The sequence below is a fragment of the Nymphalis io genome, chromosome 25 (assembly GCF_905147045.1).
Source record: "Nymphalis io chromosome 25, ilAglIoxx1.1, whole genome shotgun sequence".
Lineage (NCBI taxonomy): Eukaryota > Metazoa > Arthropoda > Insecta > Lepidoptera > Nymphalidae > Nymphalis > Nymphalis io.
In genome coordinates, this window is record NC_065912.1 from 7,962,419 (window position 1) to 8,029,568 (window position 67,150).

Below are 67,150 nucleotides of genomic sequence, written 5' to 3' on the forward strand. Positions count from 1 at the left end.
CGGGTGAGTGACCCATTGGTATTACAGGTAAAAGACTACTTATTTGTTTCCAAGGCTGGTGGCGTATTGGCGATATAAAGAATGATCAATATTTTTTACAGTCCAATGTCTATTTGACGGTCCTACAATAAATTAAAAAAAAAAAATGGGCAAGCGCATAAAAATTCAAAATCGTCCTGGCTAAGAAAAAATAAAGTATTTTAGATAGGATTTGCGCAAAAACCGTTCATAGTCAGACAGAAAATTTCAAGTCAATCGGGCGGATAGTTTAGAAGATCCCGTAATGAGTGGTATTTCGCTTATATACACATATAAAAAGCCGAGATGGCCCTGTGGTAAGAACGCGTGAATCTTAACCGATGATCGTGGGTTCAAACCCGGGCAAGCATCACTGAATTTTCATGTGCTTAATTTGTGATTATAATTCATCTCGTGCTTTACGGTGAAGGAAAACATCGTGAGGAAACCTGCATGTGTCTAATTTCACTGAAATTCTGCCACATGTGAATTCTACCAATCCTCATTGGAGCAGCGTGGTGGAATAAGCTCCAAACCTTCTCCTCAAAAAGAGGAGAAGGTTTGGAGCTGTTACGGACGGACGGACATATATAGTATCTTTATAAATGTTTATTCTAGTAAATATCTTATTTCGCAGTACGGAATTTCTTAGCGCAAGATGGAATCCGATTAGATAACTCTAGAAAGAATTTTCCTATTAAATTTACCTCGAACTGCATCTCCAAGTTTAAATTGCATAAGTTTTATTTATCCATCATAATATGTCTAAATCATAATCCAACATTTCAAACTGAATCGCTCACTAGATAGAACATGGGAATCGAAAATCACGGGTTCGAATTCAAAGATTTTTAATATGCTTATGTTTATATCATCATATTATTTTAATTCATGTCGTATTTGATTAGTGTGGTGAAATATTTCTGCTGTCTGCCCCATGAGTAACCTGCATTGAAGCTATGCAATGGAATATATGAAAACTTAAGACCCAAACCTGGCGAGTACTTTTATACAGATATATAAAAAAATATGACTATTTATTTATTCCTATACCACTTATCAGATTACACACACATGAAAGGCATTGGTTTTCTATTGTATAATTAAATTTGATAAATAAATATTTTTATATTTTATATAGGTAGTTTAACTTTTTTTTAGTAAACAAAAGCAGACTAAGATCGTAGAACGGAACGTAAAACACCACATAATGTATAAACATATCCGCAAATTTATTACCTAGGACCGCTGGAGCGAGTAATTAGATGTAGCGTTAGCATAAAAATCATTATTTAAATTATTAACCTCATGGTATAATTTAGGTCAAGATTTTAGTTCAGAATATTACTAATTTATTTATTTTATAGTCATACGTGTCGTAAAGATCCACAAAATACGCGTTATTTTAGTTTTTATTGGTAGATTTGGCTCACAGTCATTAATGAATATAATTATATCCGTCTTCATAGCTATAAATTTTTTTTTTTTCGTAACAGCCTGTGAATGTCGCACTGCTGGGCTAAAGGCCTCCTCTCCCTTTTTTGAGGAGAAGGCTTGAAGCTTATTCCATCACGCTGCTCCAGTGCGGAATACACATCTTTCATCATCATCATCGATCATCGGTTGAGATTCTCGTGTTCTTACCACTGGACCATTTCGGCTTTTTTATATATAACTATTCGTATGACAATTATAAAATGACTAAACTCATCTATATACCGTGTTTAAAATAAAGCGAGTCCTTATGCGAAGCAAGCTAAAACATCAAAGCACAACCGAACTTGATGGAAATATTTAATACTAGCTTCCGCCCGCGACTACATTCGCGTGTGAGTGGGGAAGACGGGTTTTAGGAAGTCTATGTATTAAGTCAGAGTATAAGCTATCTCTATTCGAAATTTCATCCAAATCTGGTCAGTAGTTTTTGCATGAAACAGAAATCCATCTATTTATAATATTAGTAGGATTTGATCTTAATTGAATTTCTGGTCATTTTAGTTTGAGCGTATTCTAATATTAATATATAAAATAGTGAAGACTCCTAGCATGAATCAACAGACAAATATGATCGCATGTGTATCTGACATAATCAAACGATAACCGGCCAGTAGATAACGCAAATGCGACGAAGACAGCGCCTCTCGTAGCAGCTCGGCTGTGTCATTTGAACTCAATACATACTTGATTTAACATCATTAACATTCACAATTTTTTGCTGACACTACCGTTCATGTCATATTTAATGTGATACAACATGTTCGCGTGATATTGCTTAGGCTACAAAATTAAAAGCATACCATACCGCATATCAACTCTCCGAGTTCAAAGTAACGTTCACAAAATAATATATTCATGTAATAAAACATATTTCACATTTATACCCTTTTCAGAAACTAAATTTGCGATAAAATAATGATGGGATTTTGTTTAGATTGCACTTAAACGTATCATTCACTCAGTACCGGTAGAAAAGCTTCAATATCTTACGTTGCTGTGTTTCGGTTATAAAGTTAAGTGAGTCATAAGTACAGACAGAAGGAACATGATGTGTTAAATCCAAAAGTTTGTAAAACATTGATAATATTAGAAATTATTATAGTTCTTACCATTCTAATCTATGGATAGAGATGAAAGCTTAACATGGTAAATTTGTCCATCGTCTATCACGTATACGTTGAAAAAGGTACTTAATACTCTAAATATTTGAGAGAAAATATGAGACATGGAAACCTTTTTCATTTTTTATAAAATAGGTAGATGAGCATATGGTAAGTGGTCATAAGAAATGTTAAACATCGCTTACATCGTCCATGCACCACCAACCTTGGGAACTAAGATGTTATGTCCCTTGTGCCTGTAATTATACTGGCTTACTCACCCTTCAAACCGGAACACAACAATACCAAGTACTGCTGTTTTGCGGTAGAATATCTGATAAGTAGGTACCACCCACCTAACCAGACGAGATTATACAAAGCTCTACCACCAGTAAATTTACTTTTAGGTTATGTGTTAAATTCGTTTTGTGTTATTTCATCTTAACATATATAGTAAGTCATTAAGAAGCCGTTATGTATATGTTCATATGACATATATTAGCTAAAATATAACTATAATATAATATAAAGTAATATATAACAACTAATATATAATATAATATTAGCTTTAGATTATATTTATGTCATATAAAAATAAATAGGAGCGTCTTCTGTTTATTAGTTTACATTAATTAGTTTAACTATTATATTTTATTATAATGCATAACATTTTAATTTAAATAAAATAACTTACATTAAATCATTTGATATTTACAAAATTTGATTATTTATTTATTATAATTTAGTACTGAAAGTATTTGAATACAATTGAATTTATTATAAAGTCAAATCATCCATAGAAATAAAACACTAAATACAAATAACCTTAACAAAAATTAAGACCACAGATAACAAAAGATATTTTTGGCACAAATCCAAGCAAGTAAGGAGAGAATTATAAAACAAAAACGAAATAACTATTTCTCACAATAGAGGTCTCGTTTCGAAGACACGAGACCACGAGACGTCATTCGAGTGCCATTCTATTTCGTAACAAAAATATTATATAAGGTTGAAAATATAAACAAATGAAAACAAATGAAAAAATTTTGTATTAAATATAAAAAGTTGCTTAATATTATAGAATATATGGCAAAGGCAATATATGGCAAAGTTGTCTGATAAAAGTATTTTTTATCAGACAACTTAAATGCTTGAGACTGACTACTAGTAGGCGTGCATTAACCACAGTATTAATAAAAAAAAACTTATTTAAAAATAAAAATATTAATGTTTAAATTCGAGGTATGCAATTTTAAATATACATAGAAAAGTAATGTATATATTTTTTAATAATTATTTTTTTAATCTGTGAAGTAACCAGACACAAGGGATGTAACATTTTAGTTTCTAAGTTATCGCGCATTGGAGATTTAAGGAATAGTTAAATTTTCTAACAGAGCCAATGTTTTTGAGCTGCTGTGACCACTTACCATCAGGTGGCCCATTAGTCAGATCACGTTATAAAAAAACCCTCAATGCCTTGAATTTTGCGACATGATAATTTCGTCCAAGGAAATTATGATCAACTAGGAATATCTGTTACCGTTCTCACAACAATTTAACTTGGTCATGGTACAGTAATATAGTAAATATTGAATTTTAAACTATTTAATAGAAAAATAAAAATAATTTATTCACAAAACATCAATTAAAAATACCAAAAAATATTATTAAAATAAATTAAAAAAAAAAACTAGTAACTCTTAAAAGGTATAAATAACATGTCGACTTTTTATTTTTTTGCAGTCGGTACCAACAAGTCTCATTAAAAGTGATCACGACCGCATGAAATGTACCCACACATGTCGCGGAACACTGGAACATGATCGAGTTACTTAGATATTCAATAAATAGAATTAGGTATCTTGAAACAACAACTTCCTATGCCATAAAATTTATGCTATCAAAGTTGAGAATATTATTGTATCGATAAAATACTGATAGCAATAAAAGACAATTGAGCTAAAAACTGGTTTTAACTGCTTTGTTGGTTACTAAATATATGGCCGCTGACTGCCTCGTTGATCTAGTGGCTAGATGTAAGGCCGCAGACCCGGAGGTCCTGGGTACAATTCCCAGGTCGAGCTAATAAAAAGTAATTGGGTTTTTCTGTCAGAAAATTCTCAGTAGCAGCCCGGAGTCTGAAAAGCACGTAAAGGATTGGTCCTGCGCCTAAACTATTTCCCTGTCGGATTGCCCTCCCATCGGACTATGAAAGCTAGGGCAAAACAGACTTGTGCACTATTATATCTCCTGCGCAGTTGGCTAATCTCTCTTCAGATTGGCCGCCGTGGCCGAAATCGGTCTGGAGGACATTATAAATTATTATTATGATAAGGTCGCAGATCCTGGGGTCCTGCGTACACACGTCGGGTCATCGAACGTTATTGAGTTTTTGTCATCATCGTGTGAGTATCGAGAAATTCTCATTAACATTCAGTTGTCTAAAATTTGACAGTTGAAATTCTTTATTTTATATAAAGAATGATCCAGTGAAAGCAAGAATTCTGAAGAGGTAATATTATCACACTATTCTCTCATTTTGTTCAAAATTCCCGGGCATTGTCCAATAATGTCCAATTAATCACTTGATCCATAACATTACTGGTGGTAGGGCTTTGTGCAAGCTCGTCTGGGTAGGTACCACCCACTCATCAGATATTCTACCGCAAAACAGCAATACTTGATATTGTTGTGTTCCGGTTTGAAGGGTGAGTGAGCCAGTGTAATTACAGGCACAAGGGACATAAAATCTTAGTTCCCAAGGTTGGTGGCGCATTGGATATGTAAGCGATGGTTGACATTTCTTACAATGCTAATGTCTAAGAGCGTTGGTGACCACTTACCATCAGGTGGCCCATATGCTCGTCCGCCTTCCTATTCTATAAAAAAAAAAAAACATATATATCAAGAGGAAGATTTAGTGCGAAACATTATCCTGAAGAAAAAAAGAGACCTCTGGTCAGTTGTGGAATATTCATATACAGTTACATTTTATTTTAGCACAGTAAACTACTCCAGTAGAACTTTATAGTGGTTTATAATACTATTTACTAGCGATAATGTTCAGGATTATGAGTACATTAATAGTACAGTCACAGTTTCATTTAGATATTATGACTAGACTAGATGATGATAATTCGACAAAAGAGACTTTTGGTGGTACGGCTTTGTGCAAGCTCGTCTGGGTAGCGCAAAACAGCAGTACTTGGTATTATTGTGTTCCGGTTGAAGGGTGAGTGAGAGTGAACAATGGTTAACAATTCTTACAATGCCAATGTGTATGGGCGTTGTTGACCACTTACAATCAGGTGGACCATTCGCTGGTCCGCCTTCCTATTCTATAAAAAAGGGACAAAAATAAATCATTAATACAATTAAAAAGGTGACATAAAAACACTCTAAAAGTTAAAAGCTTATTAAGTACCAAGCCATCCAAATCTTGATACAAGCGTCGTCGCGCTGGGGTCCCGCAATTTCAAATCAATCAGACCTATGAAAGTTGGTAAGTCCCAAGTTAAGTAGGAAATGAATGAAATGAAACGCCAAAAGAGATCTTCAATATTTATGTTTTTTATGTCGATGGTATACAATATTTTATTAATTATGTTATCTATATTCCTATTAAATATTATATTAATAATGCCAAGACTGAATTATCGAAGGTTTCTAAATCAGTTATGGTTATTTGAATGCAAATTCTAGAGATAGTCGTCAGAGCAATTGTACTCTACGGACATGAGACTATTTTGTCGTGAAGTCTTTAACACACTTTTAGTATATACTTAATATACAGTTCATTTCGCAAACTAAGATTACGTCTGCAAAGAAGTAGAAACGGTATAAATAAGAATTGTTTCGAAACCACTCCAAGCAAGTCTGTAACAAAATTATGAATTGGAAAAGGCTATAGAAAAGTCACCGTATTGTGTTAAGAGTTGGAGCTTAAAATGAAAATTTATCATTTCTAAGATTCAAAAATAGGAAAAAAAAAGTTATTTACACAATTTTTATGAGTATTTTTTTATGTAATGTTATTCGATTGTCGCACATCTATGACTTTTCAATTTTAGGGAGCCACTTTATGTTTTGAATTGTAAATTGCTCTAAGCGTATAATTTGATCGAGTTAGTCAGGTGAGATATTAACATTTGTTTACGGGCTTTTATGCATAATAATTCAAAATTGTCTACAGAAAACTTTATGACAAAATTTTATTAAAATATTAAATTACTGATGTAACTTATTAATATATAACAAAATGTATTTATAGAAAGGGTGGGCAGATGATGGATGTAAAAAGTAGCCTATGTCCTTTCTCGGTGTGAACGCTTACTTCATACCAATTTTTTCCAAAATCAGTTCAGTTGTTTAGCCATAAAAGCGTAACAGAGCTCTGGTATAGATTGTTTGTAGAATCAAATAGCAATCGTACAGAAACATACGATTTTTTACATTTCATATATTCATTATGTTTGATTTGTTATAAACTTACTTCGTATTTTATAAATTTTTATAAATATAAGTAAAAATATTTAACTGTCGCAGTAGCAGAAACTATATTTAAGACCGACTTCTGTAAACTTCTGCGATGATTGTAATAATATTTTTCATTCTAAAATAAAAATAAAATAAGTTAAGTAAATAACCTCAAACAGATCACAAAACTAATTTAGAAGAATAAACTGTCACAGATTATAACGTCAAACGTCAAAGTCGTCGGGGCTTTGTACGATGTTTTCGAATTAATAAATTTTCAGTGTGTTTTATTAAACTTACAAAATGAAATACATGGACAAATTGCCCACTGTGATCAGCTGCTGTTTCTGCTGTTTCCTTAGAGCTGGAACGGTCATGATAGCTATATTCTCATTCGTAAGTATATCAGTTAAAATGCCTTAATTTTTCTTTGTTAATAATATTTCCAAGTTACAGTTTTTCTAAGCCTAATTTATCACTGTTATATGTGTATCTAACAATCTGTAGCAGCGTGGTAGAATACGCTCTAAGACTTTCTTTAGAGAAGGAGGCCATTGCGCACGAGTGGAACATTTATGAGGTTTTGACATTACCTTACTATCTAATTGATAATATCCTACAAAACGATGGCTGAGAAGCATTGATACGACCAGAAAAAGTTCATTTGAAAGAACACACAGGGTTTACGTGCTCACCGCGGCACGAATGTGTAATGCACAGCCAACTTTCAGAATCTACTACCAAATAACATCCAAAGTGACAATAATTTTTGAAAACTTTTTCGTACATTATATCTGGTATTCGCTTCGGCTTTAAAAATCACGTGTCCTTTTCTGTATCCCTGATAAGGTGTTAACAAAATTCATAGACGTTGTGATATTGTGTTCATTATGATGATTGTGTTCATGTAGATCAATTGAGGAGTTAAAAACTCATTTTCATAATTATATTGTAAAAATAAATATCTAGACGAGCGATCGAAGTATTTTATTAAATACTTTCGTGATAATAAGAATTTTTCTAAGACTTGCAATAGTACAAATTCAAACAATTTCATTCCTATCACTTCATTTTAGCTAGACACTCGGAAATAGGAAATTCAACTGAGTAGTGTACGAAGGGAAAAACTGGTAATGTGGTTATAATAATAATAATAATATCCTTGAACATTATTCACACACGGCCATCTGATCCCAAATTAAGCAGAGCTTGTACTATAGAAACCAGACAACTGATATACTGCATATACTACTTTTTCTTTTGTAAATACATAGTTGCACATAGATAATTACAGCCAGACTCAGGACAAGCAGACATGTTCATGCACACAAATGTCTGTCCTGGGTGGGAATGGAACCCACAACCTTTGGCGTGAAAGGCAAGTATCTATTAACCAAGCCAAAGCCCGTCAAAGTATGTTATAGTATATTTGATTGTTGTTTTTTTGTCAAAAAACGCGTTTCTTCAAAAATATATGTGAACTCAAAAAGCGAGACCTTGTTTAAATAAAAAATTTTTACCAAATCTTTATAGTATAAGTATCGTTATATATAAGTTTCTGAAATACACGTTATACATATATAACATTAGGACACGTGGTGAACCATAACTCTCAAGTCTCAGTGTCACTATTATTCATCGCTGTTTTATTTCACAATCTTCAAACAAATCATATTCACTCAATTATTAAAGACATTAAATGTTTTGTCCACATGATAACATTAAATTAGCCGAGATGGCCTAGTGGTTAGAACACGTGAATCTTAACCGACGATCGTGGGTTCAACCCGGGCAAGCACCACTGAATTTTCATGTGCTTAATTTGTGATTATAATTCATCTCGTGCTTAACGGTGAAGGAAAACATCGTGAGGAAACCTGCATGTGTCTAATTTCATTGAAATTATGCCACATGTGTATTCTACCAACCCGCATTGGAGCAGCGTGGTGGAATCGGCTCCAAACCTTCTCCTCAAAAGGGAGAGGAGGCCTTAGCCTAGCAGTGGGACATTAACAGGCTTTTACTGTTCTAGTAAAAGCCTGAAAATTTAATATTCAATAAATATTATATTTTCAATCTTGAAATATATAACGAAATTAATAAGAATAATAGATTATAAAACATAGGGTATTAAATAACATAAAAACCTTTGCACTTGCTTTTTGCTTTTATAGTATAGGTAGGCGGACGAGCATATCGGCCACCTGATGGTAAGTGTAAGACATTTCATCGCCATATATTATTCGCCACATATATTTCCTTGTGCCTATAATTACACTACCTCACTCACCCTTTTAAACCGGAACACAAAAATAACATGTAATGCCGTTTTGAGGTAGAATATCTGATGAATGGGTGGTACCTACCCTACCTTGCACAAAGCCCTACCACCAGTTCAATTCAATTCAGTTCGTGACTAAAACCCTTCAAATTTTTTACCACCAGCGAACTGATTAGTGCTTGGATTTTTAGCGCAACTGGCTAATCCTGGTTGAAGAAATTCTTGTTTAAACTACTTCATAATCACATCTTCGTTAATAACTTGCAATTTATTGATATTGCATAATAATATCGACATCAAAAGCACTGTAAACATTTCGATTAGGTAGTATGAGTTAATTAATTTCGCTGATATATATATATATATATTTTATATTCGCTGGGAGGGCAAATGAATCTACTCCACCTGATGGTAAGTGGTAGTAGAGTCCAAACGCGACGACGGCCAGTACAGACGGGAAAAACGTTTTGCACTAGCCGCCTTCGCCTTGCCGGCCCGCAAGATGCCTCTTCACGCCTCGTTTGAAGGAACCCGGGTTGTAAGAGGAGGGGAACACGTGAGCTGGTAAGGAATTCCATTTTTTTGGAAGTGCGACAAAGAAAGGAGTTGCCAAATTTCTTTGTTCGCGATGGAATTGATGTCACAGTTAGGCGGTGACATCTAGAACCAGCTCGCGTGGACTTAAGAAGGAAGGGGGAAGCAGGAATTAGAGAGAATAAATCCTCAGAGCACTCGCCGTGATACAGTCGATAGAAAGCGCTCAGTGCTGCTATCTCACGACGCAATTGTAAAGGTTCAAGGGTGTTTGTGACCTTTACGTCGCCAATAATGCGTACTGCACGTCGCTGCAACCGGTCCAAGGCCTCCAGTAGGTACTTAGCGGAGCCATCCCAAAGGTGCGAGCAATATTCCACACAAGACCGTACCTGTGTTTTGTACAGCAAGCACAGTTATTGTGGCGTGAAAAAACGCCGCACCTTGTTCAGAATTCCGAGTTTCCGTGAAGCTGTTTTTATAACAGCCTCGATGTAATCCCTTGGATTGAGGTCGCAGCGAACGTCAATCCCCAGCATGGCGATTTTGCTTTGTATCACCGGCGGAGTACCACAGAGGGAGGAAAGAGGGGAAAATGCTGACTTTTTCGCTGTGAGAGCGCATACCTGTGTTTTCTTGGTATTAAACTCAACAAAATTATCAGAGCCCCATTTGGCGATGAGCTCTAATGTCCTATCGAGTTCAATGACAAGATCCTTCCGCCTCTCCTCAATTTCCGCTCGCCCAGCCACTGCGCGTCCGTGGTATCCACCATGCACTGTACTATCGTCTGCATAGCAATATATGTTCGCAAGAGAGAGCATATCATTGATATGCAAAAGAAAGAGTGTGGGAGATAGCACAGATCCCTGGGGGACCCCAGCATTCACTACATAGAATTGTGAAGCGCAACCATCAACTAAAACACGAAGGCTTCGCTTGTGTAGGAAGCTGGCAATCCAGGAGCGTAGCTGAGCAGGCAGGCCTGCAGCTTGGAGAGAAGACTTCTGTGCCAGACCCTGTCGAAAGCCTTGGAGATATCGAGGCTGACAGCCAACGATTCTCCATGCTTGTCAATAGCTTCACCCCAGAGGTGTGTTACGTACGCTAGAAGATCACCTGTGGACCGTTTTGGTCGAAACCCGTACTGACGATCATTAATCAGACAGTGATCTTCTAGGTAATGGATCAGTTAGTTGTTTAAAATCCGTTCCATCACCTTACAAAGTATTGAGGTGATAGCTATTGGCCGATAATTTGCCGGGTCAGACCGATCCCCTTTTTTGGGAACCGCTTGCACATTAGCTCTTTTTCAAGCCTCCGGAACACATCCCGAAGAGAGAGAAAGTTGGAACAGGCGCGTTAATACAGGAGACAGCTCCGCTGCGCACTTCTTCAGCACTATGGCTGGTATTCCATCGAGACCGCTAGCTTTCCGTACGTCAAGTGATTGCAGCTCCGCACGCACATCACGTTGCCTGATTTTGATGTCAGACATCGTATGGCCACATGAAGGTATTGTAGGTGGCAGCGCACTGCAATCATCGATGACGGAATTACCAGCAAAGATTTTAGCCAGGAGATCAGCTTGCAGACTGTGAGCTAGCGATCCGTCCGGATTTCTAAGCGGTGGCAGCGAAGGTTGGCAGAAATTGTTTTCCACAGACTTGGTCAGACGCTAGAAGCTACGGGAGCCCTAGGATTCGAAACAAGGTCATGACCAATCTGTACAATGCGCTGAGCATCCGCTCTCGTGTATGCCTTTCTACAGGACTTGGAATTATTATTGTAGTTTGCTTTCAGTGAGTCAATGTTAGATGCCCCGCTAATGCAGCCGTTGATCCACTTGCGATATGCCGCCTGCTTAGATGATACAGCATCGGCACATTCACGAGTGAACCAGCGGTTACGCATACCCCTACTGACGAGATCTGAGCTAGGAATGTAGTATTCCATTCCCAACATGATCTCGTCAGCAACAGCAGCGGCACTAGCTGTCGGGTCAATCCCACTGAAGTAACGTTCCTTCCAAGGGACCGACGCATAGTAATCGCGCATACCGTCCCAATCTGCCGACTTATAGTGCGAAACGCGACGTTTGCATACCGCTGATGGCGGCAGCTTGGCCTGTGTCACTCTGGTAGATATAAGGCTGTGATCCGAAGAGCCAAGAGGAGCCTGAACCACAACCTGATATTCCACCGGGTGAGAAGTCAGCAGAAGGTCCAGTAGAGAAGGTGCTTGCCCATCAATGTCTGGGATCCTGGTGGGCTGATCAACCAGTTGGGTCAAGACATGTGTGAGAGCAAAAGCATGAGCAGTTTTTCCAGCATGGTCAGTTTTGAGGGATTTCAACCATGATTCGCGGTGAGCATTAAAATCCCCCAAAATCACCAATTCCGCGTTAGGAAACTGCTCTTGCGCAGCATCTGCCACCCGACTAAGATGGTCAAATAATCGGCTTGTCTCCAAGTCACCATTGTGGGATCTGTAGAGGCACACGTAGACTCGACTCTGACGAACCAGGTCCACACGTACCACCAACATGAAGAAGGAGGGGTCCTCCAAGCAGCGCAATCGGTGACAGCAAACATCCGTCCTGACGAACAAGCATACTCCGGCTTTCGCTTTGAAGGATTCTTCAAGCGTGTAGCCGGGATAATTAAGGTAGCTGGTATCGGCAGGACGGAGTATTTGTGTCTCCGTGAGAAACAACATTGCTGGCCGTGCTGTCTCGAGATGGTGGTGAACAGCGTTGAGGTTAGCGTGGAGTCCACAGATGTTAGAGAACTCGACCTCAAACAGCGAGGGTATGGTGGGGGTATGCACCGCTGTACGACCGTTATTTTTATTTTGCGCTACCATTTGGGAAAAAAAAATGGAAAAGAGACGTGAAGCGAGCGACGTATTGCCACGATAGGGATGGGCAAAGTGTGAATGCGCGTTTCCCCAAGTGGTTGCCAAAGGAAAAATACACTGACCCGCTGGACGGAAGGGCCCCCGAACCCCCCCGGAAGTGGCTGCTGGGACCCCACCTTCCGGTCACTAACCGGCACGACGGTCCACCCCGAGATTATGCGTGGCCTGGTAGGGCAGCCTCGCGAGCTGGTTAGGCACGCTCGGGCCCCTTTACTATGCCACGGGCGGCCAGCGGAACAGCCGTTTCTTCGGGTCTCCCTGTCCGGCAGGTCAATACAGTTTCCCCCGGCATTGGTTCAACAGCCGTCTCCATTGGACCAACACCCATCGCGGCAATGCTCGCTCGGGCACTGGCTGTACGCTGGCTGACCTCGAAACGCGGCTGCAAGCCACTTCACGAGTTTTTCACCATGCGTACGTTGGTAACAAGCCAGGCGGATGTTTAACATCCTACCACCAGATGAGCAGATGGTCGCTCAGATATCCCTTAATCGCCTCTTACGACACCCATGGGAACGAGAGGGGCAGTGAAATGTATTCTTTCTCCGTCACTACACGGATAAAAATATATAAACATACATACAATTATGGTTCGGGAATTTGTGTTTAATTAATATAATTAGTTGTGCCTGGTACGGATTGCACTGTCTTTTGAAATATACTATCACGCAAGTTCCGACAACCGTAGCTTTCAACACGATAGGTGAACGCGTAGAAGACGAAAAAATATTTATATAGGTTCCAGTAACTCGTTGGAGCTTCACTCGGGTAGAATAAGGGTCACATAAAATGTTTATATTGTAATACATATAACTCTATTGGTTTATGATTTTACGCAGCGCACACCAGTAAAGATCGCAGTCGTTATATTTTACGACATCTTCAACAGTTATCGTCATATTTCAGACAATTTAAAAATCATTAATGAATTATAAGATACTTACCTTTATTTATTTATTTAAAAACTTTTTGCCCACCACATTGATTAGTATGACAAAAAGCGGACTTGCCTAAAGGCATTCTCTACCAGTCAACCTAAGGCTAAGCGGAAATTCGTGTAATCTTTCACGCCGAAGGTTGTGTGTTCGTTTCCCACCCAGGACAGACATTTGTGTGCATGACATGTATGGTCGTCCTGAGTCTGGGTGTAATTATCTATATAATTATGTATTTACAAAAGAAAAGTAGTATATGTAGTATATCAGTTGTGTAATTTCCATAGTACAAGCTCTGCTTAGTTTGGAATCAGATATCCTTGGTGAATTATGTCCCAGGATATATATTTATTTAGGATAATTATTAAAAAAACCTCCTCTCCCATTTGAGGAGAAGGTTTTGAGCTTATTCCACCACGATTCTCAAATGCAGGTTGGTGTGGCAGAATTTCAATGTAATTAGACATATGTAGGTTTCCTCATTATGTTTAACTGCACTGTCGAGAACACAAATTAAGCACATAAAACTTCAGTCGTGCTTATCTGGGTGGGCCCGCAATTGGTTAAGATTTACGCGTTCTAACCACTGAGCTATCTATAAATATTAATAAAAAATATGCGTTATATTTTTATGTTTGTGTCAGGTAAATGTGATCCCTGTCATCGATTAGATGAGAAATTACTTTTTCCGAGAATGAGTACGTTTCGGCTAAACAGATATTTTATATCATTAAGCTATTGCTTATCAAATTCAGTGTCAAAAATTTTAATCAATATTTGCACTTGCTTAAGTTTGTCACAAAATTATCAATGTTTCGTTGGCCACAAAGTAAGGAATGGTGGTGTGTGGTGAGCAATTAACATCGGTTGGACCATTTGCCCGCCCAAAAAAACAAAGTTACTTATATAAGAATATAATGAGGATATTGTCTTCAACAGATGTCGGGTTTGATCTTCGCGCCTAATGTAAGTCATACGAAGGGTTTATGGAACATAGACCCGGTTCTATCTTACCACAGTGCAGCTACGGAACACACCGTGCAGATTATCTTGGGTGTTGTTTCAATAATGCTGTGCGTGGTCAGCGTGATGCTACTAGTTGGAGCTATTTGTGTTAGTAGTAATATATATAACCTTTTTTCTGAATCACATTTTGAAAATGGAAGTCCATTTAAGAGCTCTGACTTAATGTCTAAGGAACTTTATTTTTACGGGGCTTGGGTGGCGTAATATAATGTAAGAAAAATATTACACTCACTTCTTTAAATGGAATCTAAAGAAGATCTTGCTATGAAGTTTTATATATTGTAAATATGGTTTAACTAAAGATAGCCCTGTGGTAAGAACGCGTGAATCTTAACCGATGATCGTGGGTTCAAACCCGGGCAAGCACCACTGAATTTTCATGTGCTTAATTTGTGATTATAATTCATCTCGTGCTTTACGGTGAAGGAAAACATCGTGAGGAAACCTGCATGTGTCTAATTTCACTGAAGTTCTGCCACATGTGAATTCTACCAACCCGCATTGGAGCAGCGTGGTGGAATAAGATCTAAACCTTCTCCTCAAAAAGAGGAGAGGAGGCCTTTAGCCCAGCAGTGGGACATTCACAGGCTGTTACGGTAAAGATAGATACCCCTATTAGCTACAGTAAGTTATTATTTATGGTAAGGACTTATAAACATTGCTTATCGACTCTCTGGTTAAACGCTAATCACCCGCGTAACAACGACAATAAAATAAGGCCTTTATTTACTGGTGGTAGAGCTTTGTGCAAGCTCCTCTGGGTAGGTACCACCCACTCATCAGATATTCTACCGCAAAACAGCAGTACTTGTATGTATTGTGTTTCGGTTTGAAGGGTGAGTGAGCCAGTGTAATTACAGGCACAAGGAATATAAGATCTTAATTCCCAAGGTTGGTGGCGCATTGGTGATGTAAGCGATGGTTAACATTTCTTACAATGCCAATGTCTATGGGCGTCGGTGACCACTTACCATCAGGTGACCCATATGCTCGTCCGCCTTCCTATTCTATAAAAAAGGCCTTAAGTATAATCTACAGTATAATTTATAATATATTTTTATATTTTTTAATTTAGTTATAAAACAACAATTATTAATAATTACTCTTTTAGTCGTACAATACGGCTCCGTCCGCTGCAAATATCATACTCTCCTATTCAGAAAAAATAAGAGAAATAACAATAAAAATAATATATATATATATATTATTTATTATTGACACTTTATTGCACCCAAACTTAAAACTAAAAATTACAATTTTTAAACAAAAAAGTTGCATGAGGTGCAACAGGCGGCCTTATCGCTAAGCAGCGATCTCTTTCAGGCAACCTTTGGGCAGAGGATCATAATATTTATAAATGGGAAGGGTACAAGCCAGTATACCTATATACTACATACATAATACATACATACATATATATACTATAATAAATACATACATAAATAAATACATAATATATATATAATAAAAATAGGAGATATAACAAAACAAAAAATTAACAACGACAACGACTGCTTAGTATTAATAATGCGACAAGTAAAAGTCCTTAACCATACTTTTAAAAACGGCCAATGACTGTGCGCGCCTTGTAGCTAAGGATAATGAGTTCCAAAGTCGAGAAGCTTCAACTGTGAAGGACTTAGAATAGTAGGAAGAAGAGTGAGAAGGAATGGAGAGAATTAAATTTTCATTCGAGCGAAGAGCGCGCTTATGAGTCTCCCTTAGGAGAGTGAAACGCTCTTTAAGATAGAAGGGTGTCGCTGGATTAAAAAGAATAGAATAGAGAAGAGATAAAATGTGAGTATTCCTGCGAAGGCGAATAGGGAGCCACTTGAGTTTTTGGCGAAATTCGGAAACATGATCATATTTGCGCAAACCAAATATGAACCGTATACATAGGTTTTGTAATCGCTCAAGTTTGTTTAATTGCTCCTCACTTAAGTTAGTGTAACAAGTGTCAGCATAGTCAAGAATCGGTAGAAGGAGAGATTGTGCTAGCGTAACTTTAGTTGGAATGGGTAGAAAGTTTTTCAATCTTCTATTATATATATTTCTAAATATATTGATTTGTTTCCCAACAGAATATGCCGATGCTAATACTGATATACCAGTGGGGCGCAGTTTTGTACAGTGCAACAGTTTTCTTGCTGTTATTCATTCTGGCTGTGTTCTGTTTCTTTGTGCATTCGAATTGTGTACTGGCCGGTGCTGCTCTGTGCGGGCTGATGGTGTGTGAAGTATTGGGTAAGTATGACTTTAATCATTTTCTTTGTTATTTATATATTATGTGTTAATAATTCATATATCTGAATGTTTGATTTTGCTGGATAATTTATTGTGTGGAGTTTCCCTTGTGTACATTTACCGATTTCGAATACTACTCGTATATACTGTTTTACAGTTATATATTTATATATATAGTAATCATATTAGTTGACTTATTTTTCTGTCCGTTTTATAATTAAATACTTATGAATAAATATTATCTGTTTTATTTTTAATTACCACAGACTTGATATAAAAATAAAGTTACAGATTATATTATTATATTTATGTTTTTCAGTTACAATTTATTTCCTGATCGTCGCAAACAGCCTACGAATGTCTCAGAAGTATTTAGCGAACGATGAAGTCTTGTACTAGCAACAGAGAAAGCGACACGACTTATTTATTACTTTGTGAAAGAACCTCTAAAGAGGTTTTACGGTATATTTGCTATGTTTGAACGAATAAAATGTTTAGAGTGGTTCTTCATTTTGCTTTTATTCTCCTTTTTGTTTAAGACTACTAAAATACAAGGATTATAATTTGAGATTTAATCGCTACATTTAAAACTCGTAAGAATACTGTTTCTATAGGATTTCTTCAAATACATTGTTTTTTGTTTTGTTATAATTATAAGACAAGTTACTATATATATAGGCAATTATAATATTTAAATATTTGTTGATTATAAATACTGAATCGACGACTATTGTTTAAAGAATGATTCAAATACTGACATAACTACAGTCAGTCAGTTGCTGCTTTACTGCGAGACAAAGGTCTCTTATTGAGAAAAATAGGTAGGAGCTGAAATCACCACGCAGCTATTATTATATATTCCTTTTGTTTTCCTTACCTATAACTTGATTCACGAACTAAGCACATAAAAATCACATTGCAAATTTTAATCTGAAATAAGAAAAAGGTTAATTAAAAAAAGCTGCATATAAATCGCATCGTTTGTTAACCGATTATTCGACTGTGTGTTTACAAAAAAATATCTTGTTGCCAATAGACTATTAGTGTATGTAGTACCAGTGGTACCAGCTGTTGCCGTTAATTGCTTTATAGTAATATCACTACAAGACTCACTCAACACATCTGGACGAACAAGGCCTAGAAAATTAAGCTCATCTGTTTATAGGTCATGTTGGAAATTATAGGTTCACAATTGAGCGTCTAGGACTTAGAATGGAGGCTTTGAATTTTTTTCGTTTTCGTGATAATGAGTGCGTCATTATTCCAACACGCTACTCAACAGCAGATCGGATACACCTGTGACGGATTTTCATTCGACACGTTCAGGTTTCCTCACGATGTATCTCATATCAGCCTGTAAGTGTCCCACTGCTGGGCTAAGGCCTCCTCTCCATTTTTGAGGAGAAGGTTTGGAGCTTATTCCACCACGCTGCTCCAGTGCGGGTTGGTGGAATACACATGTGGCAGAATTTCAATGAAATTAGAAACATGCAGGCTTCCTCACGATGTTTTCCTTCACCTACAAGAACGAGATGAATTATAATCTTCGATTAATATTGCTCTAACAATTGCGATAACTCTTCTCTTTTATCTAAAATAAAATATTTGTATAATATTGTAGTTGGGTACACTTGAATGATCATTAACACCTTTACACCGCATTCAGATATAGCTATAAAATATATCATAAAAATAGATATGTAACTACAAATAACTTATATAACTATACTTTTAAAACTATACCCATATACTATACATATATTTAACAAACTATGGATTGATTTAAAAATTCATGACAAAAAGGTATTTATAAAGTAAAAATCAAAATAAAAAAAAAATAGGTAGGTGTGCTAATTATGAGCGCATGGAATTGATTGCCGTTAAATCGGATATAATTAATTCATTTTTGACAAAATTGTCAAAAAATGTCAAGCATAAAGTTGCTAGTAAACTTATAAATTTTCAATTTAATACAACAATAATTCAACCGATTTCAACCCTCTCATATTAAGATTTAACATAGTTATAGTAGATTTTAGTATTGTCTATCAATAAATAAGAGAAACAAATTGTATGAAGCCAACTCCGAAGATAACAATCGTAAAAAACCGTCTAGCTAGTAGTAATCTAGTCCAAATAACAATTAATCGTCAATCGTCATAACATTCAAATTAACAATCATATAAAATGCGACTATTCCAAAATAGCATAACTGTAGCACAGAAAACGGTCGTAAAATGTCACAAAGTGACATACGATATTGCCATAATAATCATAACATTTCAAGAATACACGCATCAAAATAGCATAAGTCGATTGTCAACATTTCATGGGTGAGTTTAATGAGTTGTTCAATTTTCTAGGCTTAATATATTTTATAGTAAAAGAAAGAATTACCTTTACCAATCAATGTTGTTAAGCGTAATTAGTTAAGCGACAGGTTTTGTCAAAAGAGAGAAATCAGTCTTAAGCTCCCAGCTCCACAACGTTCATAGGTAGGGTCGGAAGTATAGTTTAATGATAATTTTTTCAACCGACTTCCGTTGTTAGTTACAGCCTGTGTATTTCCCACTGCTGGGCTAAGCCTTCCTCTCCTTTTTTTGAAAATTGAAAATGAAAAAGATTCTTTAATCAAATTTATTAATATACTTACTAGTTATTTATACTTATTGCAGTCCATTAAAATGATAATATTTTTAGACATGTTATCCAGTGTTTACATAAATAATAATAAACCAAGGACAATTTTAATGATAATATAATCTGTCCTTCAACAAATCAACGGTGTGATAGAAGCCATATATCATTATGATAACGTCACATAATAAATAATTATACATCTCATTTATTTCTTATTTATACTTATATATAATTATATATTTTAATGTAATTAAATTATAGTTCGTTTTGAGAAATCAAAATGTGTGACATATTTCCAGATGTGGAAAATTGTTGTTTGATAATATCTTTACGAATTGGAATGCTGTTGATATCGGTTTTGGCAATTGTAAGTATAATAATATTACATTCGTAAAGTTATTTACATACTAGCTACTCTTCTGGCTTCGTTTAAAATGATCTACGTAAAATTTTTATATTGAAAAGTGAAGTGAAAAGCTTCTTGCTTGGAATTCTCAAATTTTCGTCACAATCGGATCAGTGTTTTCGGAATTCATAAAGAACAAAAATAAATTCATTATTTTATTGATACGTATAGATTATTTCACCAATAAACTATTATATATAGATATGAAGATAGAATAGGACGAGAAAATGCCCACAGCTAAGTATAAAGTCGTGTTTTAAATGGTTTTCCCATATATCAACGCCGAAAAAGTGATTCCAGTAATGGATTAACGAAGAATCCTTGATTTAATTTCAGCTACACCAGCCAAAAGACTAACCACCTGAGATTTAATATATTGTATCATATCACTTGGTGGTAGGGCTTTGAGACACCACAGTAGGTACCACCCACTTATCCTTCCGCAATTTTTATTTTGTTCCAGTTTGAAGGTTAGAGCCAGTGTAACTACAGCACAAGAGACATACAACCTCAGTTAACAAGGTCGTTAGCGCTGAGGAATGGTTAATATTTCTAAATTTTTTTTCAGATGACAGGTGTGGTTGGATTAAGCGCTGTTGAACAAAGGTCACACATAAATTATCAACAGATTGAAGATGCTTCTCATATAACGAGTAAGTTACATTAATATTTAATTAATGTGTACCAAATTACTTTTCAAAATTTACCTATATTTAACTAACATGTTTTGAAATAAATATCATGAAACATGATTTAAAAGTAACAGCCTGTGAAAGTCCCACTGCTGGGTATGAGATGAATTATAATAACAAATTAAGCACATTAAAATTCAGTGGTGCTTGCCCGGGTTTGAACCCACGATCATCGTTTAAGATTCATACATTCTTACTTACTTACTTGATTGGAAAAAAAATTGCGGATATTTTGAAAATCATAATCGTTATCATTTAAATTCATGTTTATACAAAACTCACATCAATCTGAGGTATGGGCTAAATGGAAGTTTATCCATAGTTTTGACCTGCTGGTAGCCCATTTGCTCGCCTGCCTTTATAAAATAATAAAAGAAATATTTACAAAAAAAAAAACAATTTTCAAGGGGACACCCGGGTTTGAACCGGGGACCTCTCGATCTGCAGTCGAATGCTCTACCACTGAGCTATATCCCCATGACAATTCATATCGAAAATTCAGACACGATTATTTTATAATCGATCGATCTTATCTCAATGAATATAGATAAAACAAACTTATCAGTAAAAGTTAATTAGTGTATTTAACAATTGATAATTAGAAAATAAAACAAAATAAACTATTAAATCATTTTATAAAGTTGAATACATAAACACTGTTGTCTCTTTCTTTCATCATTGATTTGAAATAAGAAAGAAAAATACTTCTCAATTCAATTTAGTTCAACTTGTTACTCCTTAACTAACATTTATGGGTTTTTATCTTCAATACGAGTCTGACAGATACCTTTTTTGAACTTGACTGGAAGCAATTACGAGGGGCTGTTGGCTAAGTACTGCCCACTAAAAACCAGCGGTGCGGTCTTCGTCACGGGATCACTTAAACATATCACTATGACATCAGTGACGTAAATTATTAAAACAATTTTAAATACAATCAGCATCAGGTCATTGACCTCTCCTGAATTGGCAGAGGTCGATGATCTTTAGCAACCTATGCCTTTTTATCGTATGCATATATCTTCGAAAAAAAAACCTCAAATAAGAAAAAAAAATTATTAATGGATAAAATATTTGAAATTATTATGACTACATTTATTTATGTAAAAATGATAACAGAAAAGGCTGAATGTACATATAACAAATCAAAATTAAAAAAAAAATCAAGAGAACAACTCATGGCTGGAATGGTTGCAATAATAAAAAAATAATCGCAATTCCGATTCTCTAAATGAAGAGTCTCACCTTCTAATACAGAATTTGCGGTAATCATATATGATTTGGTGGCTACCTCTCGTGCGGACTGTCTTTATCATTTTGTTATGAATGACGTATGTACCTATTTTATAATTTAAGGAATGCTGCTCCTATGTCCAAATGATTTAAAAATGAAGAATATGATATCTGTTTTTTTAAAGCGCCGTCTCCTCACAAAGGTTTGAGCTTTGTGCAAGCTCGTCTGGGCAGGTAGCACCCACTCATCAGATATTCTACCGCAAAACAGTAGTACTTGTATTATTGTGTTTCGGTTTGAAGGGTGAGTGAGCCAGTGTAATTACAGGCACAAGGAATATAAGATCTTAATTCCCAAGGTTGGTGGCGCATTGGTGATGTAAGCGATGGTTAACATTTCTTACAATGCCAATGTTTATGGGCGTTGGTGACCACTTACCATTAGGTGGTCCATATACTCGTCCACCTTCCTATTCTTCGCAAAAAAAGGTTCGCAATCTTTACATACATAAGACTTATATACATACATACTTTATAGTATTTATTTAATAATATATTTGTGATTCAACATGATTCATAACGGGGATATAGCTCAGTGGTAGAGCATTCGACTGCAGATCGAGAGGTCCCCGGTTCAAACCCGGGTGTCCCCTAATGTTTTAAATATAAATATATACATTTTTTTTCTTTTATCTTTATATCATACAAATTTAATTAATAATAATATAAAAAAAATAATTAGCAATATTTAGAATTACGATTTTACAAATCTATGTATATTGCTGATGTAATTCATATTATGTTGATGAAATCACGTCGATGCTTCATATAAATATAATATATGAACTTTATTCAATAAAATGTCACAATGTATACAATTATTTCTATTGATTGATAAGTTAGTCTAGTGGCTAGTTTATAAAGCTACAGATCCCGAGGTCCAAGGTTCCAAGTTGGGCTAGTAAAAAAAATAGAATAAATGGCTCACATGAAAAATTGTGATGACACATATAGAGAGATGTTCAAAATAAGAAAATTTTGTAATCATTTTATATATACGGGCTTCTCACTATTTTAGATTTTTAATAAATTATATCAATTATATTTGCTAATTAGCTCAATAAACTTGATTCTGCTATATTTGTTTTATTAAACTGGCAAAATCGTTTCGCCAGTATTTAATTTTTCAGTTTGTGACAAAAATACTGTAATGTGAAATTTTAACATATTATATAATGCCCATTTGAATTATACATATAAAAAGTTATGTAGCGGCGGTAGTCTAAAGTAAAAATAAGCTCACAAATAACCATATGAATTTAAAAAGAGGCAGTTATTTTGCAATCACAGACATACGTTTCAATTTTATTTATATGCATAGATTTTTTTTCATAGAATAGGTAGGCGGATGAGCATATGGGCCACCTGGTAAGTGGTCACCAACGTCCATAGCCATTGGTATTGTAAGAAATGTTAACCATCGTTTACATCGTCAATGCACCACCAGCCTTGGGAACTAAGATGTTATGTCCCTTGTGCCTGTAATTAAGCTGGCTTACTCTCCCTTCAAACCGGAACACAACAATACTGAGTAGTAGGTATTGCTCTTTTGTGGCAGAATATACGATAAATAGGTGGTACCTGCAGAAACTAACAAGTAAAAGATAAAAGTTCTTTCTATTTACACGATAGAGAACCAATTACAATAATTATTTATTTTTTAATTTATTGTTCTTAAAATTAAAAAAAAAAATACATTCTTAGATTCTATAGCAGAAGAAATATAAATACATATACTATTCTTTAAATAAATTATTTTGGTACCATTTATATTCAAAGAAGTAATTGTACTCGTGGGCGCAATAAGGGCGAAACTAGAGAAATTGTCATTTGTTGTTCGATACGGCGCTGTCTCATTTGAGCAGCGTATTTGGGACCTACCCATTTTTATATACAAACTGTAATTATTATATATATTTACATTTATTAACCATTTAAAAGTTACTTAACGACTGTGTAGTTAAGGACTGGTTTATCTCTTTCTGTCATTATTGATTTGACATTCGAAAGAAGAAGATACAGCATTTTTTAACTAATCACCCGCTAAACAACGCTTACAAATAACACCGTTTAATAATAAGTTATCTATTGGTGGTAGGGTTTTGTGCAACCTCGTCTGGGTAGGTACCACCTACTCATCAGATATTTTATCACAAAACAGCAGTACTTGGTATTGTTGTGTTCCGGTTTGAAGGGTGAATAAGTCAGTGTAATTACAGGCACAAGGGACATAACATCTTAGTTCCCAAGGTTGGTGGAACATTGGCGATGTAAGCGATGGTTAACATTGCTTACAATGACAATGTCCATGGGCGTTGGTGGCCACTTACCATCAGGTGGCCCATATGCTCGTCCGCCTACCTATACTATAAAAAAAAACGTTAAGAAATTCTAATTGCTTATTAAATTAAAAACTGTATGAAAAAAGTACGTTGAAATATGTTTAAAATAAGAACAACATGAATAAATATGATGATGATTGCTTATGAAATGTTTACAATACCTACTGAAATAGCTGATTAGGCATATAATCAATGACCGTTAAAAAGTAGGACTAAGCACGTACTTTAGATACATAACTATGTACATACTTTATAGTCTTTATTTTATAATATATTTGTGATTCAACGTGATTCATAACGGGGATATAGCTCAGTGGTAGAGCATTCGACTGCAGATCGAGAGGTCCCCGGTTCAAACCCGGGTGTCCCCTATATATTTTTAATGTATTTTCATTTATAATTTCGATATTAAAATAAATTGATAAGTATTTTTAGCTGTACATTTTAAATGTTTTATTTTAAATTCGTTTGTTATAGTATTTATTTTTATTTATTGACCTGTTAAAAAATAAATTTATATGAAAATTAATAAGTACATAAATGTTCATGGGCGTTAGTGACCACTAACCATCAGGTCGCCCATATGCTCGTCCGTTACATTAACATCTTAGTTACCAAGGTTGGTGGCGCATTGACGATATACGGGATGGTTTAAATTTCTTACAATGATGCCTAGGAGCGGCATATCATACGCGGTTTCTGTGGGCGGAATATAATAAGTGTAATTTTGATTTGATTTTAATTCTTTAGAACCTGAAGAAGCAATGGCCAAACTCGGTGTGCTCGTCTCCACAGGGATCAGCGTGATGTCATATCTGTTCATGATTAGTGGTCTCTGCTTATTGTTCGGTACTTTGACGGTGAGTCAAGTTTAGTTTTTTTTTTTAATCAAGCAGATATTCTTTTTTTAAATATGTTTGAGCAAGGAAAAGATAAAAGTTATTAATTCTTATATTGGTTTTAAATTAAAAAATAGCTATATAGAATTATCTATACATACAAGTAAAATTTAAGACTGATTTCAAAGTAACTGCCTCTTTTTAAATTAATATGGCTATTTGCGAGTTTTAAACAACACAATCATTTTTATTATTTCAGACCCCCAATCAATATTTTACATGTACATTTAATTTAAATAGACATTATATACCTAAAAATTTTGAAGGGTTATAGTCACGAACTGAATTGAACTGAACTGATGGTAGGACTTTGTGCAAGCTCATCTGGGTACGTACCACTCACACATCAGATATTCTACCACAAAACAACAGTACTTGGTAATGTTGTGTTCCAGTATGAAAAGTGAATGAGCCAGTGTAATACAGGCACAAGAGACATAACATCATTTAATTCTAGTGTTATTATTTGAGTTAATTCTAATATGATATTGCGACTGTAATGCTGTATAAATAAAGTCAATCAAATAAATTAAAACAGACCGAAGTCACAGTCAATAAGCCTGGGGAGATTTGTTAATTTAAAGAAAGAACTATTTATAGAAATGATCAAATACGATTATGAAACGACCTATTGTACAATATTTTAATGTTGTAAGCTTTATTTTATTTACAACATTTTTGTAAAGTAGCTGATACTAAAAAGTATTATTCGTAAAATTATGTATAGCGTGACAATCGTGACGAATGTCTAAAGCAGAATAATTGTTTTTTTTTTTTTTATAGAATAGGAAAGCGGACGAGCATATGGACCACCTGATAGTAAGTGGTCACCAACGCTTTTAGACATTGGCATTGTAAGAAATGTCAACCATCGCTTACATATCCAATGCGCCACCAACCTTGGGAACTAAGATTTTATGTCCCTTGTGCCTATAATTAAACTGGCTCACTCACCCTTGAAACCGGAACACAACAATATCAAGTACTGCTGTTTTGCGGTAGAATATCTGATGAGTGGGTGGTACCTACCCAGACGAGCTTGCACAAAGCCCTACCAGATTTGTTATTAGGAAAGATTAACAATAAGTTTTTTTTTTTTTTGGAAATTCGGAAATACAGTAATTATGTCATATTAAATGAATGGATATTTTTGTAATAAGTGAAAAAACACTGTTGACCATACCGACATGTTCCGGATGTCTGCATGGTATAAGCATCAGAAAGGTGAAATAACCTCTAAACCTTCTCCAGACCAGCAGTGGGACATCTACTGGCCGTCTAAACTAAGTTAAAGAAAATAAATTACCAATCTATATTGAATATCAAATAATATCTGTGAAGTGAAGTTATTCTGAAATGGTAAAATATTTTTAACAATTTTCTGCGTCTTCAAAATCACGTTCCTTTGAAAATTAGTCGCTAAATTTCGAACCAATAAACTTGATCGTTCAAATCTTTGATAAATCTAAGGACAAATTCAAATTGTAAGTGTGTTTTCGTTTTCTCAGAATATAGTCAGAGTTTTACCTTATCAATTACCTCTGAAATTATCTTTACGTAAAGTTTGAAAACGACTCCATATCTAGCAGTCATATTAAAATATAAGTGGAAGAATTGCGTTTATATATATTATATGTATATAAGTTGCTACTATGGTAACATCCTGTAAATGTCCATAGGTGTACGATTATAGATCCGTGTGGTTTGAGTTAGGTTAGCCCACTTTTAAGGAATTTTCTTGATTTAAGACCTAGACTGTTTATTAAGTAACGCTATGGCCCTAAAATATCGACTTGGTTAAGCACTTGTATACTAACATAACAATAAGCATTTATAATTTTAATAAATCAATAAAACCGAAGTATAATATAATTATTGAAAATCAATCAAAAATCAAAATATTTTTTTTCAAATAGACTTATGAACTACTATAATGGTCATGCGATATCACCGGTTTTAAATGTGGATTGTATCGAGAGGAACCGGCAAGAAACTTAGTAGTCTCTATTTTTTTTTACAAAAATACAAATTTGTATCAATTACATGCACTCAGTTCCTGCACGAGATCCAGCAATCATTCATTCGATGCATTTTGTTAGACATTATGACTGTCTAACAAAAATACATCGAATGAATGATTGCATGATTTTAAACTATCTAGTCTCTATTACTGAATCTTCAGTAATAGAGTAATAGACTTTACTAATAGGATTATAGTTTATAACTTTATTGATAATTGTTTTACTGGGTGGTAGGGCTTTGTGCAAGATCTGATCAGATATACTACCGCCAAACAGCAATACTTGTCATTGTTGTGTTCCGGTTTGAAGGGTGAGTGATCCAGTGTAATTACAGGCACAAGGGACATAACATCTTACTTCAGAGTTGGTGGCGCATTGGCGATGTAAGGAATGGTTAATATTTCTTATATCGCCGATGTCTATGGGCGGTGTTGACCACTTAACACCAAGTGGCCATTGGCGTCAGTCTAACTATAACAAAAAAAAAACTAATTGAAGCCTGTCATATGGCAACTCAAGTATCATAACTCATGTATTATTGTTATGAAATATCTATTGGCATGCCTTGAGAGAAAAATCGAATTGTATGACGATCTCGTCAGCCCCTCCACTGCCACTCTCTACTACCTTATACCTAAGTGGCGCGCTATAAACACACAGACATATTTCGTTGCTATGTGTCTGTGTTATATTCAGAGTTTATAATAACTTTATATATTTCACTATGTAATAGTTGGTCTCTGATTTAAATGTTTTCAATAACAATTAATATCGATACCCATCTACACGTTACTTTATCTCTACAGACGTTTGTATCCATGCTTTCTTTTGTATTTATTAATAAATAATCATAATTATTCTTCAGGACGAAGAGGGAGTCGTCCAAATATTCGTCTGGGTGATGTTTTTTAATGTCATCCTGGGTTTCATTATGGTGGTGGCCACGGCGTTCGAGTGCCTCGTGAAGAATAGCTGCTTATTGAGCGGACTAGATTGGCTGTCCGCTTCCGCGTTACTGGTTTTAATCGTTTGCTATTTATTCTGTAAGATTATTTTTTATTTTTATCTAATATTGTTTTACAATAGATAAATATGTATGTGAGCAATAAGCATACTGCTGCTTGAAAATTTTTAAAAACAACTTTCGCTTCACTGTAGCTTCGTTTGGTCATAGAACATCAATCATTAGTGTGCAAAATAATACTTTATCTAAATATGTTTATTATCATCTTTAGATCGGCTTGAAATTTGTCACAGTTACTCCTTCCCCGACGTAGACGCTTACTAAGAACGGATTTTACGCAAATCCTATAATAAATAATAACAAAATACATTTTTCTTCTTATCTACCCATGCGAAGCCGGGATTAGCTCAGTTAGTTTTAAATAAAAATATTTATATTTTCATTTCAGTGTGGATATATTTTATCTGCGTCGCCAATAGTTACATCATGGGAATTTATACTTAAGTTGGAATTCCAGAAATTGTATGATTGAAAATAATAACCAGGAATTCGAATGGCATTTGTGTATACTACATTTTATTTATAGGTAATTGTTTATTTAAATTATTGTAAAATTATAATCAATTCATATAATAGGTAATAGTATTAAATAAATTCATTTTAATACCAAGTTAAAAGGTATGTTCTAAAACGACAATATTACGACGATTTTTGCATTTGAATTGAGATTTTGGAGCCAAGTTAATGTTTTTTTTTAATGTTATGGGGGCAAACGAGCAATTCCTTCAAACGAGGCGTGAAGAGGCATCTTGCGGGCCGGCAAGGCGGGGACGGCTAGTACAGAGCATTCTTCCCGACTGTACTGGCCGTCGTCGCGTTTGGACTCTACTACCACTTACCATCAGGTGGAGTAGAGTCATTTGCCATCCCGGCGCATATAAAAAAAACATAAAAAAAAATTGGCTTACCTGATGAAAAGTGACTACCATCGCCCATGGACACCTGCAACAACGAGGGCTTTCACCTGCATTGCCGGCCTTTAATGAGCTTTAAAATAATGATTGGATACACTTAAGGCCTCGAGTTAATGAAAACCTTCTGGTCGCTTCTTGTTGTGCGTTTTTTTTCTAATTCGTTTTAATATTATGAATGCGAAAGTTAGTTTGTATATTTTTTTTTGTTTGTAACGCTTTCACGTCTTAACTAATCAGCGGATAATCATGAAACTTTGCATATACGTTTTCAGGGATACAGAAATATGTAGATAAGGTAGCTAACACCTAACCAAACGCGAGCGAAAACGAGGGCGAAAACTAGTTGGATATAACTTCAGTGAGAAACACCTCATAAATGGCTTGCTTCTGGGTAAAGCATCCTCTCCTTTTGAGGATTTTTTTTGTAGTTTATTCCACCATTGCTCCATTTGGTTGGTCTTTACGTTTGTGGCAGAATTTTTAGCTGACAAGTGCAGGTATCCTCACGACTTTTTCCTTCACCAATTAAATTATATGACAATTAAGTACATTAAAAACTTACGTCCTTACTTATAAAAATTGCTTAGCTACTGTTTATTTAAACACAGATTTATCTCTTTCTGTCATTATCGATTTGACATTCGAAAGAAGAAGACGATAATTGTTTAACTAATCAATTGCTAAACAACGGGTAAAAAGTAAATCAATCAGGTTTTTAATTAAAAAAAAACAATTAAAAAAAAGTTAAATATGAATTTATTTTTGGAATATAATATAGCAGCTAACTAAAGAAACTATTAACTGAGTCATCGTTTCACGTGCATTATTCGTAAATATTCATTTTTTATCGCCTGATGCAATATTGTACCAATATTATTCCACCAGCCGATACGTCAGTAAAGATAAAATTTCACTTTGTTGCTTTGGCTTGATTACAGGGGCTTTGAAGTTACCGACAATTGAAGATCGCAAGGGACAATACAAGTGAATCAGCGCTAGCAGCACGCTCGCCACGGCATATTGACAACAACTAACACGAAATTAAAGGCATCTTAATATCTATACTTGAGAAATTTGATACTTAAAAGCAAACTAAACTGGAAGAAAATACTTATTAAGTTTTCATATCTTATGAATTGTTTGCAATCTAGCTCGCTGGTTTCAATATATAGCTGAATTTGTTGTTTACAATGTTGCATTCTTCATCACAAAATTATTGACTCAAAGTTCAACCTGCTTAGTTATTTATTTACTTGCATTCTCTCGAACTTCAAACTTTCCAGCCAGTTTACGTACACACGATAGCGAAATTATAGAAAAACAATGATTTTATAACATTGCCAATAAAATCTTGGATTAAAATGATTTTCGTATATTAATATTTTATGTCAATATTCTTGTTTATTCGTGGTCATAACTTTTAAATTTTTTTTTATTTGACATTGTAATTCTTTTTATATTTATTATAAATACTAATAAAAAGGTTTTTTTTTTAATTAAGTGATTGTTCTTATTTATCAAAATATTTAAATTTGCTTTAGTATCATAATTTTGCTCGAGTATGTAAAACTCATTAGGTACTTGTCGTGAAATATCCGTTTGTATTGTAATATAAATATTAATAGACTAACTATTACGGTTTCTAAATTTCCGATTAGAGACAGATAAAAAAGGCATAGCATGAATGTCCTTTGGTTCAACTGTCATCATCAAGAGGCAAAAATGTTTATTATCGGTCACGATAAAGCGTAGGTTATAAACGGGACTAAATCAGTGTTCGGTTACATCTAATACATTTTTGTTTCCGTGTCGTGAAACTATGTCAAGGAGAAGGAGGAATTTCCGTTTAACCTTTAGGAAGTTGTAATAAATTATATATAAACTAGCTTTCGCGGTTACGATAGGAAGGGCAGGTAGGTCAAAATGTCTAGCCTATCCTTTCTTGTGGTTCAAGCTTGCTCCATACCAAATTTCATTAAATACGGTCCAGTAATTAAGCCTTGAAAGTAACAGATAATTACTTTCGCATTTATAATATTGTATTGTATTGATGATAAAAGCAGATACGAACCAAATAATATCCTGATAATAATATCCTGGGACATTTTTAAAACACGGCCATCTGATCCCAAATTAAGCTCGTACAAATCTTGTGCTATGGAAACCAGACAACTGATATACTACATATACTACTTTTCTTTTGTAAATACTTATATAGAATAATTACACCCAGACTCAGGACAAACAGACATGTTCATGCACACAAATGTCTGTCCTGGGTGTGAATCGAACCCACAACCTTCGGCGTTAAAGGCAAGTGTTCTACCAACCACGCCAACCGAACCAAAGGGCATAGTGAGTAGAAAATGTTAAATATGTTTTACTTATTTCTAGTGACGTACTTACAGATATATAATAAAATGTATCATAAAGTAAATCCGATCAAACGAAATAGTCACAATTAATTGAATTTTACATTAATTATTGAACTGTATAAATTACGATATAAAATACAATAATTAAATTAAGTTAGAATTATTGATTATCGGTGAAATTTGGTGAACATATGTGGAATATCCTTCGGGCTTTTACAGTCAGGACGGTGTTGCTGTTTCGAACTTACTAGAGACGCGCAATGCTTATGAAAGCACACTACACGCCTCACCGAACATCCCCGAGGCGCTGCAGAAGCGAGGCAAACTCATCAACGCGCTGATCGCATTATTGTATCGATCTCGGACATCGACTTATGTCCTCAAAATGTAGTATTTTTTCAATTACGACATTTTGTAAAACATAATCCATTGCCCGTTTTTATACGTTTTTGATTATTTTTAATTTATTTCTCTCGATCTGATTGAAGTTGCCTTGTTATTTTCTCTTTTGTCGAAATAATTGAAAATTTACATAATATTCATTAGACAAATATTTTTCTGTGTCTCGGGTTTAAATTTCTTTTGAAGAATAATAATAAAAGATATCTAAATATTTTTTTATTCACAGAATGGAATTGAACCGTGCTTATTAATAAGCTTAGCGTCAGCTTATACTTTTTTTATGTTCGTATCAATATATGATTAGTATCGTTTATGATCCAGCCAAATAAAATAAACTGTTTATTATAAATAACAAATGTATGTAAAATAATTACATGTACAAAAATATATTAATGAATATTTTTTACACATAGTATTACTATAAAATTTATATTAAATTAGAAATCTATAATAGAACAGTCCAGAACTATTTAAAGTTAAACTACGTGACGTTCGGCAAATTAGACAGATTAAAATTGAGGATTATTGAAAATATATCTGTCTGTATGTACACGCTAATTTCCGAAACTACTGAACGGAATTTCATGCTGTTTTCACAGGTTGATTAAGCTCAACTTGGAGCAATATTTAGGCTTTGTTACATTGAAATCGGATAACGGTGAAAAATTATCGTCATTTAAAGTATCGTACGTCAATATAAGTAAATGCATTTTTTTTAATCATTATCCTAATAAGACCGTCTTATAATATTAGTCTAATGAACGATAAAGATCGTTTTACTTAGAAATAACAAATTATCTAAAGATTAAATTTTAGGTTTTTCTACAAGTTTAAAACGTAGTAACTTGATTAGCTAGTATCAGGTAACTTTGCGAGGTAATAGGAAAGTTTACTTGAGAATATTACTTTAATGGATGCTTCATGGACTTACACTTTAATCTTATTTCCTCTTCGAATTACGAGGACATTTTTGGTATTGAAGTTAAAATGATGTATTATGAAGCTTTATATTGTAAAAAGTCCTCCAGACCGATTTCAGCCACGGAAGCCAATCTCAAGAGAGATTAGCCAACTGCGCAGGTGATATTATAGTGCACAAGTGTGTGCACAACCACAGGTGCACTCTCTGTGACGGAAAGAATTTTCTGAGGCACATGAGTACACACTACCGATTTCCAGACTCCGGGCTGATATTAAAAATTTTGGAAAGAAAAACCCAATAACTTTTTATAGGCCCGACCTTGAACCCAGGACCTTGTAGTCTGCGGCCTTACATTTTTACATTCAACATCATCAATTACCATTGCGACGCCATAAAACTTATACCAAAATTTATTAATCCCGATTTTAGTTGACGGAACATCTAGTTGTGTATATTTATGGAATATAAAAAAACAAAATTATATAAATATAAACGATAAAAAAAGTTCAATCTGTCAACAGTTTCAATGCCCTCCGAAGTAAATTAAAGAATTCCACAGAGTATAACAAAAAAAACGAGGCGTGAAGATTAAGCAATAAAAGTTTGTTTTCTTTATTTATATCCTTTTCCCTCTGTATTTTATTTATCATTAGAAAGGCAGTTTCGAACGAAAAAAGTTACAACAAATATTAACAACATTTATATAATAACTATTTATGTATTTATGTAGCTAATATTAATGCTTAAAAAAAACAAAATAATACTCGAAATGGACACGTGACGGAGATAAAGCCTTTTTCGTCAGATTGATGACAACGTTACAAATAGAAACGTGGTTATTAATCAAGTGACAAATCGAATACATAAGTCGTTTCCACACATTTTGGCCTTCCTACCAACAAAGTCGACTACGTGACTTTATCTAGGCATAAAATTTTTTTTGAAAAATATTATATACTAGTTTTCGCCCGTGGCTTCACTTTCGTTTGCATTTCTTGGGATTTAAGCTTGTTTCATACCAAAAGTTAATGTTTTGGCCGTGAAAGCAGATAGAGCTACTTTCCTATTTATAATATAAGTATAGACCCAAAACGAAATTGATATAAAATTCCAAATTCAAAAATTTCAAAACACGGTTAATGAATTAATGATACAATCATTAAGTTGAGTAAAACTTAAGTGTAACTGATGTTATAGATATTAGACGTTTGAAAGTTTTCTAGTACAATATTCATGACCGTTCGTCCGGTCTTGAATCGATATATCATAAATTTCGAATTTATTCGGGAGGAGATATTGATACTAGTTTCCGCCTAAAGTATAATAAAACACAGTGAACTTCACCGGAGTTAAGATTCTTAGTCAACATAAAGCCATAAATAATATTATAATGCACAAGTATGAATGCAAACACTATTTACTCATTTTAGTCAAGATACGTCGAGAGCAATCAAAAACGACCGGTGAGTTCGGGTTGAAGAAAATACACGTGTCAGATTTTCAACCGACACATCATGTCTTCATACAATTTTTCCCTTGAAAGTTGAACACGAGATTAATTATATTGAAGTACATGAAAATTCAGTAATGATTGCTTACAGTATAGTAACAGCCTGTGAATGTCCCACTGCTGGGTTAAGGCCTACTCTCCCTTTTGGGGAGAAGGTTTGGAACTTATTCCACCACGCTGCTCCAATGCGGGTTGCTGGAATACACATGAGACGGAATTTCAGTGAAATTCGACACACGCAAGTTTCCTCACGATGTTTTCCTTCACCGTAAAGCACTAGATGAATTATAATAACAAATTAAGCACATGAAAATTCAGTGGTGCTTGCCCGGGTTTCAACCCACGTTGATCGCGAATTACGCGTTCTTACCACTAGACCATCTCGGCTTTTTTATGATTGCTTGAGTATGAATTAATCATCTTGCTGATCAATCCTAACAAAACCTATTACACATTTTCTTTATTTCATGTTTATTTTTTTTATCGCAAGTTTTGCGGTATAGGCGGCCACAATGTGCACTTAGCAAGCGATGCAGACGAATCGTTTCATTTTCTTTTTCTTAATAATGAGGCGCTTGCCTCTTGCCTATTGTAAGAATATAATAACCTAGGAGTATACTGCCCATTCATTTTAAAAAACCTTAAAGCTAGCTAGTCAATAACGAACAATGAGAAATATTGCGATAAAACCGTAATTCAAGGTTTCTCTAGGTTTTCTGCAAGTGGCCAAATACGTACTACCAGTAACAGCCTGTAAATGTCCTACTGCTCGGCTAAGGCTTCCTCACCCTTTTTGAGGAGAACTTTTTGCAGCTAATTCCACCACGCCGCTCCAATGCGGGTTGGTAGAATACACATGTGGCAGAATTTCAGTGAAATTAGACACATGCAGGTTTTCTCACGATGTTTTCCTTCACACTCAAGCATGAGATGAATTATAATCACAAATTAAGCACATGAAAATTCAGTGGTACTTGCCCGGGTTTGAACTCACGATCATCGGTTAAGATTCACGCGCTTTTACCACTGGGACATCTCGGCTTTTTGACATTATGACATTGACTATTATAATAATAACAAGCAAAAAAAATGTGAAAATAAGTGAAAACCGCGTGATGATCAAACTTTTCTTAAGCAAAAAGTTTTGACCGATTTATTAAGTGAACACGTGTGTGATTTATTTAGAAAAAAAAAACAGAAAATTTTATCTTTTAATTAAATATGCTTGATCTGATTTATAGATTAACACAGTAAATGTTTTTTTTTACTTATTCGTATCGTTTGAAGTCGTGTCGTAATAAAGAGCCGTGTTTCGTTTTCATAGCTATTACACTCAAATTGATCTTTCTATTTATTAAATATATGATATGATTAGTGATCCTGGCAAAAAACATAAGCATTTCTTTTTATAGAGGTTGCCTGGAAGAAATCACTGTAAGTGATAAGGCCGCCTTTGCATACTATATGTTCGAATTGTTATTATATGTTATTAAATGTTTGTAAATTGTGTGCAATAAAGGAATAATAAATAAAAAAATAAATATTTCATAGAAAAACATTCATTAACAATTTTATTTAAGTATACTATGAACATCACTCGCTAGAACCGATGCTGGGGCAGAAAAGAGAAAGTTATCTAGTAGCTGAACCGAAAGTAGGATAAAACGCAGAATAGGAAGGTGGACCGATAATGTGCGAGTCCCAGGAAGCCCTATGTAACCAAATTAATGCATAAATTAAACATAAATAAGGACATCCAAGTAACAACTATTTCGAGGTAAGGAGAATAACTTTTGGTTGAGTTTGTGATATAATAAGGATAATTACGCATGACTAACTATTATTTAAAATAATCACATATTTGATATTTACATTTAAAATAATATGTTTTGTAAACAAACAAAAACTTATAAAACAATGCCCCGAGGTTAAGTTATTATGACGTCATAATGGGGGAATCCATAGCACAGAAAACGCGTCACAATAACTATAATTGCTCAGAAGATTATTTCCTTCCAAGAAAACCTATAAAACGTGAACACAACAAAGAGGAGATTTATTTTCCGTATCTATAAAGGAAATAAGACAGAAGTTTTCCGGTGTACACTCATCGTCATAAAAAGTGAACGAGTTCTATTTTCATATTAATAATTATGAGTTTTGAGGTTTCGAACGACTGATAAAGAACAAATGACGGATTCGGAGGGTAGTCAAATAATTTATTCTAGTGGATTTAACAATTCTAATTGATACATGTGTAGGACCAATAAAAGTTATAATTTTTTATCAATAATTTTTTTTATTAAAAAGGCAGGCAGACGAGCCCATATATATATATAAGGCAGCTTTGGGGATCACCTGATAATAAGTGATCCCCAAAGCCCATAGACATTAGCATTGTAAGAAATGTTAACCATCGCTTACATCGCCAATGCACCACCAACCTTGGGAACTAAGATGTTATGTCCCTTTAGGTCTGTAATTACACGGGCTCACTATCCCTTCAAACCGGACCACAAAAATATTGTAAGTACTGCTGTTTTGTGGTAGAATATCTGATGAGTGGGTGGTATCTACCCAGACGAGCTTGCACAAAACCCTACCACCAGTTAATTTGTATTCTGTGAATCTGCCATGCTTAAAGATCTACAAATTCATAAAAATCATCTTTTATAATGCACAGCTTTATAAATAATATTAGTTTTCGCCTACGGCTTTGCTAGCGCGATACCGGGGGTATATGGGGGAGAGGTATTGGGTAAAAAATAGAATATGTCCTTTCTTGGGGTTCAAATTGGCTCAATACCAATTGCATGAAAACTCAGTGGTTTAGCCGTGAAAGCGTAACGGGCAGACAGCTACTTACGCATTTATAATATTAGTATTCATAGATAAATGTCTTCAGATAATTGTACATTAAAAAAACCGTTCCCGTCGATTTGCGATTATATTTTTTGATTGAAATGAAAACGCAAATAGAAATACACGGCATATTTTCCATATCCGTAAAGTTGGCGAAGAGGAAATGAGAGGCTGGCTTCCCTTACACACCTTAAGTATTAATTCATTGTTACTCCGACCCACTTCGTTTGTACCGCTTTTATTATTTACATTAATTTGAAAATGTTCTTTGGACAAATCATATATTTTTGTTATGTGTAAGAAATAGTCCAAATTTTAACTTCGTATGTATGGCTTATGTATAAAGTTGGAATACTCTATCTTTAATATAAATAATATGGAATATATTATATATCTATAATACTTCCAAATATTGCTAGTATGAATGAAATGCGCTCATTTCCTAAAATAACTATTTTTTTTAATAATGGAAACAACTTTGTTGAGTTATTCGAGTGAAGATTTTTTATACAAGTAATTAAATCGCTGAATTCCATCAAGTTTCTAGATTATTTAGTTAAAACACTGGATGTACTTCCGAAACCGATGACCGAATTACGAGCTGAAATCCGGCTTTGGTAAAGATTAGTTTCATTTTGAAATATAAGACACCAAAGTATCTGAAAAAGAATATCTTTCTTTTTCTTTTGATACCGAACCGATTTTGATAAAATTGAGTATGAAGCTTGAAACCCAAGGGCAGACAAAGGCATTTTTTACCTAATATAGAGTATATTATGGCATATTTTATTTACAAGAAAAATGTTTAATGTATATATCACAAAATATATAACGCATTGCAGATACGATGTAATTCTGAATTAAATAGACGGACAGTGTTATTTGCACATTCTAATATTAATTTAGATTTGCGTGGAATCATAAAAATATTTCCTCTTCATAATAGTATAAATATATATTTGTGTCAAATATATATATTAAAAGGGCGTATGAATAATTAGATCAACCGGCAAATCACAAAGTTCCAACAAAGATAAGACGATTTGATTACAAGTTAGTAACAGCAAGAAAAACAAAAGAAGGAAACTCTTTGAACTGAATGAACTATTTCAAAGATATTTTTCCACCCATCGCTCGTCAAATGTTTACAAACAAACATTTATTTTATACTCACCAAAAACCCTTATTCCGTTGGTATAGAGTTCAGTTTTACTTATTCATTTATTTAACGATTGAATCCCGATGATCAACGTTTCAAAAGCTCTCACTCGTGGTTTTTATGATTGTAATTTTTTAGAATTTGCATTTTCATTCAATGTTTTGAATAATATTGATACATTTTTCTATCCATATTTGTTTCGATACTTACAATTATATTATCCTTACTGACTATCAATATATTCTACCTGCCCACCTATAAATAATTAAGCAAATGCGAAATGAGCCACTTGATGGTAATTGGACACGATCGTCCATAGATATTGGCGCTGTAAGAAATACTAACCATTCCTTACATCCACCAACCTTGGAAACTAAAAAGCTATGTCCATTGTGCCTGTTATTACACTGGCTTACTCACGCTTCAAAATACAACAGAGATAATGACGTGATCGTGGTGAGTGGGTGATACTTACCCAGGCGGGCGTGCATAAAGCCCGACAAACAAATAAAGAATGAATGAGTATTATCTATTTTCATAGAAATGTAGTTTTAATTTTTAGTATTATATAAATTATTTTTTGATTGATATTGATATTGACTTTGAAAATACATGTGCCGTTTTGAAAAGTCGTGTTCATATTAAATCTAAATGTATATTTATTGTCACATATACAATTGTAGCTATTGCCGGTGGCCCTTAAATAAATAATAAATTAGATATTTGAAGTATAAACAAAAGACTTTATGGAAAATCACTAGCTAATATCTTAAATTGAACCACTTTTGTTCGTAAAAGCCAACTCGGGGTTTCCAACTTTGCGCGAATGCTGTATGTATGGAACTAACACGGCAATATATCGTCTAAAAGCTTATTTCCTGACGACATTCCGGCTTCTGAACGAAACGTGTATCGAGTTTATATAGTTGGTACGTCTGGTTAAATTAAGGCGAATAAATGCTGTGAATTTTGAAAGTTTGCGTTTTATGTATTTTTTTTTTGCTTCAAAGTCTATTGATTGTGTTGTTAAGTTATATATATTTTTAATGTTTAAGATCCACTGGCGCAATTACAAAAAGATACGCTGCCCGTACTGAAATCGTAAGTCATAATCATACAATGCCGCCTCTCCCATTTCCTCCCTTTAAAGTTGAAATTTCCAAAAATATTTTCTTAGGGAATTCTTACGTTATATAATACATACACAACATAGGTTTTTCCAAATTTCAGCTTTCTAGACTCAGTATGTTTGGTTGTGTGATAGTCAGTGTTAAATGGTTTTACAAGTATATAAGCTATTTTCTACAGACTTACATGATTTCTCAATTACACGCGACACCGCATTCTCAATTATCTTGGCTACAAAAGTAACAATTAACAAAGAGTAATTAAATTTCTTTCAAGTATTACTACTACACATCAAGGTATAATATATTTACTTGATGGTAATGCTTTCAGGCTCGTTTGGGCTGGTACCCACTCATCCCCTCTTAGTATTATTATCTACCGGCTTAAAGAGTGACGAGGCCAATAGTTAGCACCAGTGACATAACTTCTTAGTTCATACATATGTTGAATGATGAAAATAAATGAATAAGTTTGAACATAAATTGGCTCCAAATATTGGTGGCGTATTGGTGATGTAAGTAATGGCCAATATTTCTTATCTATCTTATATATCTAATGGTTTTGACCACTTACCATGGGATAGCTCATTTGTCAGTCTGCCCACCTATCCTTTGTTGTGACTGTATATTATTCGTTTATTTAAATAAATTAACAAATTTTACGAACTCCACAGAACGATACCCTTAGTCGGGTCCCGAATACCTACAAAACTCAAATACAATTTTCCAAACCGTAACACACCCCTGAAACCTAAACAAATATTTGTGATGAGCGAAACTGTTGGGCATCTATCATAATTTGCTTTTACCTCAAATAATATATATTACCTTGACATAATTTTTTTTTTAATATAAGGAGGGGAACGGACAAATGAAACCACCTGATGCCCTTAGACATTGGTGCCGTAAGAAATATTAAGCAAACTTTATGTCGGCAATGCGCCACCAACCTTTTTTTTTTTTTTTTCGAGGAGGAAGGGCATTTACGCCTGCCGCCCGGACACGACCGGGACGGGTATGTGGGACTCACGGGGCAGAAGGCCACCGTCCTACCCACTAAAACCTCCTCGTTTCCTTCTCACCGCATGGTGGCGGGGTTACGGGAACGCGTTAGCACAACACCGCGACCCCACCTGCGGCCGTCGCTTTGGGTGAGCGACCCACCTGTTGTTTTTTATTGAGGTTTTCTCCTCTCGACCCGGCCGGTGAAGGCAAGGCCCTCGGTCCCACCACAGGCTGGCGCCTGGATGGGGAAACGAGTTTGAGAAGGCGGTGACCGAAGTCTGTCCGCCCAGCAGCGACACCGAAACTGGACGAACCCGCCTCTCCCTCCTCCTCTACTCCTCTACTCCTGTCTCCGGCAGCCCGAAAGGACTCCGGAGACCAACTCCTCCTCTCTCTCTCCGGCAGCCCAAAAGGACCCCGGAGTCCTCCTATTTGCCACGGAGCCGCTCGCTGGTCAACTCTGCGCAACAGAGAAGTCCCAGGAGCGGCCCGCGACACTTCCGCCGCGTCAGTCTCAGCCGCGATGGACAAGCATTCCGGAAAAACACATCGGATTGCTGGTCGACCCCGTTGCCCAGGGTGCACCACGTGGAGGTGACTGACATGCACCCCGATGCGCCACCAACCTTGGGAACCAAGGTGTTATGTCCCCTGTGCCTGTAATTACACTGGCTAACTCAATCTTCAAATACAATAACAATACTAATCGTAAGCATTGCTGTTTAGCGATATATCTGATGAGTGGGTGGTACCTACCCAGACGGGCTTGCACAGAGCCCTACCGCCTAGAGAATGTTTATCTTTACTCCTACTTGATTGGAATAGGCTTTAACTGTTTGTAACAGAAAATATGATTTGTTTTTTTTTAATAAACAAAGGAATCACACAGAAGTCAAGTTCTGTTAATAAACGTTTTCGTATTGTAAAATAAAAGTTACATAATATAATAGAAAGATTAATACTTAAATTAGGTAATGTTTCATTTTGATATTCAGATTATTTTTTGAAATAAAGAAAAAACTAATTGTTGGTCACAATTAGGGGACACCCGGGTTTGAACCAGGGACCTCTCGATCTGCAGTCGAATGCTCTACCACTGAGCTATATCCCCGTTGTGGATATGAGTTGAATTATCAAAATTATAAAATATATATAACTATATATTCTAGCAAGAAATTCATTTTCGATGATGAAATAAAATTATTTATTTATTTATTAGTTATAATATGTGATGCAAATATAAATAACAAGATGAGACAGACGTCATAGTATTTCGAAGAAAAGATAAAAAGACAACGCAAGAGTAAAAAGAAGGAGCCTGTAAATATTCCACTGAGGCCTCCTCTTCTTTGAAGGCGAAGGCTTGGAGCTTACCACCACGCTGCTCCAATGCGGACTGGTAGATTTTCATCCAATACATGCAAGTTGCTTCACGATGTTTTAATTTTTTTATTTTATCTCAACCTTAACTTTGTTTATATACATTTTTGCTTAGATTAAAATATATTACTACTGAATATTTATTTTTATTTTGATATATATATTTTTAATATTTACATTAAAGGATTTATATAAAAAGCAAAATTTAAAATAGTTACTATACAAATCGTGACTGCGTGAAATGGCGGCAAGACTGCTAGCAGCATATACCCTTGAATCGGAATTGCGAATTTCTGTTCGAGAAATGAACCAGCCCTGTCACCTGTGCAGGCAATAAGAAGAGGCGTTGGTTGTTACGTTTGTATTGCATTATATAAAATATTATATAACTTATAAATTATGTTTTCACTGCTACATTATAAATAAAATATTTCATTATATTGTAATGATAATTATAAAGAGTAATATTTTAATATACTATATTTACAATTGTTAATATTTTGATAATTCAATGTAGTTTATAACGGGGATATAGCTCAGTGGTAGAGCATTCGACTGCAGATCGAGAGGTCCCCGGTTCAAACCCGGGTGTCCCCTAGTTGTTTTAACTAAAAACGACTTGTTTTAATTGTATTACAGAGGATTTTTTTGTTTTTTCAGATTAACTCAAAAATTACTAATTCGATTCTATGAAACTTTTATATTATGATAGTTTATAGTTTCAGGACAGATATAAGCTTTATGTTATACTCATATCTTGTGTTTTTTTTAATACAACTTATTTTGGCATTGAAATCGGTATTAAGTCCGTGCCCATTTTTAATGAAAGTTTCATTAACAATTAAACATTATATATTTGACTCTGTAAAATATCGATAAGCATAAGCCGAGATGACCCTGTGGTAAGAACGCGTGAATCTTAACCAATGATCGTGGGTTTAAGCTGGGCAAGCACCACTGAATTTTCATGTGCTTAATTTGAGATTATAATTCATCTTGTGCTATACGGTGAAGGAAAACATCGTGAAGAAACTTACATAAGTCTACTTTAACTGAAATTCTGCTACATTTGTATTCCACCAAACTGCATTGGAGCAGCGTAGTGGAAGAAGCTCCATACCTTCTCCACAAAAAAGGGAGAGGAGGCCTTAGCCCAGCAGTGGGAAATTCACAGGCTGTTACTGTTACTGTTACTATACTTGACAGCATGAGTAGTTTATTATTATTTCCTCCTGACTGATCGGCCAAGCCGACTAATCTCAAGAGGAGTAGACAACTGCACAGGAGATATAACGATGCACAAATGTGTGTGCAAACACGGATGATAATGTTGATGGTGAGAAGGATAAACAATTCATTTCTTAGTTTCTATTTATACTCGAAATGCTGTCAGTTATTAACACAAAAACTGGTTAAATAATTATGTTTAAATATAATCTAGGGCTGAGATTAGCCATTTTTCATTTTCATAAGTCCCTCTAGGTTTATATTTTTTCTGAAAAAACTTATAGCTTTAGTGAATAATTTAATAATTCAACGTGATTCATAGCGGGGATATAGCTCAGTGGTAGAGCATTCGACTGCAGATCGAGAGGTCCCCGGTTCAAACCCGGGTGTCCCCTAATTGTATAATTTTTATTTAAGATATTTTATTTGTTTTTTTTTTTTTCAAGATTCGTCCAAAATCCTCTATTATAGATTTTTTTATATTTTATATTTAAATAGTTTATAGTTTCAAATTTATTTTAAATATGAATAACGATACAATTAATATCAAATTGTTTTAAAGCAACATAATAAAATTTCAAACTCAGACGTAAAACATGGCCGATAGCTCCTCGCGAAGTTTTAAAACAACACCCGAAGGTCGGTTCCGTATATTCTCAAAGTGGCACTCGGATCTAAATTGCACTGTACAAACAATTCCCGTCTGTTTCTAGTTACCAAGTTAAGAACAGACATGTTAATTTATTCAAATTTCCCTTTAATATCCTTAGAAATAAATTCTATTAAACTTTTTATATAAAACATGTTCTTTATAGTCTACTAGCTTAATCAAGATTACTAAATATATAAATTTCTTTCTATTTCTTCAAAAATGAAGGATTCTCATACAAACTTGAAGGTTCAATTTTCAAAAATCCTTCTTTAGTTCTAACCTACTATGTAAAAGGATGCAAATTGTCATAGTGTTAGTCAACCAGTTAGTCAGTCAGTAAATCTTTTATATATATAGATTAGTATATCACTAGCTGAATGTCTATATATGATTTTATTTCGAATTTTAATTTCAATGATTAAACGAAATCAGTATCACAAAATAAATGTTTAGGTATGAAGGTGCGATTGCGTATCAAACGCCTTTTTTTAACGCTGGAAAAACGCATTACGCGTTTCCCCCTACGGGAACAGTATACTGGGAATATACGGGGGGTATGGGGGTAGCCGGTGTCCTAGGCGCTGAGTACGCCCCGAACATCGGAATACACACTAAAAAACCAGCAGTACCCTTTCCGTCTTAACGAGGAGCGCCACGAGCCCCCTAGAGAATGGAGGCCTACATAGGCAGGCCTCCGTTTTTTTTTAAATTTATATATAGATTACCAGAATACTGAAAAGCCCCCTAGTCCACGTAACTAACGCCTAATAAATATAAGTTTCATAGTCTTATTAAGAAAAAAAAAGTTACTAGTCAGTCACACATAGAATTCACTAAACAAAGTACAACAACAGTCAGAAGGAGTGAAGAGAACACCAAATAATATACAGAGTCAGTCAAAGGAATAAGAACGTCATGAAGAAATACTTAAAATCATATTAACATATAATTACATGGAACAGAAAGGCAATTATCTAAAGACGATCGTAATATCACAAGTAAATTCGTAAATAAAGTAACACGAATAAATTGTCACTGCGAGCCATCGGTACTCGTTAACTACGCCGTTCACTCGGGTTTGCGTTGTAATTGTTATTTTATTAAGTATTATGTACATGTTATTTATTAAATTATGTAATTTGATTAATATTAATATAAACGTGTATTCCCAAGAGATATAATAATGACCTCCGAACCAATTTCAGCCACAGCGGCCATTCTCAAGAGAGATTAGCCAACTCCGCGGGACATATTATAGTTCACATGTGGGTGCGCAAACACTGGTGTTTCTTTTCACTCACTCTCATAATCCGATGGGACTTCCTCCACTTCCAACTTCCAGACTCCGGGCTGCTGCAGATTATTATATTCATTGTGAGTAATTGATGACTAACTGCAGTACGCGTGATTGTTACGTTACGGTTAAACGTTATAGTAACGCGTTATGTTATATGATAATCGGTTATTAGTATACGTATATTTTTGATTGAATCAATCAATTTAAATACAATAAGTTTTTATATAAAAAGTAGAAAATGTCTTTACGGACTAGTATGTGCATGTAGGATCTTTAATTCTTTGAGGTAGAGTAGCTTATGAGCCTCACGTCGCATGTTGGCCCTGTGATAAAAAAAAGAAATAACACTTACATCAGGTATGCATGTTTTAAGAAAAACAAGTCTAAATTAGTGAATGTCACAATATAAAAAAAACCTCTGCCACATCTGTCTATCTGAACGAAGTGAACTCGATAAGTACCGAATGGATTTTCATACGGTTTTCACTAATAGATAGTGATTCGAGAAAGGTTTTGGTATTTATAATTATATATAATTCATTACAGGTTTTGTGTAAATTATTTCAATTAAAATAGAAGCCCAGCAAGCAATATTCGTCAGTTATTTATTTCTAAACACAAAGCCAAAATACAGATCAACAATACAGTAACAGTAACAGCCTGTTAATATCCCACTGCTGGGATAAGGCCTCCTCTCCCTTTTGAGGAGAAGGTTTGGGAGCTTATTCCACCACGCTGCTCCAATGCGGGTTGGTAGAATACACATGTGTCATAATTTAAAATAATTAGACACATGCAGGTTTCCTCACTATGTTTTCCTTCACCGTCAAGCACGAGATGAATTATAAACACAAATTAAGCACATGAAAATTCAGTAATACGTGCCCGGGTTTGAACCCACGATCATTGGTTAAGATTCACGCGTTCTAACCACTAGGCCAACTCGACTTAGACCAACAATACACAAGATGTATAATTCGCAAAATAATGGTACTGTAACACGCGTACGCTTAAAATTACCACACAACATAATGTAACCATTGTTTACTCGGTATAGATTAAAACTTGGCAGAAAGTCCCTCTCTCTCTCCTTCTTATTCCACTACGCTGATTCAATCCAGGTTGATGAATGTTGAAGTTTACTCACGATACTCTTACCGCTAAACATGGGATACTCTATCAAGTAGATTCTCAAACCGGTAACACTATAAATATGGTTCTTGTATTAAATAAAATATTGACATCGATCCTCGGTACGGTTTAGTCTCGTATTATATTTATAGCCAGCAGACCCCTTGTCTACGACGCATACGATCCCATTTTGTACTTTACCACAAATAAAATAAAGCTTAGAATTTAATAACTCACTTTGGAAATGACCGGCATTTTAAATTGTTTTTTTTTTTATTTAGAACGACCGTTTAGTAAAACGGATTGCTTCAAATCGATTTTCAATTTAATTTGCTCTTAATTTTATCATTATTAATTTTGCATCTGCTTTTGTGACTATATATTAACATTTAAACATATAAATAAATATTTTTTCTTATTAATATTAGAAATTAAAGTGCAGGCGCGTGCCCACAAAAACACTATCGCGTTCTGTGGTCCGATGATAAAACGAAACTAATAATACCAGAGAAAGATCAGCGATAGACCAGCGTCATTACGTATCTACTGCCAGATCTAACTCTTTGGTTGCTGCCGAGAATTTGATGGAAAAATGCAGTCTTTTGTTGACCTGAACTCTTCACTTGGACGTAGGGCTTCGTGCCACCCCGTTTGAAAAGGTACCACCTGCTCATCAGACAATCTACCGCCAAACAGCAATACTTAAAAATTGTGGTATATTATAAGGAACGGATATTTCTTCCATCTACGGACGGTGGCAACCACATACACAAATGGCCCATTTGTCAAACTAGCTATTTTATATAAAAAAAACGTATAAAAGACAACTTTGCTAGCAATAATATTTGCTTAGAATGTTAATACACATAGCTACGCGTACGAATTATATTGTTTTTTACTAACATACTATTCTAAATTTAAAAATATTAATCAATAAAAAATTAGATGTCTGAAAACCGTTTCGGAAAACCCAAATAAATCAATATGTGTTTTGCTATTTTGTTATAAGCTTATAAACTTAATTATATAAATAATAATTTGCCAGTACTATTTCTTATCAGGTCTTTAAATAATTTTCCAATCCGATGCTATCTGGAAGCCGTGGACCTCCTGTACAGATCGATCATTATTACCTTAAAAATGTTGCTTTTATGTTAAATATATTAATAGTTTGGTACATAACTAAGCAAACAAGTATATATATATACTTTTATGTTAATTACAATCCACAGATGTACGCATCCCTCTTGGGTTATGTTGGTTTCTAAATTTAAATACTATATACAAACTACAGCAACGGAGAAAAATCAAAAATATATAAACTTATTTATGTTTTAACTGATGGTAGGGCTATGTGCAAGCTCGTCTGGGTAGGTACCACCCATTCATTACATATTCTACCGCAAAACAGCAGTACTTGGTATGGTTTGTTCCGGTTTGAAGGGTGAGTGAGCCAGTGTAATTACAGGCACAAGGGACATAACATCTTAGTTCCCAAGGTCAGTGGCGCATTGGCGATGTAAGCGATAGTTAACAATTCTTACAATGCCAATGTCTATGGGCGTTATTGAACACTTACGATCAGGTGGCCCATATGCTCGTCCGCCTTCCTACACTGTAAAAAAATTAAAAACTAAGCTATATATTACGTTGGTAAATATTTACAAAGATATTATATTATTATATTCATACTTACTTTTAAAACCGGTATATTTTAAAGTACTGAAAAATTCAGTAACTTGTAACAGGATTCGAATGTCACCTTTCAGATAGCCATTGAAACAAAAAGGCAGTAACTATAAATAATAATTCCCCCATTAATCCTAAAACTTAAGATGATATATCGCGACCCTGGGCACTTACTAAATCATTACGTTTTAAGAATATGAAGTACTTATTAAAAAATCGGGTAGTATAATTCAAGTAACGTAACATCCTGGATTAAGCTGATAAGTTTATCCAGAAACGAAGAGGCGGCCGTAGCTGTGGGATATTTGAAGACTATTTTTTTCTACTTTTATTAATATTATTTCAGAGCTATAATAAAAAAGATAGATAATCCCATCACGGACAGGTTACAGTACAGTACAGCAACAGCCTGTGAATGTCCCACTGTTGGGCTAAGGCCTCTCCTTTTTTGAGAAGACGGTTTGGAGCTTATTCCAATACGCTGCTCTAATGCGGGTTGGTGGAATACACATGTGGCAATATTTCAGTGGAATTTTACACATGCAGGTTTACTCACGATGTTTTCCTTCACCGCAGAGCATGTCCGCTTTGAAGCGATACCTTTTATAGCTGTGTTCTAATATAAAGGGTATTTCAAAAGGTCTATAAAGGATCAACATGATTTTTTTATTTTTTAATCGTAAATTTTTATTTTTTTATTGTTAATTTTCAATATTGAATTTCTTTTTTTTTAAATTATGGTTTTACTTTTTAATTCTTTTGTTCTAAATATTAACACAGTGGATGAATGTATGTGTTACTAAATAAATTATTATTATTTAAAAAAAACATATATGTGTAATATGTATATAAATTTTATTTAAAAAAAAAACCAACAAAGTGTACTAACAAATAAAAATCCAGTGAACACGTCACGTGTTATCAAATTGATGTACAATAAACACCATGATATATCAAAACGAACTCTCAATAAGTGAAAAATATTTATGAGAACAATGTATAGTCGCACAGGTAACAGAAAATAATTTTCCGATCCATTGGCGCGGCCGTCAGCCCCGGGGTGTGAAAGAGCCGTAATTTACCTAAGTGGATATTCTGAGCTCGAACACATTTGTGACGTTATAACATTGCAAATATATGGTAAAAGTTTTAAGGGTGAATGACTCATTTTATTGAAAATAGGCAAACAGACTACCAAATGGCTCACCTTAAATGTAATTGCCGTCATTACTGCCTTTACATACATACATTACATATTTTTTTATAGTTTAGGTAGGCGGACGAGTATATGGGCCACCTGATGGTAAGTAGTCCCCAACGCCCATAGATATTAGCATTGTAAGAAATGTTAAGCATTGCTTACATCGCCAATGCGCCACCAACCTTGGGAACTAAGATGTTATGTCCCTTGTGCCTGTAATTACACTGGCTCACTCACCCTTCAAACCAGAACACAACAATACCAAGTACTGCGGTTTTGCGGTAGAATATCTGATAAGTAGGTTACTGTTGCTGCATGTGTTGAAAGCTCTTAGTATGCAGTAAATAACCTAGTTGATTATAGTATACATAACGTGTAACTGTTACACGTACAGATCGCATGACCTTTGCTCTCATTAGAGTTATATCAATCATCTATGCTAAAGCATTTAATATACCCAAGAGATCGAGTAAATATGAATATGAGAGTAACATCGATCGCACAAATTTATTATATAAACCTTCGCAATAAAACCTGTTTCCCCCTTCCTTCATAAGTCTACGCGTGCTGGCTCTAGAAATTTGGCAACTCCTTTCTTTGTCGCACTTCCAAAAAATGGAATTCCTTACCAGCTCACGTGCTTCCCTCATCTTACAGTCCGGGTTCCTTCAAACGAGGCGTGAAGAGGCTTCTTGGGGGCCGGCAAGGCGGTTTTGTCGGTCGCATTTGGACTCTACTACCACTTGCCATCAGGTGGAGTAGAGTCATTTGCCATCCCAGAAATATAAAAAAAATCATACAGCTGTACAATAACTACAGTAAAAGCGATAATCGTCACGATGGAACTGCGGCTAAAGCGGTCTTACCCGAAGGTCATAGGTTCTAATCTGATATGATTCTTGAGTTTATTATTTGCTAAATTTGATCATATAATTCAAGCGCAGAGTGAAGGGGGGCCAAGCCAGAAAACACGCACGTGTTGGAAGAAATTGCGACACACATTGAAGCAATGTGACGAAAGATTTTTGCCCAGGAATTGGACAAAAATTGCTAACGTAATGTTTCAAATATTCTTTAAAAATATAATACGGCTTACTAAAATTAATGGCGTATTAATAACTTTACGATACAGTTATCCGCCATCGTAAAATTCAATCCGATTATTCTTTTTACGGTGACGTATTACATTCCGTACACACGAAATATTATACAAAAATAAAAGTAAATTATAAGTAAACGTTGTTGGTTCTCGGTTGAACGAATTTGCGGTCACAGATGTGTTCTTAGATATGCGAGAATAATTTTCTTTATGCTTATAAATACGAAACAATTAAATATAACAAAAACACTTAACTTTATTACATATTTATCGCTTTATTTATCCCGCTCACTTATCGTATATTTTTAACTAACGCCTAACAGACGCAGCACAAACACCCCTCGCTCCGCAAACGCTGTCAAAGACGCGAGCAGAAACTAGTAATATAATAATGCGAAAATTAGTTTACTTAAAATTAGTTTACTTTTTTGACCACCATAAATTGTGTAGTAAGACAAAAGGCGGCCTTAATGCCTAAACGCATTCTCTACCAGTCAACCTTTAGGCTAAGCAGAAATTCGTGAAGGTGGTAATTTATAATAAAAAATATACATACATACAAATATAACAGCACCAAAGAAAAAAATAAATAAAAAACAGAGCTATAATATATATATATATGTCAGAGATAATAAATTTAAGCGGGTATACGACGTCACTTATTAGAATAGCAACACCACACAACGTGATGAATGTCATGCAGGTTGGTCGGTTGTCAGACGTCAAGCGTAAAAATTATAAGACGGGTGCCTATTTTATTATGTAGCCGACTGATGGAAATATAAAGTATAAAGGAGTATGTCAGTAGCGCTTGTGATCATTTTGTCGAGCGACCCCCTTGGTCTCTTGCTCTCAGGACAGCGCCAGCGCCAGACGTGCGCACTGACTGATTTAATAAAATCAGCATATTGGACGACAATGGCCGCCATTAAAATGGCAATCTATTTGAATCCGCGACATATATATATATATATATATATATATATATAACTTTTTGACAAAATATGCTCACGGAGACGAGTCTTTACTTTCAGTAAACATTGAGGTGGCTTATTATATGCTCAGGTACTTTGTTCCATAATCGGACAGCTTCAAGCTGTAGCTGTGCGGAGTAAGAATTAGAAACGAAACCAGAAGTATGAATAGGAACAAAAAGAAGGTAAAAATAGTTAGAGCGCAGCTGACGATTGTGGTGGCACACAAAAATTTATTTATTTGTTTGTTACGCTTTTACGTCTAGCTACTTAATCAATTACCATGAATAGGTATAGAAAAGTTTGGTCATTCAAATCGGTTTTGTTAAATACATCTACGTTTCAAAATAACAAATATTTATTGAAAATATTTCTTCCCATCGAAAAGCTTGTTTGAAAAGAAAATGCTATATCACTGGATCTTTTCTTGTCTTGGAAAATAAGAATAGTTGGATATTTAGAATTCCAAGAATATTCGAACTCATCTCGACTTACTCGTTCCAGATGTTAACTGGACCACAGACTTGTATTGAATTTCATTGTTAAAGTTGCCTTTGTATGCACACGGCTTATAGTTTTGTTGATAACATCGCAAACAGCTTATTAATTAAGGGGAGAGTTTCAGTACAGTAACGCCTGGCAATGTCCGACTTGAAGATGAAGACTTGTATATTATTCAAGCACGCTACTCCAATGTGGCTTGGTGGATATTTGATTGATTTTCCTACGAAACATGAAGGTTCTACACCGCCGAGTTAGAGAGGATTTATAAATATAAATCCAGAATCTTCGGTTAAGTAATACATTTATGTAACCCTATTAATTTACGCAGCGCACGCCATTGAAACTCATCTTCAACAAACATCGTCATATTTCAGCCAATTTACACAAAAACTTAATGAATTAACCACTCGAACCTTTGTCATGAATCATACCGTCCACTGAAAACCTTATGAAATTCCGTTCGGCACTTTTTGAGTTGATAGCATTCGGATATAGACATAGAGAAAGTCGCCGTGGGACTTTGTTATATAATACTAATATTATAAATACAAAAGTTTATTTGTTTATTTAATTATCATCATAATTCTTGCATACATTTTGTCCGGGGTTCAGAAAAGAACAAAATCAAGTGTCAAGTACTGACACTGATGACTAGCCCGGGTGAAGCCGAGCGAGAACTAGTTTTTCAATAAATTAGATTAGCCTTATAATTACATAAATTATTTTATGTGTTAAAGTAGATATTTGTTTTAAGAAAATAATAAAGAATAAATAATCAAGAATCTTTTTTAGAATTATTATTATTAAATTACATTAATGTAATGATGAAATTAATACACAATTAGCGTTGTCGTAAAAAGATCATTAATAAAATTAAATGGCGACCTCCACAAAGGCTTCATGTAACAGAATTTTCTACGAAATTTAATTAAAGTAATTAATGAATAACCCAATTAACTTATGCTGAATATTATCGAAACAAACTAATTTTTATTCATTGAGATAATGTTTTAAGACAAACACATTGCTGGAATCTTTAGATTGGTTCACTATTATTGATTTATTAAATACCAGCTGTGCTTCCAGCTTCACCCGCGTGGTTTTAAAACTATTCACTTGTTGTTTAAATAAAATATTTCATATCTTACTTCTGAATAAAATAGCTTTTAAATGCTGAAAGTATAACCGTAACCGTAACAGCCTGTGAATGTCCCACTACTGGGTTTAGCCCAGGCCAGGCCTCCTCTCCTCTTTTTGAGGAGAAGGTTCGGAGCTTATTCCAACAATCTACTCCAATGCGGGTTGGTAGAATACACATGTGGCAGAATTTCAGTGAAATTAGACAAATGCAGGTTTCCTCACGATATTTTCCTTCACCGTAAAGCACGAGATGAATTATAACCACAAACTAAGCACATGAAAATTCAGTGGTGCTTACCCGGATTTGAACCAACGATCATCGGTTAAGATTCACGCGTTTTTACCACTGGGCCATCTCGGCTTTTTTTAACTAAGATTAGGTAATTTCAGAAATCAATCTTTCTAAAGCTAAATATCCTCTTTATAATATTAATAATTATCATTTGTATTAGTATACATTGAAACATTAAATGCCACTCGGCAAATTAACAGTTTCAATATAACGAGCTTCGATTTTAAAGCCCTTTGAGTTTACCTACACAGTCGACCTGTTTTGCATTCAGTGATATTTTTGGGAGTTTTTTCAAAGACATGGTAACGTGTGAAAGCGACACGTAGCTTGAAAGCGGAACTGTGTTCATTTAATTGGGGCGTTAGGCGTGAACGTCTCATGTTTCTTAAGAAATAGATAAAATTGTACCAATCGATGTTTTACATACATAAAAGAAGAAATAGAAGAAGATTAAGAAGTCTTCTTTTTATGAAATAGATAGGCAGAGGATGAGATAGACATTAGCGATGTGAGATAAATCAACCATTCCTTACATCGAAAATGGGCAACCACCCACCTCTAAGATCCCGTCACCGTCAAGCAAGAGATGAATAGACACAAATCTAATCATACAATAATACCTAGCTAATATCAATGCAGACAACAAAATTCAAGCGGTCCTATAATTTAATTTTCATAAAAAACTCAAAGCTTTATCTTTTTTATTCATTACAAAACGTGCACTAACGTCCAGCCTTATCTGTTGTCATAAATTTAAACACGACTATCCCCTCGTTTTTTCTCGTCTAACGTTATAACAGATTTGATCCTCGCTTGTTAGCCATTTTTAACTTAATAGCCTAACGCTTTATTTATTAATCAAATGAAATCAAAATTAATTTTGCTTAAAAAAGATATTATAAATGTTAAAAGGTAATCGATAAAAGTTAGTTGGAATTTTTAAAATTATCATCAAACCTTTAAACGATGCATTGCAGTAACTATTCATTTCCCACAGCTAGACTGGTGAATACAGATATGTCACGGAAATATTAAGGTTTCGTTACGATGTTTAACAGTAACAGTAACAGCCTGTTAATGTCCCACTGCTGGGCTAAGGCCTCCTCTCCCTTTTTGAGGAGAAATTTTGGAGCTTATAACACCACGCTGCTCCAATGCGGATTGGTAGAATACACATGTGGCAGAATTTCAATGAAATTAGACACAGGGACAGAGTAATTACAGGCACAAGGGACATAAAATCTTAGTTCCCAAGGTTGGTGGCGCATTGGCTATGTAAGCGATGGTTGACATTTCTTACAATGCCAATGTCTAAGGGCATTTAGTGACCACTTACCATCAGGTGGCCCATATGCTCGTCCGTCTTCCTATTTTATAAAAAAAAAAATGCAGGTTTCCTTACGATGTTTTCCTTCACCTTCAAGCACGAGATGAATTATAAACACAAATTAAGCACATGAAAATTCAGTGGTGATTGCCCGGGTTTCTAAACACTAGGCCATCTCGACTTACGATGTTTACCTGAACCCAAACACAACGAACTATAGACAGGTCATCACACTACGAATCTGATTACAAAATTAAACCGAATAAATAATCTAAAAAAAAAAAAACTAAGTAATCAACATAAGTAACCAAACAATACTTAGCATACACTCGAAATAATCTATATCTAGTTACTACCGCCCATAGACTTCTATAGCATCTTACGGTGCTACCCTAAGAAATATTACCCATTCCTTACATAACGCCTTATAAAGCGCCCAACCTTGGGAACTAAGATGTTAAGATGTTTTTAAGTCCCTCGTGCTCGTTTCACAAGCTCACTCACCATTCAAGCCAGAACACAACAATACTGAGGTAGAATAGGCACGAAGCCGTGCCACCAAGTTTACCTTGTTTACGTATATGTACAGTAGAAGCATTTTTTTTTTTCGTGTTCAAAAACATTCCTTCCAAAACCAAGCTGTTCATTATTATCTTACATTTAATAGTAAACTATGTACAGACATTTTTATACTACACAAAATAAAAATAAAACAAAATACACATTACAAATTTATAGCAAAAAACACGCCGTCTAAAAGATTGTCTGTGGCATTGTTGCCTCAAGACGCTGGCACTATTGCCTCTCTGCACCGCTAGACTCAGCCTTTGGGCTAAATAAGTATAATAATATATAAGTATAATAATAGTCTTATTTGTATAAATGAACACAACAAACCACGAAATTAGATGTACAATAAAACTATTTATACATAAGTATATATAATGTAGATTGAGAGATTGTTGTTTAAAAATATATGAAAAATCGTAACCATAAAACTCTTTAAAACCTCCATTATATTAAAAATGGATGCAAAACTCACAAGGGCTCAACGTGTATTCACTATAAAATACCTAGTTTAAATGACACTTCGAAAACAATAAGCTTCACGATAGAACACCCAGCATTGTTCCAATAAGCTCTCCCTCTCATCAGCAATCTGTCTCGCTTTCACAACGGATATTGTGGCGCTCGCATCCATGGCCTTAGCCTAAAACAATAGCAAAGCTATGAGTGGAAACTGAAATTTAGAAACTATCCTAACGGTATACGATACTTTAGTAATTAATTCAGTAACAGCTTAATTAAAATAAAATTAAGAACATTTTATTTGTAACAATTAATAATTCAATTTTGTACATTGTTCTACGATTTATTTTTACGGGTAGTTTCGTATTTTGGTCGATATCATGAAGTAAAGAGAACGAGAAAATCATTAAATGTTAAAATTTGGGAAAGCAGGAAATATGTGCGAGCAATTTTTACCATGTCTACCAATTTTGACGATTATTTTAATATAAATCAAAGATTATCTATAAACCTGATTCGTTATAAAATAATACAAATGTTAGCTAACGTCGCTTCAATAAAATAATGGACAACCGAAATAAACTTATATTAAAATCATACTGATTTTATATGCAAAATTAAAACGCTATATATTTATTATGAAACTCTTTTGTTCTCCAGCAGGCTTTTTGAATTTTTATTATTTCTAAGAAAACATAACCAAGTATACGACTTATTAACATAAAAAATAAGTGACACCTCAACGTTAACAGACCATTATCGCCATTGTTTAAAAGCTTTTAGAGTTAAAAATTAGTTTATAAAACTTTGAGTACACTGCAGAATAGTTCCCTAGAAGATAAAAAGTTTGCGAGCGACAGTGTAGGAAGTAACATGCCTTTACGTACATACTTCGGGCTTGATAAAATTAATTTAGATAATTAACCCGTTAATTTAGCTTTTTAAACGAAATTGTGTCTTATTGAAATACAAACAAGATTTAAATTATTTATTTATAAACGATTATTTAAATTTATTTATAAACGATTATTTAAAAAATGCCGTGTTTTCTATCGTCAAATTAAGGGAGCAGCAGAGCAGGGAGCAGCAGATATTCTACCGCGAAACAGAAAAAGGTATTGTTTTGTTCCGGTTTGACGGGTGTGTGAGCCAGTGTTACTACATGCACAAGGGACATAACATCTTAGTTCCCAAGGTTGGTGGCGCATTGGCTATTAAAGCGATGGTTAACATTTCTTACAATGCCAATGTCTATGGGCGTTGGTAACCACTCATCATCAGATGGACCATATGCTGGTCCGCTACTGATGGAATATAAATAATAATAAGCTAGAAACGTTTCGGTTTCTTGTATTACTGGCAAAAATTCAGTTCCAAAGGTTGCTGACGCATTGGTAAATAGTAGTTAATATTTAGAACATCGCCAATATTCATGAGTGGTGGTGACCACTTTTCAGGTGCCACATTTGTCCGCCTTCCTATATTATAATATTCTATATTAAATAATCCTATATTTTGAGCCGGTTGGCGTAGTTGGTAGATACTTTCACACCGAAAGTTGTAGGTTCGATTCCCAACCAGGACAGACATTTGTGTGCATGAACACATCCAGGGTGTAATTATCTATATAGGTATATATTTACAAAAGAAAAGTAGTATATGTAGTATATCAGTATCTGGTTTCCATAGTATAAGCTCTGCTTAATTTGGCATCAGATGCCCGTGTGTCAATAATGTCCCAGGATATTATTATTATTATTATAAAATATTCCTATATTATCAAATCCCTAACTACATTTTATTAAATGTGTTCAGTGATATTAAATTGATGTAAATATGTATTACAATTTAAATGTCTAAATTATGCAATATCCTCTAAGTGTCCCACTTCCTGTAAAGGCCTCCTTTCCTTTTGAAGAGAATGCTTGAAGTTTATTAAGCCTCGCTGCTGCGTTCCAGTTAATATTAGACATTAATGTAATTATGTTCATATTATACAATGCCTTCCAAATTATAATCAATTAATAACAATATATAGACAATTGACATCATCCATCCAGCTATTGGTTAATTGTTAATACTAGTATTCACCCATTGGTTGAAATTTGATGATAATTATGTATTTATTTATAGATAGAAAATGATGATACAGTCTAAGGTGGAGCGCGATTGCCTAGAAGATGCCTATTCACTCTTGACTTGAAGGTGCATATTGGTGGTGGGGAAAACGGAAGTCGGGAGGGTATTCCAGACCTTAGCGGTATTATTATTGAAGATTTAATTTTCCCATTTCATTTGTTATTTTAGTCTATTTCTAAAAGTTTTTTAATTATAAATATCAAACAGAAAAGAAAAACTGTTGACAAACAGAGTAGAAAAGAGTACTTAATGTATTGTCTATGCCTTTATATATATAAATAAGATATATTTCTTTATTAATAGATGAAACGCAAACGTTTATACCGTCTACCGTAAGAAGAATGGTTGATGTTTATTTACTTAGGGTTTTTTTATAAGGAAGTTAAGTGGGCCAACCGATGCTGAGTCATCATCACAACACAAAGACACAGGCTTTTTAAGAAACGATAACCATTCCTTACACAGCTCGCCACCCTCCTCGAAGATGTTATCCCCCTTGTACCGGTAGTTTCACTGGCTCGTGTATCCTTCAAACCGAAACACAACAGTACTAAATATTGCTGTTTAGCGGTAGAAATCTGCTGAGTGACCTACCGGGCTTGCAAAGCCACCACCAAGTAAAAAACACCTAAGATAAACACGTATGTATTGAATGCCCACTTATAAGCTACAACACGTCGAAGGTTGTGGGTTCGATTCTCACCCAGGACAGACATTTGTGTTCATGAACTGGTCTGTTTGTCCTGAGTCTGGGTGTAATTATCTATATAAGTATTTATTTACAAAAAAAAGTCAGTATAAGTAAGTATGTATTTACAAAAAAAAAGTAGTATATCATTTGTCTGGTTTCCATAGCTCAAGCTCTGCATAATTTCGAATCAGATGGCCGTGTGTGAATAATGTAAAAAAAACAAATATCATACTTTTATATTGCTTTATTCTAGTTTGTCATTCATCATGACGCAGATGGAGTTATTTATTTATTTGTATCTCCAACAGTTGAACATAACATACATTCAAAACACACTTTACATTAACTTAAAACTAACTATGCAAAACCGATCACAGGAGGACACACCATTCCCAAACACAATTACAATGGTATCATATCCCGATATTTTTCGTTATGGTACAAAGGTATCATAACGAAAAATATCAGGAATTCTTCGATATTAAAGTCTTAAAGTGAAACCGAAATACTACATCATCACTAAATAGTTTATATTGCTTAAGTTCTGCTTACAATTACTGTATACACGTCGATATCATATCTTCACATGCTGGAAATTCTTCGATAATTATCGCTAATGAAAACGGAATAGTTCATTATATAATAATATTATGAACACTTGGTGGTAGGGCTCTCTGTAAGCTCATTTGGGTAGGTATCACCCACTCAATAGATTCTACCGCAAAACAGCAGTACTTCGTATTGTTGTGTTCCGGTTTGAATGAAAATTTAGCCAGTGTAATTACAGGTAAATGAGACATAATATCTTAGTTCCTAAAGTTTGAAGCGCGTTGGCGATGTAAGCTATGGTTCATATTTCTGCCAATTCCAATGTCTATGGGCGGTGGTGATAAGTTACCATCAGGTGGCACGTCCTATTCTTTAAAAAAACACTCATATTTCATTTAGTTTGATATGAACTTTGACATCGTTGTTAAGTTGATAATATATAAATTTATTTTCTCTAGTCCCAATAAAAAAACAAGTCGAGCTTAAAACTTTGAGATGAAAACATTTCCTAAATTCTAAACAGTTAGGAAAGTCCCTCGCCCAGATAATTATCTGCTTTAAATGAGATCCCGGTAGCCAAACTTTTGAGCGAGAGGAGACTGATCAGAATTTTCTCATCATGTAACAGAATAATAAATCTCTACTGCTGGGCAAGATCTCCTCTTTATGTGAAAGCAGATGGGTACACATGTGGCAAATTTTCATATACTTGCAATTTACTTTCGAATGGCCTGGCAAACGCAACCAAAGCGTCATAGTTCACAGTGGAAATTCAACGCCTACGTACAAAGCGCTTCGAATCCACATTTATCATTCGCACTGCAAAACTGTGTAACACTTTGCCTGAGTCTGTATTACCTGGTTAGGTACAATGTTGGTTTATTCAAATCCAGAGTAAACAGGTTTTTTTCTAGGCAAGCGTGCTACATCTTAGACCATGTCGATGCTTAACATCAGGCAAGGCGACAGTCAAACTCTGGCCTATAAATTATTTAAAAAAATGTCAGTTTTATTTTGTTACCATACGAGAATAATTATGAACACAAATTAAGCACATGTAGTGTAGCCTTGGCTGAGTTTCAACTTACAATTTTCGATTCAGTTTTACATTTTCTAACCACTCGGCCATTTAGACCCGACCGTTTACTTACAATGAAACAGTTCGTAAATATAGGTCAAATAATCAAATAATAATCGGATGAGGCACATGACCTATGTCGTACAGCACATACAGGTTTTCTCACGTCAATTCATGAAAAACAAGCGAGAAGCGTCCAATTAGACATTAACTTATTGGTATATTAAAAAATATGAATAAGTAATTGTTATTCTGTACAATTAATATTGTAAATGCGAAAGTAGAAATATATGTCTGTTACGCTTTGACGGCTAAATTACAGAACCGATATGGATTCAACTTGGTATAAAGCAAGCTTGGATATCAGCAACCCCCCGTCCTAACATACGGGCGAAAACTAGAATATATAGATGATACAATAGCGTGGACATTTATGATTACTACATACCTATTTAATACCGTATACCGTAACAGCCTGTGAATGTCCCACTTCTGGGTTTAAGGCCTCCTTTCCCTTTTTTAAGGAGAAGGTTTGGAGCTTTTTACACCACGCTGCTCCAATGCGGGTTGGTGGAATACACATGTGGCAGAATTTCAGTGAAATTAGACACATGCAGGTTTCCTCACGACGTTTTCCTTCACCGTATAGCACAAGATGATTTAAAATAACAAATTAAGCACATGAAAATTCAGTGGTGCTTGCCCGGGTTTGAACTCACGATCATTGGTTAAGATTCACACATTCTTACCGCTGGGCCATCTGAGAAATAATAATAATTTTAATTTGTCCTCTAAATTATTTCAGTATCCATGGTGACTGTATTGACGAGAGTTGAGTATCTTAAAACTACTCGTGTTGTATTGTACGAGTTTTAAACCGCTGTATGTTTTGTATGTTTTACACTTGCTTGTAAAGAAATAAAAGATACTTTATTTCAAAGCGACTATGTCATGATATGAAAATTAACTGTGACTAAAACTCAGGTTATGAAAATTAATTCTTTGGTACAGAGTACAAAGTAAAGCCAAAAGCAATTACGCCTGCAGATTATTATAAAAAGATCAAGGAGCTTGGTAAATAGGGGTGTTTTAAATAAAATGTAGTTTTATTTATCATAAGATATTAATTCATATTATTATAATTGGTGCATAATACTTGTTGGTAGTGCAAGGTTGATGCCGCATTGGCAATGTAATGAATGATTAATTTCTTGCAGTGCCAATGTTTATTAGCGGTGGTGACCATCAGGTGGGCCATTAGGCAGTGATGGGATCAATAAAGATTTACATAACCCTTTTATATTGTAAAATTATTATATATAAATTACAAAAAAAAAAATTGTTTTCTGAATCAGAAACGATGTATGACGGTATGCATTCCTAAAGATGTATGCTTTAGGAATGCATACTGGACAAACAAACAAACATTCATTTATACATATAAAATAAAACTGTACTAGATTGTATTAAAAAAGCCGAGATGGCCACTAGGCCAACCACTAGGTTAGAACGCCTAAATCTTAACCGATGAACGTGGGTTCAAGCCATTGCAAGCACCACTGAATTTTCATGTGTTTAATTTGTGTTTATAATTCAACTCGTGCTTGACGGTGAAGGAAAACATTGTGAGGAAATCTGCATGTGTCTAGTTCACTGTAATTCTGTCACATGTGTATTCCACCAACCCGCATTGAAATAAGCTCCTGACCTCAAAAAGGAGAAGAGGCTTTAGCCCAGAAGTGGGACATTCACAGGCTGTTAATTAGTTAGTTAGTGAATAGATTTTATTGTCACTTGTACTAGACTTGTGTGCAAAATTTCAGTTCATTCAGTTGGGTGCAACTGTCTTAAAATTCAGCAGCAAGATTCGACCCACACGTGCATAACGGTTTATATAGATGCATGCAAATACGAGAAAATACTTAGAAACTTAGAATTCAATTTAACAAAATGTATAATGGCGTGATTAAATATGTCATTAAATCGTTAATATACCCAGTAGGGTACACATTGTGGGACAGTAATAATGTTAATTAAACAGTACAAAGCACTTCCTTAATTGAATTAATCGTTTGATTTTACGATACTCATTTGGCGTAAACTACATTTTGGATTACAATTAAACTGTGTTATTTAAAATTACAAAATAACTCAATCGAATTCTTCCTCACGTCATTTGATACATCTCTTAAATATTATATTTATTCTTTATTTTTGCCACAAAATTAGACATGGAAGTGATCCTATTATCGTTCCTTTTTTCATCGGATGTGGATTCTATTAATGATTAAAACCTCATACAGACATTCATCATCATCATCAACCCTTCGTCGTCCACTGTTGGACATAGGCCTCTCCAATGGCACGACATTGGCTTTTCAGTCTTTATCCGCTGCCAGCCACTTTGCGTATATCGTCACTCCACCTAGCCGAAGGGCGTCCTATGGTACGCTTGCCAAGGCGTGGTCTCCACTCCAGAACACTTCTACTCCAACGGTTGTCGGTTCTGCGACATATGTGTCCACCCCACTGCCACTTCAGCTTACTAATCCATCTAGAAATTACTTTGGATTAATACGTCTTTGTATAATTTATTAATATGTTTTTATGTTAATATTAAAAAATTATTAAATGGTTTTGTTACCGATACAGACACCGAGTTAATGAATGTTCAATATTGTTCATAATGTTTTGAATGTGCTAATGTGTAGCCAATTTTTTATTGACGGTAAACATTTTTTGTCGTCTTGGTGCTTCCGTATACAGCCTTATATCATCAAACGCTTACACTATCTATATTTATATATATTATTATAATAATAAGAAAAATAATCATATTATAATATATTGGGACATTATTCACACACGATCTATCCCAAACTAAGCAGAGCTTGTACTATGGAACAGACAACTGATACACTACATATACTACTTTTTTTTATGCATCTCGTGACGGACATTTTTTTTACAAACTGTACCAGGATGTAACGTGCGCGTTAGTAGTTTCCGTTTATTTGGCACATGAAACAAATTTTAACTTAACAAAGATGAACGACTTGTAAATAAGTTATACAACATTGGTAGAACGTACGTCGGTTATATAAGTGGTGGGTACGTGAGCTGAAATAGAAAATTTCATTTGAAAAATATTTCCGTCCCGCAGTATAAGCTAACGTTCGAAAATACCACGGCATATGTTATTTTACTAATATTATAGTATAAAAAGTTTTCACGCTTGACATGAAACTTTAACATTTTAATAACAGACAATTTCTACAGTAGTACAATATGTCTAATCTTAGATAGTTTGATTTAATATATACATAAAATTATAGATTACTTTTTGTACGAAAACTTCAGCATATTTTTTTTATTTTTTTTTTATTTGTCGGGAAGGCAAATGACTCTTCCACATGATATGGTAAATGTTCTGCACTAGCCTGTCCCGTCTTGCCGGCCCGCAAGATGCCTCTTCACGCGTCATTTGAAGGAACCCGGGTTGTAAGAGGAGCGGAACACGTGAGTATTCCGCTACTCTTAAGGTAGGAAGTAAGGCTAGTAAGGAATTCAATTTTTTGGAAGTGTGACACAGAAAAGAGTTGCCAAATTTCTTTGTGCGCGATGGAATTGATGTTTCAGTAACGCGGTGACATCGAGAAAATTTATTTCTTAGCTATAAAACTATTTGAAGTTGCTGATAATTGTTGAAGAATATAAGATTTTTATATGCTTACATAGTCTGTATTTAGTAAGAAAGCTATTTTTCATGTTTTCTAATTTATTAAGTAACTTTAATTCTTCTTTTTTAAACTTTAATTTTAATGAATATTCGCAATAGTGAAATCTAACGTACAATAAGGAATTGAGTTAGGCTCAATCTTCACCTTCACTTTCAACAACACCAACCAGCTCACGTAGACTGGGCCCAATACGTGTCTTTGGTCCTCCTATTTATACGTCTTCCATAGGTTACCAGTTTCTGAAGGAAACAGGTAGTGTCCACACTTATATATTATGATGGTAGAACTCACAGAGAACACAGATTACAGTTTTTATGAGAGCGCGTAAAATATCGACAGGTCGGTTGTGATATCGAAGAGAATAGTTGGCGTTAACGCATTTGGCGCTATGGTCGCACATCTAACCAATAGGAAAGATTCTATTCCGTTTCCTCTACTATGAAAGAAGAAAGTACTCAAACTCGTTTCCAAAAAATGTGTTGACTTACAAATTGAAACAAAATTTTAAGTATTTATTCAATTTGTAGTATAAATTCTGATAAGAAATTAATTAGAAGTTTATTTCGGTTCGGAACAAACTTTATTTTTTGTACCCCTTTGTAACTGTGACTATTCAAAGAATATGTTCTTGTTACGTGCATGTAAAAGTTATAACAAACATTGTACAGAATTAGATATATTTAACTCAAAAATTAGCGAATTTAAATTTAGTTTACGTCATATAACTAAATTATAGCAGTTTCACTTGCATTTTGTGCTTTCTGTTTTTGTTTTTATTTTTAATATAATATGTCATTTGTAGGGGGGTTTGTACTGTGACAAGATGGGCCGACGATTTAAAAAAGGTGGCAGGTTCGGGATGGATACGGACTGCCCAAGATACTACTATTTTAACTAATACTACTATATTAACTAATACTAATATTTACATATGAGTTTGGTATAAAGCTATCTTATGTGGTCAAATTCTATCCGAAGATACCATTGTCACCTTGAAATACGGCCGTATACTAATTGATCTATTAAGACTCATTATTAAGCGAATAGCAACTTAAAATATGAGAAAACCTGCATGTGGCGAATGACCTAGACGTGTATTCGCCAATCAAAATCCGATTGCGGAGCGAAGTAGTTGAATAAGCTATACCATCTCAAAAAGTAGAGGTCTTAGCCTAGCAGTTCAACATTTATAACATAAGCTATTTTTTTTCTAACTTAATTATCTCACAAAGATTAAAAATTGCATTATTCTCAGCGATAACTTTGTGAAGTTTTATAAGCCCGGGCAATTTGCCAAACGATACCAATACTAAAGGGATCTATTGGTATTTTCCACGAACAATGTTTCAAATCGAATACGTTTCATGGCCATTTTCGTTATTTAACAATAATTTTGTTTGTATTTAATGGTTTCATAATGCCTTTTATATGAAACCAGACTGGCAGTAAGCCACTTCAATGAAAATGAAATTTTAATCCGTTACATCGCCAATAAACCTTGGAAACTAAGATGGTATGTCACTTGTGTCTGAAGTTACAAAAGCTCGCCCATCATTGAAACCGGAACACGAGAGATATTGCTATGTGGCGGTAGAACATGTGGTGATTGATATTGATGGTATACGGGCTTGCATAAAAACAACTACACAATTTCGTTTGAAGTTTTTTTTTATAGAATAGGAAGGCGGACGAGCATATGGGCCACCTGATGGTAAGTGGTCACCAACGCCCATAGACATTGGCATTGTGAGAAATGTTAACCATCGCTTACATCACCAATGTGCCGCTAACCTTGGGAACTAAGATGGTATGTCCCTTGTGCCTGTAATTACACTGGCTCACTCACCCTTCAAACCGGAACACAACAATACCAAGTATTGCTGTTTTCCGGTAGAATATGTAATGAGTGGGTGGTACCTACCCAGACGAGCTCGCACAAAGTTCTACCACCAGTAATTTTATTGTGATCAATGAGAAAGTTTCTGAGGATGAGTCTCTTAATGATGAATTTAGTAGGTATGTAGGTCTCTGTCTATTACCATGGAGTACGTCTTATTGGTCAAATAATGTTGTATTTTATTACTGGCTGACGTCCTGCTTGTATTTATATACCAATTTTCAGTTGAAAGTTATATAAGTTATTATATTAAAACTCTCCATGAAGAATACATGTATATGTGTCATAGTGTTCGGTCAAACGTGTCTAATAATGTTAACTCAAACTGAACGAACATCCATTTTTATATATAAGACTCGCTAGCCCAGTCAAACAATAAAATAACTTTAAGATTTAATTAAATATTTATGAGAGAAAACGAGCGAAATTGCCACCTGATGGTAAGTGCTCTCCACTCAGAGACACCAAGTATTAAACCACTTTTAACACCGTCAACACAATCCACGGAATCTAAGATGATAATTATATATGAATGTAATGACCTTCTCCTCAAAAAGAGGAGAGGAGGCCTTTAGCCCAGTAGTGGGACATTCACAGGCTATTAGGGGTTAGGGGTAATAACACTTCCCCACTCGCTGTTTGAACTGCCAAAGCAACTATTTATCAGTATTCTAAATAATTAGGGAAGGGATGATACCTAGTTATGTTGTTAGAGGTAGGTAAAAGGCTCAGGTAAAGCTCTACACCAGTAGAACTCATTCAAATTTGAACCTGACCGTAGTCCCATATCGTCATTGGATCTGAGCACTTAGAGATAACGTATAAAAGATATAAGCTTCGTGAATACGTTACAAATTGATGTAATGTGACGCGCAGGTACACGCGACTAATATCGGATTTACGTGAACGGAATATTCATTTCAAAAAAAAGAATAGCGAATAAATATTTCGTACGATTCAATATTTTTGCCAACGTTATGAGTTTCGGGGATCGTATGTCGAAAAGGTTCATACAGTGACATGATTGTATGACATGATATGAGTTTATCTTGACATTTCTAGGAATTTTTAATATTTTACTATAGAAATAATAGCTATGTATCAATCGAATGCATATTCTTAGATAGTGAAGAAATTTATAAAAAAAATACATTTATTAACGAATGCCATTTTAGAGTTTAATTCGCTTTGTTCCATTATGGGTTAATCGAAATAATAAAAGATGATTTATAAATTAGAATTAATTATATTTAATAGTTCCAATTTTTATATTGAACTTTTTAAGGTGTGAGTTGTTCGCTCATAACTGATCTCTGCTTTAAAATTTGTTTATATTTTGTTATTATATCGTATTGATGATAGTGATTATTATTATTTTACATTTTTAGTGTCTTTTTTGCATTTCGTGGTTACTTATAAGTATGGCAACACTTAGATCTATTAATTTGTAAACTTTTAATTTGTAATTATTACTGTATGTCATGT

General features: G+C 34.6%; 2 protein-coding genes and 6 non-coding genes across 8 annotated transcripts; 6 read left to right on the top strand and 2 right to left on the bottom strand.

Moving 5' to 3' along the window:
- Positions 1 to 7,369: 7,369 nt before the first annotated feature.
- Positions 7,370 to 17,456, top strand: LOC126778305 (uncharacterized). Its single transcript, XM_050501807.1, has 4 exons — positions 7,370 to 7,493; positions 14,706 to 14,879; positions 16,874 to 17,036; positions 17,356 to 17,456. Exons 1-4 carry the CDS (start codon positions 7,401 to 7,403, stop codon positions 17,433 to 17,435), a joined length of 510 nt encoding a protein of 169 aa, XP_050357764.1. The 5' UTR covers positions 7,370 to 7,400; the 3' UTR covers positions 17,436 to 17,456.
- A 2,500-nt stretch (positions 17,457 to 19,956) lies between these two features.
- Positions 19,957 to 28,797, top strand: LOC126778064 (uncharacterized). Its single transcript, XM_050501412.1, has 5 exons — positions 19,957 to 20,043; positions 20,651 to 20,735; positions 25,160 to 25,269; positions 28,195 to 28,372; positions 28,742 to 28,797. The coding sequence occupies exons 1-5, from the start codon at positions 19,957 to 19,959 to the stop codon at positions 28,795 to 28,797; spliced, it is 516 nt and encodes a 171-aa protein (XP_050357369.1).
- Positions 21,180 to 21,251, bottom strand: Trnac-gca (transfer RNA cysteine (anticodon GCA)). Its single transcript has one exon. It is a non-coding gene; the product is annotated as a tRNA-Cys (tRNA).
- Trnac-gca (transfer RNA cysteine (anticodon GCA)) lies at positions 22,589 to 22,660 on the top strand. Its single transcript has one exon. It is a non-coding gene; the product is annotated as a tRNA-Cys (tRNA).
- Trnac-gca (transfer RNA cysteine (anticodon GCA)) lies at positions 24,709 to 24,780 on the top strand. The gene has a single exon. It is a non-coding gene; the product is annotated as a tRNA-Cys (tRNA).
- A 12,871-nt stretch (positions 28,798 to 41,668) lies between the features above and the next one.
- On the bottom strand, positions 41,669 to 41,740 carry Trnac-gca (transfer RNA cysteine (anticodon GCA)). The gene has a single exon. It is a non-coding gene; the product is annotated as a tRNA-Cys (tRNA).
- Positions 41,741 to 42,534: 794 nt separating this feature from the next.
- Positions 42,535 to 42,606, top strand: Trnac-gca (transfer RNA cysteine (anticodon GCA)). Its single transcript has one exon. It is a non-coding gene; the product is annotated as a tRNA-Cys (tRNA).
- Positions 42,607 to 43,559: 953 nt separating this feature from the next.
- Trnac-gca (transfer RNA cysteine (anticodon GCA)) lies at positions 43,560 to 43,631 on the top strand. Its single transcript has one exon. It is a non-coding gene; the product is annotated as a tRNA-Cys (tRNA).
- The last annotated feature ends 23,519 nt before the right edge of the window (positions 43,632 to 67,150 follow it).

Bases quoted from the DNA above. Each gene is read 5' to 3' on its own strand.
- LOC126778305 (XM_050501807.1), top strand. From the start codon at position 7,401: ATGAAATACATGGACAAATTGCCCACTGTGATCAGCTGCTGTTTCTGC. The intron at 7,494-14,705 runs GTAAGTATATCA...TGTCTTCAACAG, and splicing joins TGATAGCTATATTCTCATTC to ATGTCGGGTTTGATCTTCGC. The intron at 14,880-16,873 runs GTTAGTAGTAAT...GTTTCCCAACAG, and splicing joins TACTAGTTGGAGCTATTTGT to AATATGCCGATGCTAATACT.
- LOC126778064 (XM_050501412.1), top strand. From the start codon at position 19,957: ATGTGTGACATATTTCCAGATGTGGAAAATTGTTGTTTGATAATATCT. The intron at 20,044-20,650 runs GTAAGTATAATA...ATTTTTTTTCAG, and splicing joins TGATATCGGTTTTGGCAATT to ATGACAGGTGTGGTTGGATT. The intron at 25,270-28,194 runs GTGAGTCAAGTT...ATTATTCTTCAG, and splicing joins TATTGTTCGGTACTTTGACG to GACGAAGAGGGAGTCGTCCA.